At 34.2% G+C, this 51,172-nt stretch overlaps 2 protein-coding genes and 1 long non-coding RNA gene across 7 annotated transcripts; 1 reads left to right on the top strand and 2 right to left on the bottom strand.

The window, feature by feature from the left end:
- Positions 1–4,296: 4,296 nt before the first annotated feature.
- Positions 4,297–6,741, bottom strand: LOC127151009 (LOB domain-containing protein 27-like). The gene is made up of 2 exons (XM_051090223.1): positions 5,899–6,741; positions 4,297–4,604 (listed from the first exon to the last, which is right to left on the bottom strand). The coding sequence occupies exons 1-2, from the start codon at positions 6,693–6,695 to the stop codon at positions 4,487–4,489; spliced, it is 915 nt and encodes a 304-aa protein (XP_050946180.1). The 5' UTR covers positions 6,696–6,741; the 3' UTR covers positions 4,297–4,486.
- A 16,569-nt stretch (positions 6,742–23,310) lies between these two features.
- Positions 23,311–24,305, bottom strand: LOC127151008 (uncharacterized). The gene is made up of 2 exons (XR_007823670.1): positions 23,895–24,305; positions 23,311–23,554 (listed from the first exon to the last, which is right to left on the bottom strand). It is a non-coding gene; the product is annotated as an uncharacterized LOC127151008 (long non-coding RNA).
- Positions 24,306–24,330: 25 nt separating this feature from the next.
- LOC103498464 (uncharacterized) lies at positions 24,331–44,404 on the top strand. 5 transcript variants are annotated; one of them, XM_008461065.3, is made up of 17 exons: positions 24,331–24,497; positions 24,595–24,720; positions 24,799–24,858; positions 24,956–25,069; positions 25,143–25,230; positions 25,371–25,513; positions 25,592–25,693; positions 41,807–41,878; positions 41,984–42,083; positions 42,147–42,229; positions 42,471–42,548; positions 42,642–42,740; positions 42,819–42,869; positions 42,964–43,020; positions 43,103–43,144; positions 43,236–43,290; positions 44,144–44,404. In XM_008461065.3, exons 1-17 carry the CDS (start codon positions 24,453–24,455, stop codon positions 44,263–44,265), a joined length of 1,437 nt encoding a protein of 478 aa, XP_008459287.2. In that variant the 5' UTR covers positions 24,331–24,452; the 3' UTR covers positions 44,266–44,404. The 5 variants fall into 5 exon arrangements, with proteins under 5 accessions (XP_008459287.2, XP_050946177.1, XP_050946178.1 ...); XM_017046906.2 differs by having other exon boundaries at positions 24,356–24,497; positions 24,623–24,720; positions 24,966–25,069; XM_051090220.1 differs by lacking the exon at positions 25,143–25,230 and having other exon boundaries at positions 25,382–25,513.
- The last annotated feature ends 6,768 nt before the right edge of the window (positions 44,405–51,172 follow it).

The raw sequence follows: 51,172 nt of genomic DNA, 5'->3' as shown, positions 1-51,172 counted from the left end.
TGCTGAAAATCAGGTAAGGCCAGCACTAGAAGGGTAACCATGGCCGCTTTTAGTTGCTCAAACGCCACTGTGGTTTCTGCTGTCCAATGGAAGTTGTTCTTCTTGGTCAATCGGGTGAGAGGTGCTGCAATGGTGCCGTAATTGGCCACAAAGCGGCGGTAATAGCCCGTCAACCCCAAAAATCCCCTCAGTTCTTTAATATTTCTGGGAATTGGCCACTCCAGCATTGCTCGGATTTTTTCCTTATCAGCTTCCACTCCTTTGGATGATACCCAATGTCCCAGATATTCAATGCGTTCCTTCCCAAAATGACATTTCTTTCGGTTTGCGAACAAACTATGTTCTCGCAGCAACGTAAACACAATCGAGAGGTGCTCCAAGTGTGATTCCACATCCTTGCTATATACCAGAATATCATCAAAGAATACCAATATAAATTTTCGTAAGTAGGGGCGAAAAACCTGATTCATGAGAGCCTGGAAGGTAGCTGGTGCGTTCGTAAGCCCGAAAGGCATCACCATGAATTCGTAGTGTCCCTCGTGTGTCCGGAAAGCGATCTTCTTCACATCCTCATCCCGAACTCGGATCTGATGGTAACCCGATTTTAAATCAATCTTGGAGAAGATGCTGGCTCCGTGTAGTTCATCAAGCAGCTCATCTATCATGGGAATGGGAAACTTGTCCGGCACTGTCGCCCGATTTAACGCCTTGTAGTCCACGCAGAACCTCCAACCCCCATCCTTCTTCTTGACTAGTATCACTGGGCTGGAGAAGGGGCTAACGCTCGGGCGTATGATTCCGGTAGCCAGCATTTCATTGACCAGCTTCTCAATCTCATTCTTTTGGACGTGTGGGTATCTGTAGAGGCGGACGTTGATCGGGTCGGTGCCATCTTTGAGTTGAATCCGATGATCAATCTGTCTCAGTGGGGGTAACCCGGCCGGGAGTTCGAAAATATCAGCAAATTCTTGTTCAAGTAGTTCAAACTCCAGTTGGAGTTCTTCGACCGTTTCCCCCACGGTCAGCTGCCTGTCGGTTTTTTCACTCCCATGGCCCGGAAGTCCACCAGATATCCCCTGTCATCTGGTTTCCATTGCTTTATTAGCATCTTGAGGGAGATTTCCATCCGGGTCAGAGACGGGTCCCCTTTTAACACCACTTTAGCATCCCCAACTGCGAATGTCATTGCCAAGTTCCTCCAGTCAACCGTCATCGACCCCTGTTTTTGTAGCCATTGCATTCCTAAGACCATGTCCACGTTCCCGAGTTCCAACGGTAAAAAGTCTTCCACTACTGTGAGCCCGGGTAGTCCAACGACGACTCCCGTGCACAACCCCTTCCCCTGAACAGCCTTACCAGAACCCATGATTACTCCATACTGTGTCGTTTCCATAATGGTTATTTGCATCTCCTCCACCAGCCTCAAGGAAATAAAGTTGTGGGTAGCCCCGCAGTCTATCATTACTACCACTTCGCGATCTTCTAACTTCCCTCTGAGCTTGAACGTTCCCGGCGCGGTCAATCCCACCACCGAGTTCAAGGACAACTCAACGACCGGTCCTATCTCAACCATGCCTTCCCCGATTTCCTCTTCGCTCATCTCTGTATCTCCCAAGTCGTCGGCCATGACGCAGAGTCTTAACTCCCTATTCTTGCAGCGGTGTCCTTTGCTGAACGGCTCGTCGCAACGGTAGCACAGGCCTTTCTCTTTTCGCGCCTGCAGTTCAGAGTCTGTCCACCATCGAAATGACGGTTCTCGTCTGCCTCCCGCGCCAACAGTATGAAATTGACTCTTATTCGAATTTGACGTTTGATTGACCACCTTCTCCGCCAGTGTCACTACTTTCGTCGTTGGGCTTCCATTCGTCTTTGGGCTGGACCCTAAGTTTGTCTTCATCATCTCTTTTGATAATGGGCTCGGGTATGGGCCTCCCTTCGACCATTCGGCCTTCTCCTCCGCCAGTTGGGCCGCCTCCATCAGGTCCTCCAAGCCCACGGCCCGCATAGAGAAAACCTCCTTTTGAATTCTGGGGTCCAATCCATTTGTAAAACTTCCCTCCAAAACTTCTTCCGCCATCTCCGGCAACGGTGCCGATAGTTCCTCAAATTTTTGCAGATACTCGCCCACTGTGCCTTCTTGTCTGATCGCCAAAAATCTCGCACACGCCGTTCCGAAGTCCCTACACCGGAATCTATTATACATTCTTTCTTTTAGTTCCCTCCACGACCGGAACTGTTTTCTGTTTTCCGCCCATCTAAACCAGCTTAAGCCTCTTCCTTCTAGGCTAACGACAGCAATCTTTAGTTTCTCACGTTCGCTCAAAGTAATGTTCCGCCCTGTAGAACCACCCTTCCGGATCTTCACCATTGAACACCGGCATCTCCAGTTTCTTGAACTTGATCCTCTCCTGCCCTCCCCTTGCTTCGCCGCTAGGGAGGTTTCACCTTCTTCCCCTTCCTCTTGCACTCCTACTTCGTTCCTTTCCTTTCTTTTTCCAGTGCTTATCCCAGTTAGTTCTGACCCTCCAGTTAATCTCTGGCAGTCTTCGTAAATTGCAGAGAGCATGGTGTGCATCTTTTCTAAGTTTTTCTCTAGCAGTGGTAACCTCTGGACTTCTTGCTTAATCGCCTCAATCTCGGCCTCTGAAGCAGTTAGGCGATCCTCTATCATCTTTTGCGTCATCTTCTTCCACCTCCCCAGGTTGTCGACTCGCTCTGATACCAATGTTAGACTTCCTTCTTCCTGTCAACGTATATAACGCAAAGCACACACACCAATACACACAGATACACTCCAGCAGCACACACACAACAATAATAATAACAACAGGAATAGATATACTCATATCAAATAGAGTTATATATATATATATATAGTGGAGAGCATTCAATACAAAATGGATCCTTCACAAAAATAAAGTTCAGCCAAGTCTGGAGGCTGTTCTCTCCCTTCCAATGAACTAGGAAGTCCACTCAAAACATTCTTCTTTTTCATAATCCCAACCCTAGCTACTGTTTCACCATATATCCATCCTCCCTTGCTGCCACATGCCCCCCGGGGACCACTGACCAATTCAACTACCCTTTTGTCTACTCTGAAATGTCCTTCCTGCCCTTCTTTCTCTTTCTATGATAAACTTGTGTTACCGGAGGCCTAGCACAAGGTGAAAACAGAATCACCATCAACCACAAGTAATTCAACTTCTGATACCCTATCTTCATCTCATATATCAGGTACTTGTTATCCTTTACCAAAACACATACCTGATTTACCTTTTTGGGTCATTGATTCCGGAGCATCTGTACATATTTGCTATTCACGAGAATTATTCACATTCATTAACCTTGTTACCGGTTTTAATGTATCTTTTTCAGAGCACACATGACTTTCTATAAAATTTGTTGAAACAGAAAGTCGTGTGTCATGACTTCTGCTTACCTCATCAATAGACTACCTTCATCAATTTTACAATGGCAAACTCTTCATTACCATCTCTTTGGCCAACAAGCATATTATAGCACTCTCAGAATTTTGGATGGCTATGTTTTGCTTCCACTCTTACATCAAAAAGATCCAAGTTCCATCCACGTGCCACTCTTGTTGTTTCCATTGGCTACCCACCAGGAATAAAGGGATACAAACTCCTTGACATCCAACATCAAATATTGTTTATATCAAGGGGTGTCACCTTTTATGGACATATTTTCCCCTTTCATATAATTACTCATGCTAATGAAACCATTGATCCCTTTCCAGATTTAGTTTTCTCAAGAAATGCAACAACCTGATCTCAACAAGTAAGTGGTCAAACTACCAAATATACTCAACCGTCAAGTTGACATTCCTATGCACAATGAATCCAATGTCATTCAAGAGAATGACACAACTGATGTTGAAAAAACTGATACAAAACCTCTGTTGATATTCATCTTGAAAGTGTTAAAGGTGTGGAAAATATTGATACAAACACCAACACATTCCATCTTGGCAACTTGGTAACAAGAAAGTCCTCTCGAGTCTCCAACCCCCATCATACTTACAAGATTTCCATTGTGCCCTCTTACTAAAGCAACCCATATACCCTCCAGCTACAAATTCCCACTTCAAAACTACCTCTCATATAAGAAGCTTTCCCACACCTACAAATTGTTTTATAATTATACAAAATGTTCCTTGAATTTATTAAATAAAATCTAAAAGGGTGATTTAATACTAAAAAAATGTATATATATAAACAAGTGTCATTCATCTTATTAAATAATTGACATATGTTTAAAACTATGTCAATGCTCGATCTTCAACTACATATACACAAAAGAGATTGGAAAATTTATTGATCTCACCTCTTTTTTATTTTCGAGGAAATAGCTGAGCTAGTTAAAGAATAAAAGAATCAATATGAGGACTCTAACAATGGCCTTCACATCTACAAGGATTGATTGGGGCTGATCTCTCTCACTCTAATATTAATCCTTTTTTGGTCATTTATTTGACATGGCTTGTTAAACTAAAGCAAGCTGCAGCGTTCTTGAGGTCCGTCGTCCTAGAAGTAGAAACATATTCTGGTGATGTTTCTGATACATCTTTCAACGTCGATTCCGCGCTGCACCAAATCCCCGAAAATCCATCAATTTTCTCGCACTTCAAATATGTATTCAAGTTTAATTGCACTTGTTACATCTTTTTTGATCAATAAGTGGATCGAAATATCTCAACTATGTTGATACATGTTCGCTCATCCCACTCCGAACTTGATGCATTCAATGAAAAAAGGACTACACCTAGTACAACATAAGCAGAGAAAACCGAATAGCAAGGAAGTTATACATAGAGAACATTTAGAATGAAAATTTTTATAATTATTTGGTTTTTGCTTTTCTTCTCTTTTTTTACGAGAAGAAAATTAAATTAAGTAACCATGTTTAGGTAGCTATCGTTGAATTATTCTTTAGAAGAAATAGAGCTACCCCTTGTTTACTTGAACAATCATGGCTTGGTGAATTAAAATGCAAAATAACACCAACTTGGTATATATTTCCATGGAATGAAAAAGGAAATGAAATACTTATTTAAAAAACCAAAAAACTAAAACACAACTCTCCCAACCTTTATCCACGGAGAAAATGTTGATCAACATGGTCTCAAGGTATGAGGTGCAATTTCTCAGCATATTGTGAGAGAAAGAAGGTTTTCCTTAACAATATACTAGAAGAGGTGGAATTAGGAGATGGACCCATGCAGCTTATGTCAAAAAAAAAATTTTACAATAATAGAAAACCCCCTAAAGTTGGAAGAATTAGCATTGATGTTGATATCGATACGAGGTTTCAAATTGATATTGCTATAAATCAAATAATTTGCCCTTCAATCAAATAATTTTTGGAAGTGGACGAATAGTGTGGAAATGACCTGATCTCATTAGGTTTGAATGGAATATCACTAAGAAAAAAGAAACCAACTAACAAAAGCAACAAATTGCAATCTATTAGAAAACAAGAAATCATTTAAAATCAGAGATTCTATCCGTATCTAAAAAGATATTATATAGGAGCATCATTATAATATACAAACCAAAGACAAAGATACGAAGATATAGGAGTATATTCATACTATACAAAATTTAGTAAACGTATATAAACGTCTGAGTTTGATTGAGCTTTAATCAAACAAATGCACATCTAACTAAACCTATACAGGTCAACGCATCTCGATCAAGGACATGACGAGGATGTTAATGAGTGTCAACTTCAACCCAAGTGCACGTCCTGGTCCTTTTTCTCCAACGGTTTTTTTGTTAAACAATATATAAGTGAGATGTGATTAGTGCACGATCTGATAGTGGAGGAGTTATGAGAAATATGAAGGAAAAATATATTAATAAAAGGAAAATTGCATACCTAGAATCGCATGCTTCCTTAGATTCAATATATGATTGACGATCATCAGCAATTGTGTCAAAGGCAATTTGATCATCATAATCATGAGAAATTTCCATTTCTTGTTGCAAAGGGTAAGCTCCAGGTATCAAGTTAGATTGCATCAGCATTGAATCAACATTACTAATATTAATCCCATAGTTATCATTGTAATGTTGTTGAATTCTCAACTCCTTCAACATCAATCCATTATTATCATCATTATCAACATAAATTCCCCCATTATTCATGTTCAAATTTCCAAATAATAAATCACTTCCATCTATTCCTTGATTTACAAGTGACCCCGAATTCGAATTATACTGTTGCTGCTGCTGCGGTTGTGCATAAATCGGATAACCAATGTCGTTATTACCTAGAATTCCAACTCCTTCTCCTTCTGTAATCCCGATATTGTTGATTTGATTAAACTGTTCTTTCACCATATCTACTCTACTCCTAACTTGTCGAAGCTCTTCGGCCACTTGTTGTATTTGATAATGTAGTTGCCATATGACACCACAACACCCATGAATCGGAAACCTAGAACGCATGTTCGATTCGTAGATGATTGAAGTCATTGTTTCGTCTTTCTGCGACGGATGAACTTGTTTGAGGATCTTCATTATATTGCAGACACCAAAGAGACGGTGGGCATTTTGAAACATCTTTGGTTGATCAGCGGGAAAATATGGTGCTAAGGCACAGTCTTTCGAGCAGCGGCGACGTTGGTATTTGCAAGCGGCGCAGGCTTGGCTTGTGCCACCTTTAATTGTCATATTAACAAGCCAACTTATGAAAATTAAGGCTGTTATTTTGTTAGGTGTAGGGTGAAATTCTGAGCTGATCATGAGTGAGTGAGTGTGTGTGGTGGAGGAAAATGGCAAATGGCGAGGTGGAAAGAAAATGAGATTAATTTTAGGTTTAGATCTAACAAAGTAACATCATTCTAAGGTTAGTATATAAAGTTTTTCCGAGTCAGAAGGATGGCTGATTCAGATCTATTATGTGGCGAGTTTTCAAATTTTTAAGTTCTTTTTTACTACTTTTTGTGCGGTTTTGATCTGATTATATTGTTGATTTTGGTCTAACTGATAAGGTGTTACTTTTTTTTTCTCTGAGTGTAAGATTTGAAAATACTTCATTTACTATATTTTGTCTCTCTAGAATCTTTTCTTCTCTGAGTGTAAGATTTAAAAATACTTAATTTACTATATTTTGTATCTCTAAAATCTTTTTTTAGACGGTGCTCTATAAATCTATTTGTTAACCCAATCTTTCTTTCATAACCGTGTGCATGAAAATGATCATGAAATGATTAAAATTATTTTAATGTATTTAAAATAACCAAAAGACACGTTTTTAAGTATGGATTTTGAAAGATTGAAAACAGAGATTTCGAAAATTACAAAAAGTAATTCTAATTGTTTTAAAATCACTACATAACATGTAGTAAAAGTATAACATACACAGATTTCTGAAATTTGTAGATTTGAATCTCATTTTCGAAAAAAAAATTAAATAAGTAGATTAAACAAGATAAAGATTTTGAATTGTTAAATTTTTTAAAAAAATTTAATGTAAATTATGCTAAGATGAAGATTCAAAAAAAAGTAGAACGATATTTTATGTTTTCATATACGTGTTTGGCAGGGGTCGATTAAAAAGTTGGATAATTTCAATTTGAATAATAATTTAAAATGAATTAGTTATTATACTTAAAAATTGGATTTAAATTGAAGATAAAAATTATTAGTTACTATATGAATATATGTTTTTTGATAATTTTTTTAATTATTATTTCGTAATATTATATTAAATTATAGAAAATATGTTGGGATGTTCAGAATATGACGTTGACCTCCTCCTCAATCTTGTGATAGAACTTCATATGGAACCTTAGATATCAAAGCCCATTAAGCCTACGTATTTGTTTAACGAACATAGGTATCAAAGCCCATTAAACCCAAATAGGTATAAGTATCAAAATCCATCGAGTCCAAATAGATATAAGGGCTACATAGAGAGCATGTGTTGCTAATTGGTTTTGAGTTGAAACTCTTTCTATCAAATATGGTATCAGAGTCTATTAAGCACATATATTCGGTTCAAGATTCGTGAATCCAAAAAGGATTCATCCTGAGGGGACATGGTGGTCTACTCTCCTCATTGCCCATTGTTGGTTTTGAGATGGAAAACACTACTACCAAATAAAATATCAATGAGCTTTGTACTTTGTGTTTATATGGATTTTAACAACTATAGCCTAAAATAGAATGTCTTGTTATAAGTTTGATCTAATATTGTCAAATTTTTCATAAATGTCCCAATGAGCTCCAATTTTACACAAATGTAAAGTCCAAAATACCAAATTACTCATCTTTATTATTAATAATATATTAAAAAAATGAAATAAGGAAAGTGGACTAAGATTTGCATTTATTAGATATCATATGTAAATATGGTATGTAACTAATTCTATCATAGTAATATTATAATCAAAATTACTCCATAATTAATTTTCTTTTGGTGATTTTGTTCAAAAAAATTTCACTCCGTCCACTCTCTCTCCGTCTATTATTTCTTATTCCGTTCATCTCCTTCAAATTTTTTCGGTGAGTAAGGGTTTATGGTTATATACAAAATTTATTAGAGTATATGAAAAATATAAAGTATATTACATAGTTCATGTTTTGGAAAAATTTTAGGGAATATGAAAAATATATAGTATATTATGTAGTTTCCAGTCTACAAATTAGAGTATATGAAAAAATATATAGTATATTACGAAAAATATATAGTATATTATGTAGATATATGAAAAATATAAAATGTGGGAACGAAAATGTGAAAAAATTATATGAAATTTTGAGATATTTGTTTAAAATTATCTCTAAAGTAGGTGATATTTTTTAAATATTTCTTCTTTTTATTATTCCATCATAATTAATTTTAAAACACGAAATAATTTTTCTTATTATTATTCCAATGCAACCACCCTTCTCACCGTTTGATTTTCATTTCCGACCACGACCCCGAACATCTCATCTCCCATGACGATGATGGAATCAAACCCGTTGATTTTGGCTTACGTGATAGCTCCTACATTTACATCTTTTTCTGTCCCCTCGATGCCGATGATGGTGATGACATTGAATTAAGCTTGCCCGATTCTTCTTTACATCTTCCGACGCAGGATGAAAATTGGCGATGTTTTACATGGTGATAAAAACAATGTTGATAGATTTATTATACGTTAAATTTAATAAATAAAGTATTTCCATATTAGAAGATATTTTATTTGATAATAATTGTAAATCTACCACAAATGATAACGTAATATTGAATATGATTAAAATTGTATTTTAATTATTAGCATAAATAAGGGAATAATAAATTACATAATAAATTTAATATAACCTAAATAAGAAAATATTTTGTATTTAATTTCAAAAAACATTTATAACTAATAATTATGATAAGGTTATAATTATCCTAAAAATATACTAAATCCTAATTAATCCTAATCAAGATAATAAACTTTATTTTACGACATTATTTTCTAGCAAAACTATAGGTCTTTTCTCTCTAAATGTTTCTTGTTTCTAATACACACCACTTAAATTACAAAACAGTATAGTGGCAAGAGACTAATATATAGTTTTGTCATTTAAAATAATGAAAAATTGTAAAAATTGACAAAATCAAGTATAATGGGTTTTTGCCTTCAATTGTTCAACATTTAATAAGGGGTCATTTGGTAATGTTTCTCTTCCATGTTTCTTGTTTCTTATTCTCTGTTTCTGGTTCTCTATTTCTTCTATTTTTTGAATAAAAAAACAGGAATGTGTTTGATAATTGTTTTTGTTTCTTGTTTCTTGAAAAAAAGAAACGAAACAAAAACAAAAGAAAAAGAAACAAAAATGTCACTAGTACAAAAACAGACTCTCTTGATGGTTGTAAACTGTCAAGAATGATTATTCTTGATGGTTTTAAAACCGTCGTTGAATCCAGTGTCAAGAAGACAAAGTTCTTGACAGTTGATAAAAATGTCAAGAATAGTGAACATTGACAGTTTATGACTGTCAAGTATTTAATTTTTCATGACAGTTTAAAACTGTCAAGAGTATAAAACCGTCGAGAATATGAATATTTATGACATTTGATAACCTTCATGAGTGCTTTTTCATGACATTTAATAACCGTCAAGAAAGTGATTATTTATGACATTTAAAAACCGTCAAGAATGTCATTGTTTATGACATTTTAAAACCGTCAAGCATTTTTCTATTTTTTAATTGGAATTCAATAATATTTTTGTTCCTGTATTATGCTCTCATTTGTCCTGTATAGTGGTCCAACAATTATTCCATAAATACATATATAAACGACAATATTCATCAAATATAAAATCTTTTACCGTATCATTTCTAAAACTTTGCAAATATTTCTATCATTTACAAAACCAATATTCAATTTCATCAGAGTTTCAGAACAATTCAACTCTTATGAACAATTCACCTATCATCCCCCCATATGAACAATTCACCTATGAACAAATAACCTATCAACAAAAGTTTCAAAATGGCTATCACAACGTGAATCTCACTTGTGACATCAAACCATGAACTTGCTCCACCGTTATCTTTGCAGTGTCGCGAGTGATCTTAGCAAGTTGGAAGTCTTCCTGCGAATGGAAAATGAAATTATAAAAATTACTATGCTTATATATGAACAAGAGTTCATGTGGATGTCAAAATTGATATTGCTAGAGCAACTAGCTCACTTAAAAAATGCAATTTTTTTCTTTTGAGAAATCTTATGAGAGTTAGTCATCAAAGGAGAGAATTTTTGTTAACCACATAACAGATGGACATATCAAGGTGAAAATTTGACATTGTCGAAACAGGACATAATTTTAGTACTAACAAAAAAAATGATATAAACATAACTCAGTAAAGTACACAAGGACATGCTTAGTGTCAAGGGCATACTTGTCCAAGGTATTATTTACCTATGGCCGTATGTCTGAATACCCCTAAATCGCTTTATCTTTATGTCTTGAAAGTAGTCTAGGTTAATTCTTTTGTTTTCGTGTCGTCAAGCCACAGTGTGACATTTCGGCTTTTTCATATGTAAGTCTGCCAAGGCCAAAAATCTCAATATGTACTATAGGGGGTACATGAGTAGTCTGACCCCCGCCCAAGCCTTGTCACACTCTTTACAAACTAAGCTATTTTCTTTGCAATTGACAGTCTTCAATGTTTTCTTTTATGATGTTTTCAACTATTTACTTTCTCTCTCCCGTTTTATAAAAACATTTTCTCGAGAACGTGGAGGGAGGCTACATCATACCGCGAGTTTGTCCCCGGATTTCGAATATTGAACTGCTGACTTGTTGACTGAGCAGAACAAGTGCTGCACAATCGTGTTTGAAAGTTACGATTGTGACACTTAGCACCACCAATACAAACCAGTAACACAACAATTTGCTTTGCTTAATTTCCAACGGGAAGGTTAAAAGGAAGGACCTACTTCTTCTAACTGATGAATGGAGTAATACGTGTCCAACCAAGAAAATTTTGGTTAATCCAAATCTTTTGTATCAGACCTAAAAAGAAATAGACCAACAATTTTCTTTCTTGGTGGTTTCTTTTCATTGGTTCCTTTTTTTTTTTTTTTTTTTTTTTTGCCTTTTATGTTCATGGCCTCCCTTTTTGCTACCTTGGACAACAAATGAATAAAAAGGCCAACCATAGTACAAATAGACAAGTAGTGAAGATTGCATCTAAGGGAATAATTTCTGAGAAGTGAAGACGATGATACCTAAATCTGAAATTTGCCCAGCAACATAATCTCCATTACCCAAGAAAGGAGAAGAAGAAGGTGTATTAACCCAGTACTTATTCCAAAGTAAATCTAAGAGGTGGCAATCAAGTGAAGACTTGAAATAAGAGATATCAAGCACATAATACTGCAATAACGTGTAAATGTTAAGAAAATCGCATACCCAATGGAAAATAAACTGAGGAAATCTAACAAAGTGAAAGATCAAGGGAGGAAACCTATTTACGATGCACACCAAAATCTTTAATCTTATCCAGTGGGATGGTTTGATACTCACTCAACCCCCTCCATAAGAACATTTCAAAAATCAGCTACAACAAATTATTGACAATAAGTCAAAATTTTCTTCCTAAAAGAAGCATATTGGAAGGTAGACGGTTACAAATTACTTTGTCTAATAACTAATTAACTCCTAACATATTAGAAAATGTACACATAGGAAATTAGAGAAAATGCAAGACTAAATAATACAAAATCATAAATGTAGATAAAAGGTCTATAAATGTATTTACAGATTCAGGGGAATTAAGCTTCTCGCGAGCTACCTAGCTTATGCAGCTCTTCAGATAGCTATAAAAATTTAAGATCTTACTGCAACTCTACTTTCGCAATATTATTACACCATAGCAAACTAAGATAAATCTAACTTAAAAACCATGAATATCTTGTATCAATATAAACATGGAACTATAGGGAGAAACTTTCTGTATTGGCGATAAAGAAAAAAACAATAATAAAGAAATAAAATGTTACAATAAAAGGAATAATTTTAATAAAGAAATCCCTTTTTATTTTCCAACGTCTGTCTCCAAAATTAGACAAGTTTTTTGGTTATGCAACATAGTTTCCAATATTTAACTTTTATCCCAAGAACTTTAGCTTATGTTATATAACGATTTAAAGAAGCTACTATAGTTCTATTAAGAAATTCACGATTTCAAAAAGTTTAGGTGATGTTTGTCATATTTCCAAAAATATAAATTAATTGGTTGGTTGGTTGGGTAGACCTAAATTTGCAAAAACATAACATATGAGCACGAGTACAAAAAAATGTATGGCATCGATTTGGTAGAGAAATCTGCTTTAATTTTACTCAAAATAAAGGCAAGAAGAATATAAGATGCAATTTGGAAAGATTTGAGGAGACTCCTCGGCCCTCCCATTAATATCTATAGTACAGCTTCAAAACAACTTTTCCATATATTTCAACATTTATTTTTCTCATCCTAGTTGGTTTCCCTTCTAACCAACTTCCATCTTGTGTACTCTGCTCTAACCATCCTAGCTTACATCATTGGACTATTTCTGGTAATCATTAGCTAAGCAACCAAAAACAAATAATACCTTAAAATCTACTAAACTACTTAGAAAACACAAAATAGGACAGTTTCATTAGTGTTCAAATCATAGGGAGTCAAGACACGTGATATAAACCATGTGCTAAAACAATAAGACAATGATACTGAGAGGATAGAGGGTGTATTTATATATATGGAGTCCAAATTAAATGAGTGTTAATGTGGAAAACTCAAGCTTGAATGGAATTGAAAATACATACAGGTCTCATTAGTTAAAAAGCATTGCCGCTGATGGGTTGATCGTCGTCGTCAGATGGGCAGAATGGAATTGAAAAACCTTACAGATCAGATCGCGGTCAAATGGGTTAATCATCGATGGGTTACGTTTGAGCAAGTTTGTGTCGATTTTATACGTAATAATAAAGATGAACAAATATTAATTAGAAGAATCCGAAAATCGAGATACCTACTGTAGCCACCTAATTTCATCATACATTTATTTTTATTCTTTAAAATATACAGTAATTATAATTTTGGCTAAGATTTCTTTAAAAAAAAATGTGTAAAATCTTTTGTAATAATATAAAATCGTATTTTTTTAAAAACTTTTTATTAAAATAGAAAATAGAGTCATTAACGAGAATATCTATTATTTTAAAAAAAATTGACCTATCAATTTAGGAAAAAGATAAATACAAAATATTTTCTGATTTATCATTTTAGGAAAAACAAATAAGTATTATTTTGGGACAAAATCTTTTAATATCATATTTTTACTATTTTAGAAAAAAATAAAATTAATAAAATTACATAATATCTAATTTAATTTTATACTTATAAATTTTCCTAATTTGTGGCACACCCAGGTCTATAAATAGGGTCTTTTGTCATTTGGAAAAATGGGAGAAAAAAAGTGTATTAAAAATTTACGAGAGAAAACAATTTTTTTTTATTGTTTAGAGAATCTCTACAGATTTTTTTTTTTAAGATATATATTTCTCTACAAAATGTAGGTTATTACTTCCTCTCGCTTTATTTTTTTATGCGTTATTTTCATTTTTATTTATTTACTTGACTTTTTTTCTTTACCCTAAATCTAATCCGATAAAGGAAAAACTTAGTTGGATGTTGCATTAGATAGAGATTTATTCCCAATGATCCGCACCTCATACAACAACCAATTTCTTCGAGATTGAATCCTTACTTTTATTCTTCTCTTATTTAAACGTAGAGAGAGAAAAAAATTGTATAAGAAAAATTCCTTTTTTTTTTTTTTGCTACCTTTTTATCGTTACTCTAAAAAATGGTCTTTTAACATTTTTCTTCTCTCTAAAAAATAGAGAAAAAGTGATAAACAAAAAATCTTATATTATTATTATTATTATTATATTTATTATATATTCCTTTTTTCTTTTTCTTTAAGGGTGGCGGCAACCTTGTCGTCCGCTCTGTTTCTTTTTTTTTTTATTCTCTTGTTAAAGTTTAATTTTGTTTATAATTTTTTTCTTTTATTATTATTATTATTATTATTATTATTATTATTATTATTATTAATAATAATAATAACCTTCTGTTTGTTTTCTTTTTACTTTTATATATATATAACTTTTATTTATTTATTTAATCTTCTATATTTATAATATTTTTAACTTTTTGTTGTTTTTATTATTATATCATCATTATTATTTTCTTTCCTAATATTTTTTAACTTACTATCATCCATTATGTTCTTTTTTCTTCACTTATTTATTTAATTTCTTTTTTACATATTTATTTATTTATTATTTTATTTAGTTTTTTTTTTCATTTTTTCTCTTATTTTATTTATCGTTATTATGTATTTTTTCTTTTTCTTTTCTTTTAACTTATTTTTTATTACTATTGTTATATTTAGTTATATAATAAATTATTTGCCTAATTTATTGTGTGGTATATTTATTATTTCTATTTGACTTTCATTAAAGATTTCTTCAAATTTTTAATTTTGAAATCTTTTTTTTAATTTTCTCTTTAAACCCTTTAGAATTTTTGTTTTGCTTTAAAATTATTTCTTTTAAACTCAAAATTAAATATATATTTCATAAGGTTTCCTAATCTACTTTTTTTTATAATAACTCATGCCAATTTCGCTAAAAAATCCTATGATGGAATCTAGAAATTTCTGGAGTCCGTAAAAAATATATTTAATCAAATTTTTTTTTTTTAATTTCTCACCTTAACAGAATGAGAAATTTTTTCTCAATATAGTCTAAGTAATGGGTGTATCCCACTTATTTTATGCTTCAAATATTGGGGTGGTGAGCAATAAAATAAGACATAGTTCTTTTATTAAAAAAAATGAATTTTATTCAAGACATTAAATTTGGGCACCGTTTTCTAAATCGGGTGTTACGGGGTGCTAACACCTTCCCGTACACTTCCAAACTCAACTCTAATTTTTTCGTAGACTAGTTTTTATTTTATTTAAAATGATTTACTTTATTTTGGTGTCCAATCACACTGTAAAAAAGATTGGTGGCGACTCCCATTTTTTCGTTTTTAAAATTAAACCTTTTTTAAGGATGTCGGTCGCTCCGCATCGTCTCAGGTACGTGGCGACACCTATCACAAAATCCGTAAAAGATGAAAAAAAAAAGTTGAAGAGATTACAGAAGCGGAGAGTAGGGGAGCGGCATTTGGCGTTCGACATTTGGCGAGCAGAGGAGCGGCGTTGCATTTGCGTTAGGCGTTCGGCGTTCGAATGAAAGTTAGCATTCGACATTCAACAGCGTTCGGGATGGGTGAGCACGGGAAGCATCGGCAGTGGATGGGTGAGTTTGGGATCGCGTGGGTTGTGAGAAAGGAAGAGGAAAATCGGGGTTTTGTGTGGAGGAAAAGGGAAAAAGTAAAAAGAAAGGAGAAAATTAGGTTTTTATTTTTTAAAAAAAATTAAGTTATTATTATTTTTTAATTATTTAGTAATTCTTGACGTTTTTAAAACGTCAAGGAAAAGTATCTGATTAGACGTTTAAAAACTGTCAAGAAATTTGAAAAATTACTCCCCTCCGCCTTTTCATAAAAATTCTTGACGTTTTAAAACGTCAAGAATTTAATCAATATTACTTGACGTTTTTAAAATGTCAAGGATAAGTACATATCATTTGACATTTAAAAAACGTCATGTCGAATTTATAAAAATTCTTGACGTTTTAAAAACGTCAAAAATTTAATAGATAATACTTGACGGTTTTAAAACGTCAAGAAAAAATTCATATTACTTGACGTTTCAAAACCGTTAAGAAAGTTGAAAATTGACTATCCTCCACCTTTTTATAAAAATTCTTGACGGTTTTTCTTTTAAATCACCCATTTCTTGACGTTTTTTTAAAAACCGTCAAGAAATTAAAATTGCAATTAAAATTGCAATTAAAATTAAAATTAAAAGAAATACTCTTTTTCTAGTAGTGTGTATTTGATAACTTAATTTTCTTCAAGATTTTCTTTTTATTTTTATTCACAAAAAATAAAATTATCAAAAGTTTATTAATTTAATACAAAGAAATTCCGAAAATAAAAATAATAACACAAACATAAAATTGTATCTATCTTGCCAAATTTGATTAGCAATATTATCTCTCACTTGGGTCATTTCTGTTAGATGATGTCGACTCACTTCTTAATCCATCCGTTTCAATAACCTAAATATTTTATGACATCTAAAATGTAATATTAATTTTAAAGTAAGTTATCATGTCTTTTATATTCAGAATTGAAAGAAACAAAACAAAAGTTAACTTTAACTCTGGTGTCTATGATGCTTTAGAGAAAAACCTACAATGAAAACCTAAACCCGCGCAAAGAAGAAGATGAAAACTATGGATGTGACGAAGAGGAAGAGTCCGCCGAAACTACGGATCCGACGAAGAGGAAGACAATGGTTATTTGGGGAAGATGATGGAGATAGGAAAAAGGAAACCAATAAAAGTAATTGAGAAAAAAGAAAAGGAAACAAATAAAAATAATTGAGAAATAGAAAAAAGAAATAATAAAAATAATTGAGAAAAAGGAAACCAATAAAAACAATTGAGTAAAATGAAACCAATCAAAATAAAAAAAAGGTAACCGTTCAATAAGAAATTTTGGAACCAATCACGTCCCAAATTAAATTGAAAGATAAATTGGACAATTCTAATGATGTCAAGCGTTTTTTATTAGCCAATTGGATCAAATTAATTTTTTTGTTCAATTAAATATTATTTACTTGGGCTAAAATTCAATTGAGCCAAAAATAGTTTAATTTAGCCCAAAAATAAATATGACACAAATCCTTGAGCCTATGCATATGGTTCATGGACCAGACTAGGCCCAAGTCCATAAAAACCCTGATAAGAGCCCACCAGGGGAGTTCTCTTCATTTGTGCGGGTTGGAAATTTTTTACTTAGAGAATTCTCTCAAGAGCCAGAACACTCCTTAATCCTAAAGTTGACCCCTTCGAAGATTGAAACTCCTTTGAAAAATACAAACAAACTTTTTCCTTCAAGAACATCACGTGCAATCCTAGAGGTCGAACCACATCACATCAATCACATCAAATCAACATAAACACAACTCCACGAATCAATTTTTTCTAGAAATCTCGTGTGAACAGTAACAAATAAAAATAATTGAGAAAATAGAAAAGGAAACCAACAAAAATAATTGAGAAAAAGAAAAAAGAAACTGATAAAAATAATTGGAAAAAAAATGAAACAATTGAGAAACGGAACGGAAGAAACTACTTTTTTTTTGTTTTCAATAATTTCTTATAAAATGGAAAACGTTTCTACTTTTTTTAGAACGAGAAACAAGAAACATTATCAAACATTTCTTAAAAAAATGAAAACAAAAACATAAAACAGAGAATGAAAACATTAGCAAACGAACCCTAAATGTCAGAAAATATAATGTATACTATTTAGTTGTACATGATAATGTTATCAAATATCTTTCAATATATTGATAAAAAGGTAATCTATTATAATTTTAATCATAAATACTTGAGAGTTCATAATTTATAATATTAAAACTAATTTTTAATATGTTTAATAGAGTATCGAATTAATTCTTTTATATTTTTATTTTAATTAAATAATATATAAGAAAATATATTTTTGTAAAGTTTATACGACTAAAAAATAAAATAAGAGAATGACAAGTAAGAGAAAAATGTGTTCAAATGATAATAATAAAATAAAAAAGTTTGCAATGAGGGAAAGAATTGTAAGAAATCCACCATTTTGTAAGGTAAACAAAATGAGAGATTTATGTCTCATAAATGAGTGAGATTCATCCCATCAAACAAGAAACTTCAAATTCCCAAAATTATTCTAGCTTCAGAAAATCCTAAAACAATTTATTTTAAAAATAAAATTAAAGTAAAAAAATTATCATGAGTAACACTAAAAATAAACTATTTAAATAATATAGTAAAAAATTTTAAATATGGATTATATATAATTTAATGAATTTTGTTGTGTTTTTTAAAAGATTTCAATAATTTGCTATTTTATAAAATGTCTGAAAAAAAAATACCTTATCGTTACTTTGTTTAAAAAATGACAGTACATTTATCTTTAGTTTTTATTTTTATTTTTTCCTCCAAAAATTCCCATTACCTTTCAAAGTTTCATCAATAACATTAAATTAAATTAAAAAAGAAAACTTCAAAACTACATTTTAAAACTTGAAAACATAGAAATGCTAAACTTTTAACAACTCATGTTTACTCTGTATTACAAACGGTTAAAAGTTTGATTTTTTCCACCCACACGTAAAATAAGTACACCACACTATAGGGCGGCGAGCTTCCAACGACCACAGCTTGGTTGGAAATCTCTGGCACGGGAGAAAGGGAGTTTGGGTGAAAACGGAAGGGATGGGATGTGATGGGTTGAGGGGTAAAAGATAGAAATTTTTTGTTTTTAATTCTCTAAAATGGGTTTAGAATAGCAAACTTTTTTTTAATGAAAAACGAATTTAAGATTCTATTAAATAATCGACAATGGAAGAAACTTCATCCTCTATGAATTAAAATGTTATTTTAATTAATATTTAATTATGATGTAACAAGAAAAGTGAATAAAAATAAATAAAGAGAAACCATCGTTCAAACTTTTAAAAAAGATAATTATATTTTTTTAAATTAATTTATATTTAAATGATATTTAGTTAAAAGAATACAACAAATTTTCTCTACCAAAAAAACGTTGTCTATATAAATATGTAACAAGATGCATGGGTTTTTCGTTTTTAAAACCCATGCCTACTTATTTTTGTCGCCATATCTATACACCAGCAACACAAATACGTAAGAAAATATACATGAGTTTTTGGTTTTAAAAACTTATGTTGATTTATTTTTTGTTATATGTATCAATTTTGCGTCAGTATAAATATGTAAAATATTGTATGAATTTTTTGTTTTTAAAACTTATACCAAAATTCTTTGCATCATTGTATGTATAAATTGTGCATGGCATAGATATGGAAAAAATGTATGTTGTTTTTATTTGTTTTTATTCTTTTAAAAAAAAGAACTATTTACGAATTATTATTAAGCCACCTTGTGAAAATTAAGGCTATTGTGTTGGTGAATGTTGGAGAAAATTATCATAAGTGAGTAAATGGTGTGGAGGAAAATGACAAAAGTATGTTTTTTTTTTATTTATTTATTTTTATTTTCCCCAAGCTTAAACCCCAAGAGATTCTTGAAAAAAAGTTTAAGGACCTAAAATAAATTTTAAATCTTAAAATAATAAATCTTCTCAATTTAGTTCATATAATTAAATTACACAAATTTAGAATTAATTTATTAGCATTTTAACTAATTTTTCTAATTTAAAATTAGAACTTACAAAGCACTATTTTACTAATTTCACATCTAATTTTTTAAAAAATAAACCAACAATTATTATAAAAAAAAATTACCGAAACTAACCAGACAAGAAATATTTAACCCTATTTTTACTATTAGATGTATCTAATTTCTTAATTTGCACATAATTTCTGAAATTATGGTAATAGAAGACCATGAATATTCTTGTCTTTTTATTATCTTTTCTATTCTCTTGCATTAATTATCATACAAAAACATACTGGCCTAGGCTGATTCGGACACATTGTTACGATCGATTTATAACAATCTATAACAATCGTACAAATTTGACAATGTTTTCATTTTTTTTATATTGTAAAATTTTCAAAAGTAAAAATAATATATGATCTTGACCGCTTAACAAATTTAATATTTAAAAATACGAAGTTTAGTTTTGAAAATTTAGAGAATAAATGTTGCTATTACTTGACCAAAAGACTAAAAAAGTTTATACTATAAAAGATAATGTTATAAAATGACAAAATAGAAGGTTTACTCTATATACAAATTTATTTTTAAATTGATAAAATAACAAAACAGAATAATCTCGAAAAAAAAATGACTGCACCAATCTCTTAAATACCCTGTAATTAAATAAAACTTCACACACACAATTAAAACCTATAAAAATTCTAATTTTCCAAAAAAAAAAAAAACAAAAACAGATTAAAGCTCAATCTAAACTCTACAACTGTTCACATATACTCACAAATTGTGCAGACATTTAAAAGTTTCCACTAATTTGACGTTTGAGACCCTATACCTTTCGTTTATTCTCTTTCGTGTTGGTTCCACAAAAAGGACTTTTGCGATTTTCGTTTGTCATCTTCTCTTTCGTGTTGGTTTCACTTAAAAGGATTGTTGCAGGGTTTTGTCCACTTTCACCGCTTCAAAATCTTTCATCTAATGTCTCTAATCTCTACTCTTACTCTCCAACCTTTATTTATTTATTTTGAAATTATAATCTTCAAGTAAACAATAATGATATTGAAAAAATTAAAAAAAAAAAGAATAAATAAAACTATTGATGTTAAAATCTATGACTATTTTTATTAAACTAAACAAATAAAGTAATTACAATACCCATACAAAAGGGTAGGAAGAAAAAAAAAAAAAAAAACTTAAATGAATCACAAATTATCTTAAACTTGACTCTACAAAATTTATAAATTCATTTATGAGTTGAGAAAGTAAAATAAAATGACAATGCACCCAAATGATTATAATTCATGAAGTTATCGCGACAAAAACAGAATAAGAAACCAAGTTGGGAAATTGCCAAAAATAACTTAAAAAAGGAGGGTTAAATGACTTTTGGGATAGTTTTTGAAAATAAAGGGTTTTAGGACAATTTAGGTGTGAATGTACAAAAATGTCCTTCATTAAATTTCTCTTTCCCTTTCCTTTCTCTTCCACGTAAAAACTTTCAGCTTTGGCTTTCCCTTCTCTTTCGCGTATAGTTGTTTCTCTTTCCCTTCTCTTTCGCGTAGAACACCTCAAGTAAAAAAAAAAAATCGTCTTTTGTTGGCTTTTGAAATTTCCCGCTCTATTCCTACACTCTACTCTTCGAAGATACTTCGATCGTTCATCACTTGCCGTTCATTGGTCCTCCATTGCATTTCGTTGCTTCTCCTTTTCGAACCATTAAATCAACTTTGAGTCTTTTCTCTTATTTCAGTGAGTTTTATCTCTAACCCATTTTTAATTTATTTGCTGTAAATGTTTGGTTTAGGTATTTGTTGTGAGTTTCATCCATCTGGTTTAGGCTTTTTTGGAATCGACTTATTTGCTGGAAATTAGTAAGTCTCTTAGGCCTTCATGGTTTATCTCGCACGTATCTCGCACACATCTCGCACATTCCAAACTTTTACTATTTATTTCGAAATGAAATTGGTACCCCTGCTAATCCATTTGGAGTGATTCTATTGATGTTTAGTAAGTCTCTTGGGCCTTCACGGTTTATCTCGCACGTATCTCGCACACATCTCGCACATTCCAAACTTTCACTATTTATTTCGAAATGAAATTGGTACCCCTGCTAATCCATTTGGAGTGATTCTATCGATGTTTAGTAAGTCTCTTAGGCCCTCATGGTTTATCTCGCATGTATCTCGAGCGTATCTCGCACACATCTCGCACATTCCAAACTTTCACTATTTATTTCAAAATGAAATTGGTACCCCTGTTAATCCATTTGGACTGATTCTATTGATGTTTGTTAAGTCTCTTAGGCCCTCGTGGTTTATCTCACATGTATCTCGCACCTTCCAAATTTTCACTATTTATTTTAACTTTCACCATGCTGTTATGACATGTTTAGTCAGTCTCTTATGCAATTATTATTTCATTTGTTCCTTTTTGTTCAGGCTTCAATTATGACATCGACATCGACTGATGGACCCGCGTACAAGATTAATCCTTCTCATCCTTGGCCAGTTATCATTGTCGACTCCATTCCACTACAACGAAATAATAGTGATTGTGGCGTATTCACCATTAAGTATTTTGAGTACATAGCTGCTGGTTTTGATTTAGATACATTATATCAAGAAAACATGTCCTACTTTAGAAAACAATTGGCATTTCGATTATGGACCAACACTCCTATGTATTGAACTTTGTTGCGAGATTTGTAGGAGTTGTATATCATGTATGTTGCAAAATATGTATCGATTCTTCTCTATAATGCACAAGTATAGATGCTATATAAATTAGAATAAACGTAGTTTATGAATGGTCAATTGATGACATTCAAATATCATATTTGTTTGCAAAACTACTTGTAGGTAAACGATCGCTTAATATTTTTTATGTTTATTAAGAAAATCGTTTAGACTTTACTAAACGATCGCTTAAAGATATATGCACGATCTTTTACATTAGTGTGATTACATATAAACGATCGCTTAATATATAAATTAAAGCAGTTGAGTAGCAAAGAATTAAAAAATATATAAATTAAAGAATTACAAACTAAACGAATAGTCGTGTGAAATATATAAACGATCGTTTAATACAATTAAACGATCGTTTAGTTATTTTAAACGATCGTTTAGTTACGTTAAACGATCTTTTAGTTACATTAAACGATCGTTTAACGTAACTAAACGATCGTTTAGTTATTTTAAACGATCGTTTAGTTATTTTAAACGATCGTTTAGTTATATTTAAACGATCGTGAAACCAGTTTGTATATTAAACAAATTAAAATCTGTGTCAATACGTTTGTGTTTTTTGTGTTCCTAAATGAATAAGCCAGCTGTTATTTTTGTCTTCTTCATCTATCTAGAAGCACATAAAGTATGAATGTTTGGAGACATCATTAAGAAAACACATCCAGATAGATAAATAACAAATTGAAAGAAAAGGAACATTCATTAATTAGTGTAATAATTAGTACATTGGTAGAGAAATTTTTAAATTTGTATGCTGGACTTCTCGGTATATGAAATTGTATTAGTACACGTTAATCTGTTGTGACCTATTTCTTTACTTCAACTCTTTTGACTACTTTCGGAGGTAAAACAATCATATGTAGATAGTCTTCGCTTGTCTTCCAAGCTGACTGATTTACAATTAGGTAGACGGCCTCCGCATATGCTGCCAACAAACATTCATTGGTGTAATAATTAACACATAATCTATAAACATTTATATTGCGATCTCGTGCTGCAGCAATGACATGTGAGCATGGTAGTTGCTTAGCTTGAAACTCCTTGCAAGTGCACTCTTGCAAACTAAATCTTTTACTTCAATTCATTTTTCACTACCCATTGAACTTTCTAAGAACCTAAACCAAACTTTGACTAAACTAATTTACAGCAAATAATTCCATTCCAAAATAGCCTAAACCAGACATTTACGGATGAAACTCGCAACAAATACCTAAACCAAATATTTACAACAAATAAATTAAAAATGGGTTAGAAATGAAACTCACCGAAATAAGAGAAAACGCTCAAAGTTGATTGAATGGTTTGAAAAGAAGGAGCGACGAAATGCACTAGAGGATCAACGAACGACAAGAGACGAATGGTCGGAGTATCTTCGAACGACACTAGAGCAGAGCAAAGTATCGGAGCAGAGCGATTTTTTTTTTTTTTTTTTTACTTCAGGTGTTCTACACAAAAGAGAATGGAAAAGGAAACAACTCTACGCGAAAGAGAAGGGAAAGCGAAAGTTGAAAGCTTTTACGTGGAAGAGAAAGGAAAGGGAAAGGGAAGGAGAAGGAGAAATTTAATGAAGGACATTTTTGTCCATTCACACATAAATTGTCCTAAAACTCTTTATTTTCAAAAACTATCCCAAAAGTCATTTAACCCTCCTTTTTTAAGCTATTTTTGGCAATTTCCCAAACCAAGTTTACCATAAAATAAAATTTAAATATTCTCAAATACATAAACCACAAATTTGTGTCATTTTATCCTGTCCGGCTGCTGCGTTTCTCTTCTTGAATGTTACTTCCCAATCTAACCGTGCAATTCCATAAATTCACAAAATGAATTTGACAAAAGCTTTAACCTCCTTTGTTGCAACCCAAAAGGTGATTTCTTTTTACTCCCATATCAATTTCTTTGTTGGGTTCTTCAGAAACGAAGCATATTAGAATTATTTATTGTGTTTGTGATGTGTGATGTTAGTTGAACGAAGAACTATTGGTGGTGGTAGGAGGTGGAGCAGCAGGTGTTTATGGAGCTATTAGAGCTAAAACACTGGCCCCCAATCTTAATGTCGTTGTTATTGAGAAAGGAAGACCCCTTTCCAAGGTCCTACACTATCCCTCATTTTCTTGTTATAGATTTTTTGTTATATATATATATATCCTTTATTTTACTCTTGAGCAGGTCAAAATTTCCGGAGGAGGCCGATGCAATGTGACGAATGGGCATTGTACCGACGCAAAGGTGAGGGGCTTTCATCGATTAGTTCTTAATTTATCTTGGATTGATAATCAAGAACATGGAATGCATATTATCTGTTTGATAATTATACTTCATCTAGAGTTTGGCAGAGCATTACCCTAGAGGGCATAAAGAATTTAGGGGTCCTTTCTTCAATGTTCACGGTCCGATGGATACAATGTCCTGGTTTTCCAATCATGGAGTTGAACTAAAGGTTGTTTTAAAGCAATTGATCTCTTCTTGCTTCCTTATGGCCATATATGAATTTGTGTTTTAATTTAGAATAGGTTGAGGATGATGGAAGGGTTTTTCCTGTCAGCAATTGTTCTTCTTCCGTAGTTGATTGTTTGATGTCTGAAGCCAAACGCACTGGAGGTTTGTTAATTTCCTGCTCTGTTCTCGGTGTACAGTATTTGGCGTTTCGACTAATTTTCACTAATCTTTTCTGGAAAATCCAGTGCAGCTAAGTGGTTTGTGTAAATACTTTTATGCTGAGTTTTGAATTATTTGATTAGTTTCCTTGCAGACTGGAAAGGTTGTTGCAAGTGCATCAATTAGTACTGGTGGAAAGTTCGCTTTGAAGATTCAAAAGCTTATCAATTGTTTTGAACATGTTGAAGCAAACTATTTACTGATTGCTAGTGGGAGTAGTCGGCAGGTTGCAATTGCTGTCTGGCTTTTGTGCTTGATTGTATTACGATTGGCTTGATCCCTTAAACTTATTGCTTTTATCAAGGGCTTTAGTCTAGCTGCTCAGCTTGGACATTCACTCATTGACCCGGTGCCTAGCCTATTTACTTTCAAGATTGAAGATCCTCAATTGGCAGAGCTGTCTGGGGTAAGCTCCAATCTCCTTCTATTGCTTTAGTGATCAGTTTCTTTTTGTACCACTTAGTATTCTTTTGAAGTGACTTTTTTAAGTATATAAAAGGTGTTCTCACTGGAAAACATTTCACGAACACTTATTCTAAACGTGCCCTTAATTTCAATGGATGAGAAAATCCTTTCGTTTTATGATTTTTTGGTGCATTCTTTTTCATTTCTTTGCATGGCTCCTCTTGTCAGAGGCCAAATTTCTTAGAGGTGTGCTATAGGGATTGCAACTAGTGGCATCAAACCTCACTATCTCGTGTTGAACAGTGTTTTTAAAGGCTCAAGGCGCACTAAGGCGCAATGGTCCTCTGGGGCCTAGGCGCAAGGCGCACAAAAAGGCGCGGGCTTTTTTTCATGAGGCGCATTATATAAAAAAAAATATATACATATATATATATAAATATATACATATATATATATATACAAAATTGAAAGGAACACCAATGTATAAAATATAAGTAAATAACCAATGTGGAAATGAGAATTAACTCTAATGTATAAAATATTATAATATTAGTTTTCTACCCAAAAAACAAAACACAATAGAAAACTAGTCAGAATTCAACAACAATCAAAATAAAAGTTCATTCCTAAAGATCAAACTCATCATCACTAAATTGATCCTCATCTTCATTCACTCCTTCGTTGAACTTATAGCCATTGGTATCTTCTTCGTTGGACTTATAGCCATATGTAAAACACATAATAGGTATAATAGTTTTTTTTTTTTTTTTTATTACAGCCTAGCCCAAATAATAAAGCCCGCGCCTTTGGGGCTTTTGCGCCTACTGCACCTGGAGGAAGGCGCGTGCCTCAGCCGCGCCTCTTCATCTGCGCCTCGCCTCTCCACAAATAAGCGCAAGGTGTGCGCCTTGCGCCTAGGCGCGCCTTTTAAAACACTGGTGTTGAAGTTCATGCCTTTTCACCCTTAGTGTTTTTAGTTGGACGTTGTTAATTGGTTAATTATTTAGGCTTCATTTGACACCTTGATCATCTTAAATCAGCATGTGCAGACATTTACTTGGGTATGTGCCGAAGGGGCAGGCAAATGGGACTATAGGGACCTTTCAAGGGATTCTTAGGGGCTTTTTCATTGTACACATGCACGATTGCAAGGTAATGGTCATGTGTGGGAGCTTGGTTGCTTATCCTTATACTCTTGTTCGATGTATTTGTTGGGTTTTGGAAGAATATTAAAAGAGTGGTTCTCTCACACCAAAAAGGTTCAAGGAAATGGACTCCAAGCACTATAAAAATAGTATGCCTTTAGTTTCAGATTGTCTCAATTAGAAATGCTTTAAGCCTATGTTACTAACTATAGTTAAATTCCCTTTTGCATTGTTCTAGTTTGAGGGCTAGATAAAAGGGAGTGAGTAGTATAAAATATTTGAGCTTGTGCTCTTGGAATTGGGATTAGGGAGAGAATTATTCTGCATCAATGTAACAATTTTTACATAGTGGATTTCTTTTTGGTGGGTCCTGGTTTTTCTTTAGGTCTGGAATTTTCCTCGTAAATTCTATTATTTCCCAGTTTTGTGGTTTCCTTCTAATTTTTCAATTATTTTTTATACTTATTTTCGCGTTAGTAGTGAGAGATTTTCTCCAACAAATGATATCAAAGCTTTAGGTTTATAGTTTCTTGAATATCCAAGTATGCTATGTGGTTACAACATTGTCTAAACTTCCACATCAAAATGGAATTTTCGAAATAGGCCCACTAGTGTGAAGAGTGTGGTTACTCACTGTAGGAGTTAAGTAGATATGTTAAGCTTTATGTCTCCAATCAAATTTGATGTGGAGAAATTTGATAAAATGATCAAATTCAACTTATAGCAAGTGTAAGCCAATGAGGTGTTGATACAATCTGGTTTACACAAGACCTTAAAAGGAAGACCAAACAATGGTACTTTTGACGAGTTAATTGGTGATGGTGTTCCAGGAGAGTTTGATAGAGGTTCTAAGAAGTCCAACAGGAACGATAAAGATTGAGAGGAAATGGATTTAATAGCTGCAAGTGCAATCTAGCTAAATTTGGCTAAAAATGTTCTTGCAAATGTATGAAATTTTGATAACCAAAGAGCTTTAGGAGAAGCTTGGAGCACTATATGAGGGAAAGAACATCTCAAATCGATTGTACCTGAAGAGCAGTTTCGCATGCTGCAAATGGTGGAAGGTACGAAAATCTCAAATCATTTAGGTATTCTCAATGACATCGTTTCTTAGCTAGAGGTTTTCTAAAGTGAAGATAGACGATGAAGATAAAATACTCAGACTCATCTTGTCACTTCCCCTTATGAATGCACAAAGCGGATCTTGATGTACAGGGAGACAACTTTAGATTTTGTTGAGGTTACTAGTAAACTTTGGTTAGAGGAAAGAAAACTAAAGAGTGAAGGGTGTAATTCACAAGATGATGATAGACCCCCATAGTAAAGGTGTATTCCCGTAGAGGCAAGAATAGAAAGAAGAAAGAATGATGGAGAGTTAGTTGGTAGTTTTATGTGGGCCCTTGGGAATGTGTTTGTTAGAGTGGCGCCAAATATTCTGTTATTTCCTTTAGTAATTGCCTACTTAAGTGTTGCTGAATGATTTTGGTATAGAACTCCCATTAGAGAAGCGTGGAGAGATTGGGGAGCTCTCAAATTCTTTCCCAATAGTTGATAAATAAAATAGTGGCTAGGGACTTAACAATTTTGGTATTAGAGCCATTGTTCTTGGAATGGTTGGTAAGATGGAGGCTAGGGTGATTGACCTGGAAGAAAGTTTGGACGGAGTAACCACGAGGATGACTGAAATGGAAAGTAGAGTAGAAGCAAAATTGATTGAGGATTTGAAACTCTTGGTGCAAGGTATCGAAGTGATAGGAAGTGCAACGAAAGGAAATACATCCGGTGAGAGAACGATCACAGACAAAGAAAAGGGAACAATGAGTGAAGAGCAAGTTCAAGGAGAAAAGAGTGAACAAAAAACTAACCCTAGAAAGTAAAGATATGAGTGATGCAGCCCTAGAAAGTAAGTTTGCGTGTGGGCTGAAGGAAGAGATCCAAAAACTGAATCCAGTGGGCCTAGAGGCTAAAATGTTAATGGCCCAAGTAATTGAAGATGATCAAGCAGTCCAATTGAAGAGAATTCATGGGGCAAGCAGAATCCCTAATTTATCAATTAAAATGTTGAGTAGTGGGCCAAGCGGGTTGGGAAGTCAAATCGAGTCAAAGGGAACAGAGCGGGACGTGACATCAAGAACAATTACAATTAACGCTAGTTGAAATACATCGTAATCGTCCACGACGATTACTTCACCGTAGGAATCAGGTCCGAAGAGTACGATGTCTCAACCATACCGCCGAATGACCGACAGCGAAATGTGGATAAAGGAAAAAGGTTTGTGCTTTAGATGTGATGAGAAGTTCCGTTCAGAGCACCGCTGTAAAAGATGTGAGTTAAACATCATTGCTGTCCAAGAAAGGGAAGACTTAAGTGAAGAGACCGACCAAGTGGGAGAAGAAATCGAAACCAAAGGGAATGAGGAAGTCAATATAAATTCATTGGTAGGTCTCAGTTCGCCCAAAACCATAAAAATAAAAAGAGAAATAAGGGGACGTGAGATTGTGGTGCTGATCGATGGGGGAGCTACCCACAATTTTATTTTAAAAGAGGTAGTCAAAGAGCTAAAAATTTCAATAGAAACCTTGGATGCATATGGGATTGTTTTGGGAACTAGAGGTATAGTCCGAGCAGCCGGTGTGTGTAAAGAGGTAAACCTGACAATTGCCAATTTATCAATCACTCACGACTTTCTCCCTCTACCACTTGGGAGTGACGACGTTATATTAGGAGTTACTTGGCTGGAAATGTTAGGAAAAGTAATTTTTTATTACAAGTTGTCGGAAATGGAATTTCCATTGGGTGAATGGATGGTAATTCTTCAAAGGGATAGAAGTTTAGTAAAATCATAAGTGTCACTGAAATCGATGATGAAAACCTTTTCAAAGGAAGATCAAGGAGTGTTAATTGAATTAAGTACAGTTGAACAATGGGGAGCGGGTGAAGCAAGGGAAAACATAGCAGACTACCTGTGCAACAAGAAATTCAGAAAGTTCTTCAATCCTTTAGTGTTGTGTTTGAATCGAGTAATCAATTGCCCCCGCCTCGCGATCATGACCATGCTATTGAACTAGAACTAGGGGCTCGTGTGGTGAACGTGCGCCCTTATCGTTATCCCCAATTCTAGAAAGATGAGATTGAGAAACTAGTTAAGGAAATGCTGCTAGCCAGAATAATTCAGTTGAGCAAAAGTGCATTTTCAAGCCCAGTGCTCCTTGTTAAGAAGGATGGTAGCAGGCGATTTTGTGTTGATTACCACGAACTGAACCTCGCCACTATATCAGATAAGTACCTGATTCCTGTTGTTGATGAACTGTTAGATGAATTATTCGGGGCAACCATATTCTCTAAAATTTATTTAAAGTCAGGTTATCATCAAATTCGTGTGTGGGCGGCCGATGTTTATAAAACAGCTTTTCGAGCCTACGAAGGGCACTATGAATTCCTTGTGATGCCGTTTGGGTTGAAGAATGCTCCAGCAACATTCAAATTGGTCATGAATGATGTTCTTTGTCCATATTTATGCAAGTTTGTTTTGGTTTTCTTTTATGACATCTTAATTTACAGCAAGTCCTTGGATGAGCATTTGCACCAATTGACTTCGTCAACTGGTAGCAAACTTTAAAAAATGCCAATTCGCGGTAAACAAAATTGAATACTTGGGCCATATTATCTCTTCGGAGGGGGTGGCAGCGGATCCGACAAAAATAGAAGCTATGGTTAAATGGCCAGCACCCAAGAACGTGAAGGAGCTACGTGGTTTCTTGGGGCTAACGGGGTATTATCAGAAATTCGTTGCAAACTACAGTTCTATCGCGCTTCCCTTGACACAATTGTTAAAGAAAGGTAACTTTTAGTGGAATGAGATGGCCGAGAATGCATTTCAGCAGTTAAAGTCGGCAATGATGTCTGTTCTATTGCTAGGTATTCCTGATTTTTCACAAAGTTTTGTGCTGGAAACTGATGCTTCGGGTGTGGGTATTGGGGCTGTCCTAATGCAGCATCAATGACCAGTGACCTTTTTCAGTCAAGCTTTACCTATTACCCATAGGTTTAAAGCTGTTTATGAACGGGAGCTTATGGCAATTGTGCTGCCTGTTCAAAAATGGCGACCATATCTATTGGATAAGCCTTTTGTGGTGTGTACAAATCAGAAAAGTTTGAAGTTTCTTCTTGACCAACGAGCTATCGGGGGAGAATATCAGAGATGGATCGCTAAACTATTGGAGTATGATTTTGTGATTGAATACAAGAAGGGATTGGAAAACAAAGCGGCTGATGCCTTATCTAGATTACCACCAGTATTTGAATTGGGCCTCATAAGTGTTGTGGGTGGGCTAAATCCTTCGGTTTTCATTGACAAGTACCTGGAAATGAATCTCTTAAGAGTATTCGGTTATCCTTGATAAATGGACAGGCAACTCTGGAGGGATATTCGCTACAAGGAGAGGTTCTATGATATCACAATTGTTTGGTTTTTCTGGAGGATTCACCTACTATTCCTTTATTATTAGCTGAATTTCATAACAGCCTGATAGGGGGACATCATGGTGCGTTGAAAGCATATCAAAGGCTAGCAAGGGAGGTCTATTGGCGAGGTATGAAAGCACATATCCGCACCTATGTTGCTGAATGTTCGGTTTGTCAGCAAGCCAAATATTTGTCATTCGTCTCTTTCAAGCATTACCCATTCTGGACCGTGTATGGGAGGATATTAGTGTGGATTTTATCAAGGGCCTCCCCAAATCTAAGGGTTATGATGTCATATTGGTGGCTGTGGATCGTCTTTCTAAGTATGCACATTTCATTCTTTTGAAACATCATTTTGGTGCAAAAGTGGTAGCTGCTGTTTTTATGTGAGAGATTATCCGTTTGCATGGATGCCCCGAAGTATAGTGTCGGATCGTGATCGTATTTTCACGTCTATTTTGGAAAGAGTTGTGGTGTATGTTGGGAACTCAGTTGAGACGAAGCACCACTTACCATCTCCAAACGGATGGTCAAACCGAAGTTGTCAATCGAGGGGTAGAGACGTATCTATGATGTTTTGCTATGAACACACCTAAATAGTGGGCTAGATGGCTAGCTTGAGCTGAATTGAGCTATAATACAACTATCTATACAGCCACATTGATGACCCCCTTTGAGGCTCTCTATGGTTGGCCACCGCCCTCTATATTACCGTATGTGAAGGGCTCGAGTCCGGTGTATGAAGTAGACCATTTGATGAAAGAAAGAGATGGAATCCTGGGCATTCTAAAGGCCAATTTACTAAAGGCACAACATCGAATGGTCAAATATGCCAATGCCAAACGACGAGAGGTGCAGTTTGAGATCCATGATTGGGTTTATGTGAAGTTACGTCCTTACCAACAGTCCTCTCTCAGCTGTTTTAAGCACCCCAAATTGGCCCCAAGTTTCATTAGTCCATTTATGATTGTGGCGTGAATTGGTCAGGTTGCATACCGTTTGGCCCTTCCCAAGGAATCGCTTATACATCCGGTCTTTCATGTTTCTGTTCTTTGCAAGGCAGTGGGTTCAAACAGGCCACTATTCCCAATCCCAAAAGATTTGGCTGTTGATTTGTCTATGCAATTGTATCTGGTAGAAGTGTTGGGAGTTCGTAAAACAAGAGAAAAGGAGGACAACTTAGAAGTTTTGATCCGTTGGAGTGAGGGTACACCTGAAAGTGCAACATGGGAACAAGCCACTCTTATTCAAGAACAATTTCCTGAATTCCACCTTAAGGACAAGGTGACTCTTTGGGGGGTGGGTGATGATAGACCTCCCATATTAAAGGTGTATTCCCGTAGAGGCAAGAATAGAAAGAAGAAAGAATGATGGAGAGTTAGTTGAAAGTTTTGTGTGGGCCCTTAGGAATGTGTTTGTTAGAGTGCGCCAAATATTCTGTTATTTCCTTAGTAATTGCCCACTTAAGTGTCTAGTATGGGAGGGTAAGGGTATGTTTTTGCTGAATGATTTTGGTATAGAATTCTCATTAGAGAAGCGTGAGAGATTAGGGAGCTCTCAAATCCTTCCCCAAGAGTTGATAAATAAAATTGTGGCTTAAGCCTTAATAGATGATTCAATATTGATAGCTAGCAATTGGAAGGAGAAGAAAGAATTTGTCTAGAAAAAGGGTTGTTGGGAATTTGTCTAGAAGAAAGAATTCTCATGAAAAAGGATTGTCCTAACAGAGGAGGTTTGCTAAAAAATTGAGTCGGATGCTAACATTATCTTCTTCGTCATGGAAGATTGCAATTTGTTTTTCTAAAGAAAGACGTGTTCATCCTCATGGTATTTCCATTTTATCATGATAGAGAATGTAATGTTAGCGGTTCCACAAGTTTAGACATGGGCATTGAGTTACCAGTTATGTAAGATGTGGAAAGCAATAAAAAATTGAGAACATAAAAATTTACTGGAATGCTCCTAACTCGGAGAAAAACCACAAACAAAAAAAAAATCCATTATAATACAATCACAGAAAGTTCTCTCTCCTAACCCTAATTAACAAGAGCACTCTTGAAAGCTTTTGACTACTCACACATTTTTTCCACTCTAGACTAAAGATACAAAAGGAATTTAATTAGAGTTAGTACATTAAGATCAAAGTATTTATAGTTGGGACAATTGTAACCGAAGGCATGGACTTCTTTTATGGTACTTGGAGTCCATGACTTTTCTAGACCTTTTCGAAGGACTACTTTCCTAAACTTTTTTTTGATGTAGGACAACTACTTTATTAAGCCTTATTTATGTGGGACAACTGCAACTTATAATATTTTGTTAAAAAACCCAACAAATTCCACCTTGGTAGTAAGATATTTGAAAAATCCTCAGTTTCTGTAGCAACCATTGTCTTCACCAACAATCATAATTCTCATCTCAGAGAACTCTAACTCACTCCACCATAAAGAGTAGACCCCTTGGAATACCACCTCACAAAATTTTTCTTTTTTGTCATATGTTGATAAACCTTGCAAATAATTATCGTGCAACTTCTACCTACTAATTGGCTCACCTAAAAGTCCTTTAGTCATCGAGATCTTCCACCACACACCTTGCATGCATAATGGTCTAGTCAATGCTTGTGAGCAAACTTGTGGAACTATTAAGATCACATTTTCTATCATGGTAAAGCGAATATACCACAAGGATGAATATTGCCTTGTTTCAATAGAAGAGATTTCCATCTTTTGTGATGACAAAGACAACGTTAGCACATGACTCAGAGCTTTTTGATGAACTTGCTTTGTTAGGACAATCTTTTTTCATGTGTCTAGACTATCCACATTCCCGACAAACTCTTTTATGCACATACCTTTTCTTCTTCTTTCACTTGCTAACTACCAATACAGAATCCTCTTGTGAACTATCATGGTTTGGCCTAGTGGTAAAAAAAGGGAGACATAGTCTTAATAACTAACCTAGAGGTCTTGGGTTCAATCCATGGTGACCACCTACTTAGGAATTAATTTTCTATGAATTTCCTTGACACCCAAATGTTGTAGGATCAGGCGGGTTGTCCCGTGAGATAAGTCGAGGTGCGCGTAAACTGGTCCGGACACTCATGGATATAAAAAAAAAATCCTCTTGGGAAGTACACCTTCATTATTCAAGCTTCTTTCCTCAGACAAAAGTTCACTAATAACCTCAACGAAATCTGAAGTTTCCTTCTCGTACATTATGATTGGCTTCATGTGCTCATAAGAAGAAGGAAGTGTCCATATGAATTGGAGTGTCTCACCTTCATCTTTTATCTTCGTTCCTATTACCTTCAGCTCAGAAACAATGCAACTGAGAATAGCTAAATGATCTGAGATTTTTGTATCTTCCACCATTTCCATCGGGTTAAGCTGCTCCTTCAAGTGCAATTGATTTGAGATGCTCTTTGCTTGATACATTGCTACAAGCTTTTACCCGAGCTCTTTGGTCATCGAAATTTCATGCACATATGCAAGAACATTTTTAGCCTGATTGCACTTGTAGCTCTCAAATCCATTTCCCCTCGATCTTCGTTACCTTATCATCGTTTAAGTCTTTAGAAGCATCATTGGCTTGGTCTTCCCTTCAAGGTCTTGTGTAACCATCTTGTAGTAGCACATCTTTGACTTGCACTTGCCACAAACCAATAATTGGTTTTTCCATCAAATTTCTCAACATCAAACTTCATTGAAATTATAAAGCTTGATATATTTGCTCTTCTTCTCTTCCTAGAAAAAGAACAAACAGTGAGCAATCCATGTTATTCACAAATACCGCGAACTGTTTCAAGAATTCTTTTTTGACATGGAAGGGCAAATAATGTTGCAACCAGAGAGTATTAGAAATTAAAAAAACTACGAACTTGGCTTTGATACCACTTGTTGTAATTGGTAAACTAAAAGAATGCAATAAAAGAAAAAGCGTAGAGCACATGAATTTATGTAAAAAGCTCCCCCATTTTGGATTAAAATCATGGCAAAAAAATTCATTATGATACAATCACAAAAAAAAAATTCTCTCTCCTAACTCAAATTACATGAGCTCTCCCTAAAAGATTTTGACTAAAACTTTTTCCTACTCTCAAACAAGAGTACGAAAGGAGTTTAATTAGAGTTAACGCACTAAGCTTAAAGTGATTATAATTGGAAAATTAAAACCAAAGACACAGGCTCTTTTTACCGTTCTTGGAGTCCATGACTTTTATAAACCTCTCAATGTAGGACAACTACTCTCCTAAACCTTTTTAATGTGGGACAACTGCACTTTTAATATTTTGCTAGGAAATCCAACACCAAGGTGTAACTTGGGTTTTGGCGAAGTATTAGAAGAGTGGTTGTCCTACATGAGAAATGTTCATGAAAGTGATGGGCTCCAAGCACTATAAAAGAAAGATATATCTTTGGTTTCAAATTATCCCAATTTGAAGCAGCTTAAGCCTTGTATACTAACTCAGTTTTGTGAGCTGAGTAAGGACTCCAAGAGAGTTACAATATATCACTATGATCACCAAGGAGGGTTAACATTCTTGTTTGTATCATGATGATTGGTCATCGTAATGCATCCTTTGTAATGCAGCATAAACTTCCTAACAGTTGTCTTTCTCCTTCCACTTGCCCTTTATGTTATTGGAATGGAGAAGATCCTTTACAGTTCTTATTCTTTTGTTCGTATGCAGTAGAATGTTGGGAGTTCTTCTTTCTTTAATCTATCTTGGGTGTTTGGTGTTGATCTTCAAGGAAATATCCAGCAACTTTTAGTTGGGGTGTATTTAAAAAAAAATCCCTCAATTACCTTAGGTACATGCTGTAACGTTGCTTTTGTCAGAATTATGGTTTGAAAGGAATCAAAGAATATTCCACGAAATCCTTTGTTTAGTTGGATCGAGTTGAAGTTGCCCGAAAAAATGCCTCCTCCATTGATATCAGCATGGAAAAACTACTCCAAAGGATTCAGACGCCGCCGATCTATCCAATGGGCCAACCTTCGACGTCGTCCGCGCAACCTTCTGGCCAGAAACAACCTCATGCACCGCCGTCCGTTAATCTCATTGCCCATCCCATTCGATTCTACACGTCGTCGCCTATCCAACCATCTCACCCTTCCAGTCATCTGCCGCCGCACGTGCCGCCCATTACTGCCAGACAACAACCTGCAAAACTGTCAAATCTGTACAGCAATGCAAATCTGTTCATCGACCTTTTATAGCAACCTTTCTCCTATAGGAATGGGGTTGACCAACTCCATAACAGATTGGGGATTGAAGCGGGCAAGTCATCGGCACCCTTCGGTTATGGACAACCATATATTTGTGGTCTCAAGGTTAACCAAACCTACAGGAGAGCTGTTTTGAAGTTGGTGCATCATTGGCACAGTCTAAATCGACCGATCAACCGATGTATTCCAAGAACCCGGTAATTTCGCTTCCTAATGTGCCTTTAAATTATATAACTAACTCGGCTACCTTTAGTGCTCAATCCTTGACCCATGATAATGAAAAGAATAATGGGAAACCAATCCTCGTTTGTGAGCACTGCAAGAAACAATGTCATACCAAGGATCAGTGTTGGAAACTCCACAGTTGTCCCCCAAGAGGTAACAACCGTTCCTCAAACGAGCAACAAAACTTAGGGCATACCGATGTTAGGGAGACTACCAGCACCTCTCAGCCAACTGGCCCTACTGCTAGCCAGACCGGCTCTCCTACTTTAAGTGTCATTGCTCAGTCAGCTATGTCTCAGTTTCTTGGCCTTATAAGTGTTGATGGGAAGAATCCCTAGATTTTGGACTCGGGGGGCCACAGATCACTTGACAGGTTTTTTGGAGCATTTTGTCTCTGATACCCCTGTGTCGGTAATGTGAAAATCCAGATAGCCGAGGGCTTTTTAGCCCCGATTGCTGGGAAAGGACAAATAGTTCTCTTTGACTGTTTCTTTCTCCAAAATGTTTTGCATGTGCTTAAGCTTTCTTACAATTTGTTATCTATTAGTAAGATCACCCGTGAGTTACATTGTAAAACTACTTTCTTACCTGAATCTGTTTGCTTTCAAGACTTGAGTTCGAGGACGATTGACACTGCCCGACATAGTAGGGGACTTTACATCCTTGATGATGATACCTCCGGTAGTAGTATCTCTAGGACTAGTTTACTGTCTTCCTATTTTAACACTTCTGAACATGACTTTATATTGTGACATTTTCAGTTGGATCACCCGAACTTTACTTATATGAAATATTTGTTTCCCTATCACTTTCCTAAAATAGAAGTCTCCTCGTTATCTTGTGATGTGTGCATTCGGGCAAAACAACATCGGGTTTCGTTTCCTTCACAACCATATAAACCCACACAACCGTTTACCCTTATCCATAGTGACGTTTGGGGTCCCTCCAAGGTCACCACCTCATATGGGAAACGGTGGTTTGTAACTTTCATTGATGATCATACTCGTCTTATCTGGGTCTACCTTATCACCGATAATTCTTAAGTTTCCTCTATTTCCCAAAACTTTTATCACACCATTGAAACGCAATTCCATAAAAAAATTGTTATTCTTCGGAGTGATAATGGTCAGGAATTCCAAAACCATAACTTTAGTGAATTCCTAGCCTCCAAGGGGATTGTTCACTAAAACTCGTGTGCCTACACTCCTCAACAAAATAGAGTGGCCGAGTGAAAAAACCATCACCTTCTAGAAGTAGCTTGTTCCCTTGTGCTTTCCACTTCCCTTCCTTCATACCTGTGGGGAGATGCTATTCTTACAGCAGCTCATTTAATCAATAGAATGCCTTCTCGTATCCTTTACTTTCAGACTCCCTTAGAATGTCTTAAGGAGTCCTACCCCTTTACTTGTCTTGTTTCTGAGGTTCCTCTTCGTGTGTTTGGGTGTACCGCTAATGTCCACAATTTTGGCCCTAATCAGACCAAGTTTACCCCTCAGGCTCATGTGTTTGTTGGGTATCCCCTTTACCAGCGTGGTTATAAATATTTTCACCCGCTGTCCAAGAAATACTGTCACTATGGATGTTACTTTCTGTGAGGACCGACCGTATTTTCTCGTTAGCCATCTTTAAGGGGGAGAGTGTGAGTAAAGAGTCTAACAGCACCTTTGAATTTATCGAACCTATTCCTAGTACCGTATCTGACATTGATCCTCATCCTATAATCCTACCCACAAACCAAGTTTCCTGGAAAACATATTACATGAGAAATCTTAGAAAGGAAATTGGGTCCCCTACTAGCTCCAGTCCAAGACTCCAAACCTCCTCGAGATCAAGGTATGGAAAACCCTACTGAACCTTGTACTAATAATACAATGAGTGAGAATGACAGGTTTGATGTTGCTGTTCTTGAAAATGTGGAAGAAAAGGATAGTGGTGATGAGACTGAAGTTAGAACAGAAACCTGTAACAATGAAGCTAAACAGGGTCATATAGGAAATATTAACGAGTATGATCCCTCTCTTGATCTTCCTATTGCACTGAGAAAAGGTACTAGGTCCTGTACAAAGCACTCTATATCTAATTATGTGTCATACGAGAATCTCTCACCACAGTTCAGAGCCTTTACTGCCAACCTTGACTCTACCACAATACCGAAAAATATTCACATTGCTTTATTCTGAATGGAAGAATGCTGTCATGGACTAGATGAAAGCTCTTAAAAAGAATAACACTTGGGAGATTTATACTTTACCCAATGGACACAACCTCCAGGGATGCAAATGGGTGTTCACTCTCAAATACAAAGCAGATGGAACACTTGATAGACACAAGGCAAGGTTAGTTGCAAAAGGGTTTACTCAGACCTATGGTGTTGATTATTCAGAAACTTTTTCTCCTGTTGCTAAGTTGAATATTGTCAGAGTCCTTCTTTCTGTTGCTGTAAATATTGGCTTTTATATCAGCTGGATGTTAAAAATACTTTTTTGAGTGAAGATCTAGTAGAGGAGGCCTACATGAGCCCCTCGCCTGGCTTTGAAGCCCAGTTTGATCAGTAGGTTTGTAAACTCCAGAAATCCTTATATGGTCTGAAACAGTCACCCAGAACATGGTTTGACAGATTCACTACCTTTGTCAAGTCCCAACAAACCCAGAGACATTCTGATCATACTTTATTTACAAAAGTTTCCAAGACAGGGAAGATTGCAATTCTGATAGTTTATGTGGATGACATCGTTTTGTCTAGAGATGATCAGACAGAAATCAGTCAACTTAAGCAGAGAATGGGTAATGAATTTAAAATAAAGGATTTGAGAAATTTGAAATATTTCCTTGGAATGGAGGTGACCAGATCTAAAGAAGGCATCTTCATGTCTCAGAGAAAATACATCATTGATTTGCTAACCGAGACAGGTATGTTGGGATGTTATCCTGCTGACACTTCTATTGAATTCAATTGTAAACTAAGAAACTTTGATGATCAAGTGCCAGTTGATGAAAAACAATATCAACGCCTTGTGGATAAATTGATTTACTTATCCCATACTCGTCCTGATATTTCCTTTGCTGTGAGTGTTGTCAGTCAGTTTATGTAGGCTCCCTATGAGGAATACATGGAAGCTATCAAAAGAATTTTGAGATACTTACAAACGACACCTAGTAAAGGGTTGATGTTTAGAAAGACAGACAGAAAGACCATTGAGGCATATACTGTCTCGGACTGGGCAGAATCTGTTGTTGACAGAAAGTCTACCTCCGGTTATTGTACATTTGTTTGGGGTAATCCTGTAACTTGGAGGAGTTAGAAGCAAAGTGTTGTGGTCAGGAGCAGTGCTGAGGTCGAAATATAGAGCTTCATCAAGAATGTGAGACTCCATTGAAGCTCTTTTGTGATAATAAAACCGCTATTAGTATTGCTAACAACTCAGTTCAGTTAAACATGTTGAGATTGATCGACATTTCATCAAAGAAAGACTTGACAGTGGGAGCATATGGATTTTGTACCTCCCTTCGAACTGACAGGTTGCTGATGTCCTCACCAAAGGACTTTTCAAACCAAACTTCGACTTTTGTGTTAGCAAGTTGGACCTCATTGATATTTACGTCCCAACTTGAGGGGAGTGTTAGAATTAGTGGGCTTAGTCCATTGGGGAGATTTACCCTTCTTTCCTTTTTTATCTCTTTATACTTTTCTATTTATTCCCCTCTTGTACCTATTGTATGATTATAAAAAAATAATAAAACTAAAAACATTGTGGTTTTTCTCCCAGTTCTCGGGTTTCCACGAAAGTTTGGTTTCGTGTTTATTGCTTTCAATAATTTTTAAAAGACAATTAATGTTTTCATTCTTTATTAGCTATAAAAGAATCAAGTTTACTAAGCCTAAATGCAAATTTTCTTGTGTTTAGGGTTTTTTTTTCTCCATATTTCCACTTTAACTATCCTTTCTCTTTTTAATGTAATATTTTTATATGTAGTGCGCCTAACAAAAAAAGCTCGTCCTTTTTGGTGCATCTTGTGCCTAAGCTCCAGGGGTTTATTGCGCCGTAGTGTGACTTGGACATTTAAAAACACTTGTAGTGGTGTGTGTGGAGTTTATTGGGGATGTGATGTAGCCTAAGTAACCTCAAGGAGAAATCCTCCAAGAACCAAGAATGTAGATCTTTTATTAGAATGATTGATGTGTTTCATACAAGAGGAGAAGACTCCTATTTATAGAGTTCTATTACAATTGGGGGTAAAAAGGGAATTAACCTAGAATATTACCTAATTACCTAATTAACCCTTAGTTTTCTTACATCAGAATGAGGGTGAACTTGGTCGATAAGATGAGTCATTGTACAACAAATTCCCCCTGAGAACTCTGGATGACTCTATAGATCCAATTCTAACTCCTCACAAAGCTTACAGGGGTACTTGTCTACCTCTATTTTCGATCAAACAACTTCCACATTAAGAATGGTCGAGGGTATCAAACTAGCTAGGTGCACCCTAAGGGGTATTCGAGAAAGGACATCAACAACCTTATTCTGAAGTCCGAGTTTGTGATGTACTTCAAAATCATAGCGCAACAATGCAACTACCATTGGGGGTGAATATTCACTTTTGTCCATCTTAACACAAGTCTGAATAAGTGGGGGGGCCTAACGGATTGGTATAATGCTTTGGGAGTATTTTCTTTGTAACTGTAGCCGGTGAGAGATTTTTGTCGGATTATAATAATTTTTCATATAGAGGAATTTCTTTGAGGTCTGGTGTTTTTCTAGGATTTTGAGTTTTTTCACGCTAATTCTTTGCTTTCCAATTTTATTCCTTTCATTTAATTTCTCTGTTATTTTTCTGCTTATTCTAGTAGTAGGAAGGTTTTGTCAACAGTTTTCTAAGGTTGAGTCCTGAGGCCTTCATGATCACATCAAAGGACTTACGAGATCATCTTGCATGGAGAACTATTAGCTGGCATTTTTCTCTCTACTTTTGTACAAATACTATCAGAAAATTGGTAACATCATAGTCTGCTCATATCTTATTCGTAATTTTATGCCAATTTCAGGTTTCATTTCCAAAGGTCAGAGCAAAGCTTAAGTTAGAAAACATACAACGGCATCTTCCACAATATACTCAGGCAAGTTTTGTTACTTTTTTTTTATCAAATTAGGCAAGTTTTTCTTCATGCAGTGTGTTAAGCACAAAATGCAACTATGCATCAATTTTTTTTTTTCATATTTAGGTTGGCCCTATGCTTGTCACACATTGGGGACTTAGTGGACCGGTAATTCTTCGTTTATCAGCTTGGGGTGCCCGTGACCTATTCGCTTCAGATTATAAAGGTTTCTTAACTACTTCAATGTTATAGTTGTAAATTTTCCGAGCTAATATATGTTTTAATGTAGGCCTGCTCATTGTGGATTTTACACCTGATTTGCATTTGGAAGATGTCAAAAGAATTCTTACCCGGCATAAATCTCAGTTTATGGTATTCTTGGATCACTTACCGCTCATGCAAGATCCTAGTTTCTTCCATTTCAATAATATCTAAGTTTTGGTTTTTCATCCAGACATCATCATCTTTTAGTATCTTATTAGTTGAATTAAAAATCACATTTTTTTTTTAATGTCTACTTTAAGGTCTTGAAGAAACTGCTCATTTTGATGACTCTCCTCTCTCATATGTTGTATTACTTGACAATTCCTATGTGCTCTCAACACATTTGCAGAAACAAAAAGTGCATAGTTCATGTCCTTCAGAGTTTGGCCTTGTGAAAAGATTTTGGAAATATTTATTGGATCGAGAGGTTTTGATGCTATTTCCCCATTAGAAAATCAGCATACTAGAGTTTTTTAGTAATTCACCATAGCAATTACTTTTCGTTTTTTTTCATGTCCAGGAAATAAACGATGAGATTTTGTGGGCTTCCATCTCAAACAAATCGTTAGCTTCCATTTCTTATCTGTTGAAGCAATGCATATTTAAGATCTTGGGGAAGGTACATATGGTAGCTTTTCCATGTTTTAAAATGAGATTTAATTTCTTCCTTGATTTTATAAGCTCTCTCTTCGTGAAGGGTCAATTTAAGGATGAATTTGTCACAGCTGGAGGCGTTCCGCTGTCAGAGGTTCTCTTCTACCTCTTGAAAAGATAATAAGAAATGAAAACACAATATAACTTGAAACTGTTTTTATTTCATTTTTCTCTCCTTCCTTGTCTAGGTCTCACTTAAAACAATGGAGAGCAAAATTCATTCTCGCCTATTCTTCGCCGGGGAGGTAATTTTTATGATATCCTAGAGTTATCAATACATCAAAAACGTAGCAGACTTCATTGAAATTCTATCATGTTGCACTGTAGGTGCTAAACGTTGATGGCGTAACAGGTGGTTTCAACTTCCAGGTAAAATGCAATGTCAGATTTAAAAACCAAGAAGTCATTTGTAAGATGTTCATCGTTGTTTGTGTGTTCCGCCATTTTTCTTCTTTTGCAGAATGCTTGGTCCGGTGGCTACATTGCTGGAACTAGCATCGGTGGACTTGCAAATGGTGAGTTTCTAAGGGGGGATATAACTAATTGGGCTTAAGCCTTTCTTTTACCTGAAAACTTATTTAACATAACTATGTAGAGATTGGTTTGGCCCTGTGTAACTTTGTTGATAACTTCATTCTAAAAAAAATTCAAAAAGAAAAGATGCCTTCATCTTTATTGCTAAACAAACTCATTCTTCACTCTTGGTAGACAATTGAATCTTGCAAAATAGACGAAGTTTACCTTTTCTTTTGCCAATATGATTTAGATTTAGTGGTAATTGACATGGACTTTTTCTCGAGGTTAAAGGTTCCAATTCCTACACCACTACGTTTGTCATTTAAAATAATTTCTGCTTATGTTCTTATCATATCTAAATTTTAAAATGTAGATTTATATTAAATAAAATATTTAGAAATACATGTCATATTTCTATACTAAGCATATTTGGTTTTAGTTCAACACCAGTGGATTAAAGGATGAAATCATTCATTTTTAAGATGGTAGTTGGTATCTCATTCTTCACCAGTTGGGTCTCTGTTATTTTCAAATTATGTGCACTTCTAATTTACCTCATGACAAATAGTAATAAAACAAGTTGCTGAAAAATTAGAAGTGTTTAAGAATTCTTGTTCGGGCAGATCATATCATCCAGACATAATATTTTGTTTACCAAAAAAATTGAAACAATACATACATATATATATATTGAAACGAAGATAAAAAGGGGTTGAAGCATTTTTATTAATGAACTATATGAGGAATTTAGATTTAGAGAAAACCCCCATATGTTTAGAAGGCAGAACTTAATTATTTTTAAGCACAAGTATAGTAGCAAAGACAAACATTGTGAATGGGAATTGGTGGCAGTGAAACACATTGGGATGATGAATCATTTGGATATTTGGCTGAGCACCTTTGCTTACATTCATCAGCTAAGCAACCAATATCATACAACTTATCAACGCATGCTTTTGCATTGGCTCCTTTAGGCATCCCCATCCACGCAGCTGCATAAATATTCAAATGTTTTACGTTAAATCTATATATATTTGTCTCATAATTTTTGTATTTTTTTTCTTTGTCAATGTTAATATGTTATTCCATTACTTAATCTCAATAGTTATTGTATGACCGAGCGTAGCTTCTTTATTATTAGAATAATATTTAGTAGGAGAATCGAATTTCTACTCTTAAAGTCAATAGAATAAGTTTTAAGCTAGTTGAGAAATCTCTGTTTGGAAAATATTGGAAAATATTTGAATCATTATTTTTATATCTAATATAATGTGTTTTGATTTAAAAAAAAAAAAACTAACACTAAATAAAAAATTTGATTTAAAACTTATATATTGGTTAGTGAAAAAAAATCCAAAAAAAGTAAAATAAATGAAAAATGAGCATTAAGGACATGTTCGGTGATTATTTAATTTTTTTTTATTTGGGATATTTCAAAATAAAACAAAGTGAACACTATTTACAAAAATAACAAAATTGTAGACCTATCATTGATAAACACTGATTGTGTTGTAGTTTCTCCTCCCTCTAAAATTTTGCTATAATATTTTGTAAATATTTTCAACTGTTTTGATATATTTATCATAATTTCCTTCTTATTTTTTAATTTTTTAAATTAATCCTATGAAAATCATTTCCTATTGGTGTACATCTACACTTTAACATGCATAATTACAGTAAAAAGAATTTTCTAAAAAAATATATTTAAAAAAACTTGGATTCGTTTTAAGAAATTGACTCAGAATTCTTAAGTAGGAAAAATAAAAATTGTAAAACAATCATAATTTCAAAAAAAAAAAAAAAAGAGAAATCAACTAATTACGAAAGGAGACCAAGTTTTACAAAAACGTAGCATCTTTGTGGAACCTTAAACCCTAAATTTATAAATATTTAATAATGCATTTCTCTGTAACCTTCCCAACGACAAACCTGAGAGAAGGAGAAAAACAATGAAGAATTTGGAACCAGAAATCCTTGACATCTCCTAGATTTTTGTATTCTTTTTTTATAGAAAGGTTAACGATGAAGTAATTTTGTTTTTTTCTCTTTTTTTTTTTTAATTTTTATTAAAATGGAAATGAGCTTATATTTATATGCAAATAAATATATGGTGATATACATGTGTAGACCCAAAAATAAATTATATAAAGTAGTAATAAATTACATAACTTTTTTAATCATATCAAATGATTTTATTTATGGAAACTAGCCAATTGTTGTAATTAATTGTTTCCCTTTTTTTGTATTCTTTAAGTAAATGCAGCCCATCATTTTGCACATATGTAATTTTCAAGTTTCTTCTACCATTAAATGTCGCAGATATATATATATATATATATATATATATATATATATATATGGTAAGTTCCAAAAGAAAATTAATGTTGTATTTTCTTATGGTCAAATTAACCGTTTTTTAAAATAAATTGACAGAAACAAATTAACTTAATATTTAATTTGGCATTAAGAGTAACTTTTAGGATCTTTTCAAAAATATAAAAAAGCGGTAAAATATTTATACTATATAGAATAATTTCGAAAATGGAAAAAGTCTAGAGGTCCAACGTGTAAAATACTAAAAATGTCCCATCAACAATGCACATAACGCGATTTGGTACACGATCGTTTAGATTTGCCTAATTTACGATCGTTTAATTAATTGGGTTACACGATCATTTAGATTTAGCTACACGATCATTTAGATTTGACTATCCCAAATCTAAACCATTTTTTAAAAAAAATTTGGTATATGATCGTTTAGATTTGGGTATACGATTGTTTAGATTTGGTTACACGATCGTTTAGATTTGGCTACACCATCGTTTAGATTTGGCTATCCCAAATCTAAATGATTTTTTTTTCAAAATTTGGTATACAATCGTTTAGATTTTGCTAAACGATCTTTTAGGTTTAGCTACAAGATCGTTTAGGTTTGGCTACAGAATCGTTTAGATTTGGCTACACGATCGTTAGATTTGGGTTCCAAATCTAAACGATTTTTTTTTCAAAATTTGGTATAGATCGTTTAGATTTGGCTATACGATCGTTTAGATTTGACTATCCCAAATCTAAACGATTTTTTTTTCAAAATTTGGTATAAACGATTTTTTTGAATATTCTTTATACACAATCTTCTTTTAGTTTTGGTTACCTAATCTAAACGTAAAAAAAGAAAAGAAGAAAGACGATATAATGCGTGAATGAAAAAAAAAAAAAAAAAGAAAGAGGAAGAAAAACTTGCATGCATCTAAAAAAAATGGAAGAAATCGCAGCTAAAAAAGAAGAATACAGGAAGACGATTAAAAAATCGCAATAGGAGAAAAAAATGAAAGGGCAAACCTGAAATACTTAAAAAATAGCTAATTTTATGGATTTTGTTAAATGAGACGTAAATATTTTATTGATTTGTTATATTTAGGAAAGTTTCCTAGAATTAAATTTAAATGATTAAGAACTAATATTGTATTTGTATTTATAGTTTTTTAAATGTGGCATATAGGTCCTTTGTTTGTTTAATTTTAAAATGGATAAGATATAGAATAAAAGCTTTGCCAACACGAGTTCTGTTCAAGTTTCAAATTTAAATCTCGTTTCTCTACGTTGTTTCTCTATATTGTATTACAGTATCTTTTTAATAAGAGTATAGTTCAACTAATACTGTTTTGAGAATAAAAAATTCGTACCGAGTAACTTAGTCACCGACCCAAAAACTTTGAAATCGAGAGACAAATAATTTCAATATCATTAACATATAGTTGAAAGAACTTTAGATTTAGGTTTATTTCTTTTCTTTTCTTTTTTTCTCTCTTTATTTACTTCCTTGCATTTATAACTTTCTTTCTTTCTTTCTTTCTTTTTTTTTAAAGAAGTAAGATCTTAAAGTTTTTCTTTTCTGTTTTTATATCTTTTAAAAATATTTTTCAGATTTTACTTACGACCGCTTTCTCTAGGAAAATTATCAAAAATAGCAAATTCGACAAACTATTTACAAAATGTAACAAAATTTTAGATTCTATCAATAATAAATATTGATGATGAGTCCAAAATTTTGCTATATGTTGTAAATATTTTAATTTATTTTATTATATTTGAAAACACACATTTTCTTTATTTCTTTAATCTTTTACGTTATAATTACCTTTTTAGATTAACTTTTTAATTTTGTTATTCTTTTTATTTATTTTTATATTTTTATTTAACACAATCATCGACTTAAATCTATTTTTCATTCTTAGACTCATTTGTCTAGTAACTCAATCCAGAGTAGATACATTTAGTTATTCTAATGGGATTTTTAAAAAATACAACAAATGACAAAATATTTACGCTCTATAAAACAATTTCGAAAACAAAAAAAACCAACAGACCCACCATGGAAAATATAAAAAATGCCCATGCGTAATATATTTGGTATACGTTTAGATTTAACTATTGTTTGGTACACGATCGTTTAGATTTGGATAAACGATTTATTTTTTCAATTCTATCGTTTAAATTGGTTGCACGTTTAGATTTGGGTAGCCAAATCTAAAAGATTTTTTTTTTCAAAATTTGGTACACAATCGTTTAGATTTGTTTATACGATTGTTTATTTTTTTCAAGATCTTTTGGTACACGATCGTTTAGATTTGGCTAAACGATTTTTTTTAATTCTTTTGATACACGATCGTTTAGATTTGGCTACTCCAATCTAAATGATTTTTTTCGAGATTCTTTATATACGATCCTTTAAATTTATCTATTTGTACATCGTTTTGTTACCCAAATCTAAATGATGTAAAAAAAGAAAAAAAAAAGACGGCATAAAAAAAGAAGAAGAAAAGAAGAAAGATGATGGAAAGAAATAGTAGCAAAAAAGAAAAATTCAACTTTCATGAAACATTAGCATTTAGGAACAAAAATTCAACCAGCTAAAGATCGATCAGATATAATTATTTTTGTTTAAGTTTATTTTGAATTATTTCATAGATAATTATATATAAATCATCTTTATAAAATAATTTGATATAATTATTGTTGAATAAGAAATTTTGGAATCAATAAAAAATTGTCACGTCATTTACTAAAATAATTGCATTTGGAATTAACTATAATTTGGCATGTGTCCCAAATTAAATTTAAAGACAAATGAGCCAATCCTAATGATGTCACATGTCTTTATTATGACAATTTGATTAAATTAATTATTTTTGTTCAATTAAATATTATTTACTTGGACTAAAATTTAATTGAGCCAAAAAATAAGCTTAATTTAGCCCAAAGTTAAATATGATTCAAATTCATGTGATTAAGCCCACCGGTCTGATCCATGGACCAACTAAGCCCAAGACCATAAAAACCCACTAGAGAACTCTATAAATAGTTGTTCTCTTCGTTTGTGAGTGTGGAAAATTTTTTACTCTAGAAGGCCTAGAGAGAATTCTCCTAAGAGCTAGAAGACTCTCCAATTCCTAAAGTCGACCGCCCTCGAAGATTAAAGCTCCTTTGAAAATACAAGCTTTCTTTCAAGACTCCAACTTCAAGAACATCACGTGCTCCACTTTCTCAAATCAAGAGTAAGCATCCAACCAAGAGAGAATTAGAGGATCAAATTCTAGAGGTCGAACCACATCGCATCAAATCAGCATAAATACAACATCAACACAAGTTCAATTCCACGAATCAAATTTCTCCGAAAATCTTGTATGAACAAATTAGCACGTCCAGTGGGACATCTCTACCTCTCATCTCTCTCTCATCATCCAAATCTACAAGAAAATTAATGACATCAAAGAAGGTTGCATCCAAATCTTCTGTTGCAAGCGACACTTACACATAACCCATCACCCGCAATCGTTCTAATGGAATCACCCACGAGTAGGATCAAGGTTCTGCCATTGCACAAAGCATTCTTAAGCAATTAATGGAGTCTCCTAAAGATGGAATTATCATCAAGGAAAATCCTTTGTATGATAATTATGATTCTGCCTCTAACAAGTCAAAGAAGGAAGCACACCCTGACGTGATGGCTAATAGAACGGTCAAGGCTACCATGGCAGAGATGGAGAGAAAAATTAACCTCTTGATGAAGGTTGTGGAGGAATGAGACCACCAAATCATAGCTTTGAGAGAGCATATGCGGACTCGTGAAACTGTTGAGTCAAGTCAAACTTCTGTTGTCAAAGCTAGAGATAAAGGAAATAACGTTGTGTAAGAAAACCAACCACAACAACAATCAGCTTCTGTTGCTTCTCTCTCAGTTCAGCAGCTATAGGATATGATCACGAATTCCATTAGAGTTCAGTATGGAGAACCGCTAGAAACTTCTTTCATGTACTCTAAGTCGTACACCAAGAAAATCGACAACTTAAGAACGTCGCTTGGGTACCAACCTCTAAAATTCCAGCAATTTGATGGAAAGGGCAACCCAAAGCAGCACATTGCTCACTTCGTCGAAACGGGAATGCAGGATCAAAAGGAGACCAAATTTTCAGGCAGTTCGTTCAGAGTTTGAAAGAAAATGCTTTCGAATGGTACACCGATCTGGAGACGAAAGTCATTGACAGTTGGGAACAGCTAGAAAAGAAGTTCCTCAACCGTTTCTATAACACTAGACGCACCGTAAGCATGATGGAGCTTACAAACACGAAACAACAAAAGGAAGAGCTAATCATCGACTACATCAACCGACGGAGGGCTCTAAGTCTTGATTGTAAAGATCGACTTACCGAACTGTCCTCTGTAGAAATGTGCACCCAAGACATGTACTAGGGACTCCTCTACATTTTGCAAGAAATAAAGCCACGCACATTTAAAAAGTTAGCAACTTGCTCTCATGATATAGAGTTGAGCATCACCAGCAGAGGAGCTAAGGATTTTCCTGTTCCTGAAGTAAGAAAAGATAAGAAAGAGACAAAGGATGCTGAAAAGATAGTGAAGAGCACCGTGAAGGAATCTACGATTGTAAACATGACCTCACTGAATTTTTCCAAAAAAAGAAGTGAGAGGTGAAAAGAAGGATGATGGAAGTGAGAGACGACCTCTGACTTAGAAAGAAATACAAGAAAAAGTTTACCCATTTCCTGATTCAGATATTGCAGACATGCTAGAGCAACTATTGGAGAAGCAGCTGATCCAGATGCTGGAATGTAGGCGACCTGAGCAAGCAGGAAAGGTAGATGATCCTAACTACTGCAAGTATCATCGGGTCATCACTTATCCAGTAGAGAAATGTTTTGTGTTGAAGGAGTTAATTCTAAGGTTAGCTCGTGAGAAAAAGATCGAGCTAGACTTGGAGGAGGTAACTCAAACAAACCATGCTGCAGTGATGATAATGTTAAAAGCTCATTCGTCAAGATTTATTTTTTAGCAAAGGGAAAGCTTGGTCCAGTTCGAGCCTATAGTTGTCTAATTCTGTGAGGAAGTTACACCCGAGGATTCTCAAGGAAAAGAAAGATTGGTCGAAGAAGATGATGAAGGGTGGATCGTTGTGACTCACTAAAAAAGAAGAAAGTCGACTCCGACTCAAAAAGAGTCCTACTTCTACAGAAATTATAAAAGAGGGAATAAGGCTCAAAAGAATAAGAAGAAGAAGAAGATTTGAAAGCCTAAGCTCGTGCACGAGGAAGATAAGAATTTCCCTCGACCTCAGCACTTAGTAACCTTGGCAGACTTCTTTCCATCAAGATTCCTTTGTGATCATTAGGATGAAAACCCATAAGTCGTTGCATGTTATGCTATTAATGCAAGGAAGGAAAAAAGCACCCCGCCAAGATCACTAGAGAAGGAGGGAGTGTCAAAAGACCTATCGAAGTTTAATGTGGATGATCTGTTATCATGACTTCCTCAAGAAACCAAAACCATCCTTATTAATGCATTGTTAAATTCAAGAGCATCAAGTTT

Source organism: Cucumis melo, chromosome 9 (assembly GCF_025177605.1).
Source record: "Cucumis melo cultivar AY chromosome 9, USDA_Cmelo_AY_1.0, whole genome shotgun sequence".
NCBI classification, from domain to species: Eukaryota; Viridiplantae; Streptophyta; class Magnoliopsida; order Cucurbitales; family Cucurbitaceae; genus Cucumis; species Cucumis melo.
Note: the sequence above shows the minus strand (reverse complement) of the source record. Positions and strands in the feature narration are given on the sequence as shown.

What these genes read in the sequence shown, in the direction of transcription:
- LOC127151009 (XM_051090223.1), bottom strand. Translation starts at nt 6,695, where the DNA reads ATGACAATTAAAGGTGGCACAAGCCAAGCCTGCGCCGCTTGCAAATAC. An exon ending in AAGGAAGCATGCGATTCTAG is followed by an intron (nt 4,605 to 5,898) that starts GTATGCAATTTT and finishes GATTTGGTGCAG; the next exon opens with CGCGGAATCGACGTTGAAAG.
- LOC103498464 (XM_008461065.3), top strand. Translation starts at nt 24,453, where the DNA reads ATGAATTTGACAAAAGCTTTAACCTCCTTTGTTGCAACCCAAAAG. An exon ending in CTAGTGGGAGTAGTCGGCAG is followed by an intron (nt 25,514 to 25,591) that starts GTTGCAATTGCT and finishes GCTTTTATCAAG; the next exon opens with GGCTTTAGTCTAGCTGCTCA. An exon ending in GAGGCGTTCCGCTGTCAGAG is followed by an intron (nt 42,870 to 42,963) that starts GTTCTCTTCTAC and finishes TTCCTTGTCTAG; the next exon opens with GTCTCACTTAAAACAATGGA.